The sequence below is a fragment of the Lolium rigidum genome, chromosome 6 (assembly GCF_022539505.1).
Source record: "Lolium rigidum isolate FL_2022 chromosome 6, APGP_CSIRO_Lrig_0.1, whole genome shotgun sequence".
NCBI lineage: Eukaryota > Viridiplantae > Streptophyta > Magnoliopsida > Poales > Poaceae > Lolium > Lolium rigidum.
The window spans coordinates 289,330,445-289,402,533 of NC_061513.1; the positions used below are offsets into that span (position 1 = coordinate 289,330,445).

Below are 72,089 nucleotides of genomic sequence, written 5' to 3' on the forward strand. Positions count from 1 at the left end.
AGTTCATACCAGCCTCTCACCACAGTCGAATTGTCGTAGATCGTCATTATTGCCTTTCACTTGTGTAGCTTGAATAATATGAAATGAAAGCCAAGCTCCAGCCAGCGAAGACCGTTGAACTCCATAGTGAACTTTACAAAACCAAAGAAGAACAACAAATATTTTTGGTGTTTTCGAATTGGAAACAAGAACAAAAGGAAACAAGCAAACAAAGCAAAATATTTTTGGATTTTCTTATAGCAAACCAACGATAGCAAATAAAGAAAAATAGGAACAAGAAACCAAAATAAACAAATGGTAAAGAGAAACAACAGAAATATTTTTGGTCTCTTTGTGTTTTAGGAAAGAAACAAAGCAAAAACAAGAAAATGAAAACTAAAAGAGTCACATAAACACAAAGCAGCAGAAATTCGTCAAACTTGACAGCAGTACAGTAATCGATTTTTAAAAAATTCTTCCGCTGCCCAGCTCGAAAAGTGTTCAACTAATGAAAGTTAGATAACAACATGGGGAACATGCACACAAATTGTCTTTGCAAAATAACGTTCTGGCTGTTTTTGAGAATATTTTTGGTATCAGTCCAGAATCTGTTTTCAATCAGCACTTCCCCAAATATCATCTTCCTCTTATTAGAAAACCACTTTAAGAAGCTAAACAAGTATGTACAAGTATCCAGCAATTGTAATATGCAATGAATGAGTGATGCCGGTATACCTCCCCCCAAGCTTAGGCTTTTGGCCTAAGTGGAGATCAACCCCAGCGAGGGTCAGGGTTCCACGCCGGTGATCGTACATGGTGTAGTCATAATAAGGTCCATGTGCAGAAGAAAAGGGTGAAGGCTCAACATTCCCAAAATGTTGATGTGAAGAGCTCGCTGCATTAGAAGACAAGTCGAGGTGTTCCTCGGCCTCCTCCGCGTTGTCCCTTGCATGATGGCCATCCCCCTCTATGTATGCATTTAGTTCCTCTTCCGTGACCGACCAATTTTCCCTGGAAGCAAGGTTAAACAAAGCAGGTGCAGGCAATCCTACTAGTTTTTCAGTTCTTTTAGTTGTTCTCCAATTTTTCTTGTAAAATGTTATCTCATAAGACAGGTTACTCAGATTAGATTGGTTAGAAACAAAGTCATGTTTTATCATTGAAACAATATCGAGTTTCTCTACAGAGAGCTGAACATCAAGAGGGTGAGGTTCTACACCATGCATAGCTAATAAACGAGAGGCGATGAGACCTCCACAAATTCCTCCCTTCTCACGGTTAGTAGCAAGTCTAAAGGCTATCAAAGCACCCAAGTTATAAGTCCTATCACCTTGCAATGCAGCAGCTAGGAAAGCTAAATCTTGGATAGATAACTTATTTGCATTTTGTCTAGCAAGAACGCACTTGGTGATGAAATGAGCAAAGTAGCGAATAGCTGGGAGTTGAATGCTACGAATTTTACCACTCTCTTCTGAGAAGCTTCTCCCTTGACAGATTATCTTGTATAGACTCAAGAGTTCCCGCGGCAACCCCCTAATCTTCTCACAAGATCCCCATTGTGGTACTCTAATAGCTGCACAAAAATCAGCAAAAGGCAAGTCGATGGTTTTATTATAAATTTTATATCGAACCATGGGGTTAGGTTGGGACCAATAGAATTTAAAATCCTGCACCACCGACATGGTTAGTTTCGCATATTGGTAAGGTTCACCAACAACAAAACTTTCCAACCCTGCATTGGAAATCAGATTTTGAACATCTTGCAAGATTCCTGCACTCCTCATAAAATCAGTGCATGGGTAGTACGAGGGGTATACTCCCTCTTCGCGGTGAACTCTCATAACTTGTTGCACCTCCAATTCTTGTTGGTTGAGTTGGTGCCTATTCCACTCCATTTTCTGAAATTTTTCAACAAACATTATAAAAGTTGATTTGGAGACATATTATTGAGGGAAACTACTATAGGAACTTGGTAGAGTACTAAACATGCATCAAAACTAATTTTTACAACTTACACAAGCATGCAAGCTCACTTAACATGTTACCTACAGCAGCAAAATATTCAAGATATAATCAACCAAACAAAATTCTATTTGGATAATTGGAGGAGTCACATACCGGAGAGCAAATATGCCAAATTTCAGACAGAAATCTGGGCTGAGCAAAGAGATCGAGAAATCTTGAGCTCTTGAGCAGAAACGCCAGTGAGAGAAAGTGAGTACGAGTTCTTATCGGGAGAGAGAGTGAGATGGGAGGAAGAGATGAGTTAGTGGGGCAAGGAGGGGCCCACACCATAGGGTGGCGCGCCCAACTTGCTGGCCGCGCCGGCCCATGGGGTCCAGCCCCAGGGTGCCCCACTGGTCAGCCCCTGGCACTCCCAGGTAGCTCTTCAAAAAATAAGACCAACAGTATAATTTTTGTAAATTTTTGAAAACTTTGAAAAATGCACATTTATGGGTGTCAAAATTATTATTACAGGGCAGAAAAAGATTTTCAAACCTCTAAACAACTAAAGCATTTTGCAAATCAAGTAGTGCTACAGCAAGTAAAGCAAGTGGAGGAAGAAAGAAATGTTGTTTAGCTCTTCTATGCATATAAAATGTACTTGTTAACAAGGTTGATCAAGTCTTGCTACCAAATAAATATTACATGACATAAGAAGAATTAAACCTCAAATCAATCATGTTACCTTGTATTGAATTGATATGGATCCAATCATAGTACTTTGATATCCTTTTTTAGGCTCATATATAGGACAACCAATACTTCCCACTTTGATAGTTCTCACATTAGAAATTGTATTAACTCCACATACTTTATCAATCCTCTTGGGAAAATAAACAGTATGCTCCTTGTCATCGACATTGAAAGTAACGTTTCCTTTATTGCAATCAATAACATCCCTCGCGGTGTTAAGAAAAGGTCTCCCAAGAATAATAGACATATTATCATCTTCAGGCATTTCCAACACAACAAAATCAGTTAATATTAAGCAATTATTACTAACTTGAACAGGAACATCCTCACATATACCAACAGGAATAGCAGTAGATTTATCAGCCATTTGCAAAGATATATTAGTTGGTATCAACTTATCCAAATAGAGTCTCTTATAAAGAGAAAAAGGCATAACACTAACACCTGCTCCCAAATCACATAGAGCAGTTCTAACATAATTATTCTTGATGGAACAAGGAATAGTCGGTATACCTGGGTCGCCAAGCTTCTTTGGAACTTTGCCATTGAAAGAGTAATTAGCAAGCATAGTGGAAATCTCCTCATTAGGAATTTTCCTTTTGTTAGAGACAATATCTTTCATATACTTTGAATAAGGAGGCAATTTAATAGCATCAGTCAAAGGTATTTGCAAGAACAAAGGTTTCATCCAATCACAAAATTTATTATAGTGTTCTTCTTCCTTTGATTTTAGTTTCTTAGCAGGAAAAGGCATTTGCTTTTGAACCCAAGGTTCTCTTTCATTACCATGTTTCTTAGCAATAAAATCTTCTTTAGTATACTTTTTATTTTTAGCATGCTTTTCAGGTTCATCTTCAACCTCTTCTTTATCAGAAGCATCATTATTATCATTATCTTTATCATGTTCATTACCACTTTAAGTTTCAGCATCAGAAATAGAAATACTATTAGGATCATTAACGAGCTCGGAGGATTCTACAACAGTTTTATGTTTCTTCTTCTTTTTCTTAGAAGGAGCACTAGTTTCAGTTCGTTGAGAATCTTGTTCAACTCTTTTGGGATGCCCCTCAGGATATGAGGATCCTGAGTAGAAACACCGCCTCTAGTTGTTACTTCATAAGCATGTTTCTCCTTAGAACTATTTTTTAACAAGTCATTTTGCACTTTAGTGAGTTGATCAATTCGAGTTTGAACCATATGAAAATGTTTAACAAGCATCTTAACATCATTGGAGGTTCTATGAACAATACCATGCAATTCACTAATAGCTCGAGAATTTTCCATTAAATGATTCTCTACTCTAATATTAAAATTATTTTGCTTAACAATATAATTATCAAACTCATCTAAGCATTGTGCGAGAGGTTTTGAATACGGAATATCTTCCCTAGTAAAGCGTTGAAGAGAGTGTACCTCAATCATGGATGAAGGGGAGTTATCTTACATAAATCTTCTATGGGAGGTAAATTCTTCACATCTTCGGATTTAATTCCCTTCTCTTTAAGAGATTTCTTGGCTTCCCTCATATCTTCATCATTTAATTTAATCATACCCCTCTTCTTCGATATTGGTGTTGGGGTTGGTTCAGGTGTAGTCCAATCATCATGATTTTGGCCTATTCTAGCCAATAATTCTTCAGCGTCGTCTGGAGTACTTTTCCTGAAAACACAACCAGCACAACTATCCAGGTATGCCCTAGACTCAATGGTTAGTCCACTATAAAATATATCAAGTAAATCATGCTTTTCCAAATCATGTCCAGGCCGAGCTCTGATAAGAGAGCAAAATCTCGCCCAAGCCTCGGGCAATTTCTCTCCATCTTCCTGGTCAAAATTATAAATTCTCTGCAAAGCAATATGTTGAGCACTAGCAGGAAAGTATTTCCGAAAGAAAACATCAAGCAAATCACTTGGACTATCAATAGAATCAGGCGGCAAACTATTATACCAAGTTTTAGCATCATCCTTTAATGAGAAAGGAAAATTTTTAGCAACGAAATAAGTACGCTTCTTAACATCATCAGAAAACAAGCTACTCAGAGTAGACAGCTCAATCATGTGTTCTACAGCACTTTCTTTTTCAGTACCACAAAAAGGTGTTTTCTCAACAATAGATATATGAGATAAATCAAGAGAAAATCATAATCCTTATCCTTAATGTTTATAGGAGATGTGGCAAATTTAGGATCAGGAGACAGTTTATATCTAACAGTATGTTGTGCAAAAAGCTTTTTAATATTACTTGTACCAGTAGTAGCATTGCATTTATCAATGAAATCATCATCAAGTTCTACATAATCTTCATCAAGATCATCACTAGAGTATTCAACGAGACTCGAGTGTATTAACAGGTGTAGCAGTATTTTCATTAGGAGTTTCAGTACTTTCAATTTGTCTAGACCTAGCAATCGTAGCATCTAGAAAAGATCCTAACGAACCATCATTATCAATCACAGCAGAAGCATCATCAAAATTATAAGAGAAATTTTCAGATTCAGCAGAAGTACCAGCATTTGAAGCTTGTGGTGGTGAAACAAGTTTACTTATCACAGATGGTGAATCAAGAGCAGCAGAGGTACTCAAAGTTGTACCTTTTCTTGTAGTGGATGGTAATATGGCGACTTTACTATCGCGAGGTTTACCCATGATGGAGAATTTGCAGCGAACAATATCAATCCAAGTGAACTTGCAAATAAAGCTATGCTCCCCGGCAACAGCGCCAGTAAATAGTCTTGATGACCCACAAGTATAGGGGATCGCAACAGTCTTCGAGGGAAGTAAAACCCAATTTATTGATTCGACACAAGGGGAGCCAAAGAATATTTGTAAGCCTTAACAGCGGAGTTGTCAATTCAGCTGCACCTGGAAACAGACTAGCTCGCAAGATTTTATCGGTAGTAACAGTTTTATAGCAGTAGCAGTAGTGAAATATCAGCAACAGTGTAACAAAGACAGCAGTAGTGATTATAGTAAACAGCAGGATTAAAATACTGTAGCCACAGGGATGGATGAACGGGCGCTGCATGGATGAGAGAACTCATGTAACAATCAAGGTAGGGCATTTGCAGATAGTAATAAAACGGTATCCAAGTACTAATCAATCAATAGGCATGTGTTCCATATTTAGTCGTACGTGCTCGCAATGAGAAACTTGCACAACATCTTTTGTCCTACCAGTCGTTGGCAGCCGGGCCTCTAGGGAATCTACTGGAAATTAAGGTACTCCTTTTAATAGAGCACCGGAGCAAAGAATTAACACTCCGTGAACACATGTGATCCTCATATCACCGCCTTCCCCTTCGGTTGTCCCAATTTCTGTCACTTTGGGGCCTCGGGTTCCGGACAACAATACGTGTATACAACTTGTAGGTAAGATCATAAAGCAATGAATATCATCATGAATTGATAACATGTTCAGATCTGAGATCATGGCACTCGGGCCCTAGTGACAAGCATTAAGCATAACAAGTTGCAACAATATCATAAAAGTACCAATTACGGACACTAGGCACTATGCCCTAACAATCTTATGCTATTACATGACCAATCTCATCCAATCCCTACCATCCCTTTCAGCCTACAGCGGGGGAATTACTCACACATGGATGGGGGAAACATGGCTGGTTGATGGAGAGGCGTCGGTGGTGATGATGGCGATGATCTCCTCCAATTCCCCGTCCCGGCGGAGTTCCAGAACGGAGTTTCTGGTCCCGAGACGGAGTTTCGCGATGGCGGCGGTGTTCTGGATGTCTTCTGGCGATTTCGTCTAACCCCGTGCGTTTTTAGGTCGAAACCTTTAAGTAGTCGGAAGGGAGACACCAGGGCTGCTCGAGGCGCCGCCACCATAGGCCGGTGCGGCCCGGGGCCTGCCGCGCCGCCTGGTGGGGTGGCTTCCTCGTGGCCCCCTTCTTCCGGTCTTCGGCTCCGTTATTCTTCTGTGAAAATAGGCCCATTGGAATTAATCCTGGGGATTTTCCTGAAAGTTGAGTTTCTGCACAAAAACGAGACACCAGGGCAATTCTGCTGAAAACAGCGTTAGTCCGTGTTAGTTGTATCCAAAATACACAAATTAGAGGCAAAACAATAGCAAAAATGTTCGGGAAAGTAGATACGTTTTGGACGTATCAGTACTTGATATCAATGTGCTTTGTCCTCTCATGGAACATTTGATCTTTAGTAAGGTATATTGCACTTTAACTATCAGAAAACAAGTTAATGCAAGAATCATCTCCACAAAGCTCATCATATAAACCTTTCAACCAAACAGACTTTTTGCAAGCTTCAGTAATAGTCATATATTCTGGTTCGTTTGTAGATTGGGCAACAACAGGTTGTAACGTTGTCTTCCAACTCACAACACATCCACCAACAACCCAACACTATGCACTACCGGCGACGGGCCTCGCTCCGCTCATCAGAAGTTAGCATTCCTTTAGTATATGAATTTGGATCACAATATAACAACGCTATACTCCTTCATTTCATCTACGCTTCCTCATAATTCATTTTCAAAAAACTTTCTTGCACAACAAGGCTTCCCAAGTTGTTATCAAATCATTTTTTTTTCTTGGAAAACATTTCCCAGGACGTTGTTGCATCTTTCTCATGCTAGGCCAACCTTGATACCCGTGACCAAGATAAGGATTTCAACTATGTCTAAGGAGTGACCGGTGGTGCATAGTATTGGGAACTGAACAACCTTGATCCTGAAATGCATCAATTTAAGGTTCTTACTGAAGGCCCAAACATGCCCTACAATTGAAAAGATATCAGAGAAGAAGTACAAACCAATCATGCGACCAACAAAGACATGCTCCCAGTCGTGTCGATAGTTGTCTACTCTAGAGATCCTGACAAGGGAAGTGACAAAAAGAGGTAGAGTCATGATACAAAGTTTTGCAACATGAACTTTGCAGTTAAACGCCTGAATTTTGCTAGATAATTATAGTGACAAAAAACCAAGTCCAGCAAAAGACCCTGCAATGCAAATTCTGTAAAATGGCCATAGCAGAACTTTATTTGGAAGAAACAACGGAGGTGAAATAATTATTCACAGTATCAACTTGATTATTACGATAACTAACTACAGGACCGCCAAGTAAACTACTACCTAACAATGAACCAACCTGAAACAACCAAGCCCAGCAGCTAGATGCCCAGCAAAGCCCATGGCAATCATAGTCTCGACCATACCGCCAATCATAAGCGCAATACCAGCTTTTCTTGCAGCATCGATCACTTCAAGGGCTCCAAGAACCCCCATCTTTGCCAGTTTGACGTTGATAATATGAGCAAGATTGCCAGGTATTATTTTTTGAGCATCAAGAAAACTCCGACAACTCTCATCAGCAGCAACAGCAACTCCATATTTGTCCATAGCAGCAACACTAACATCACAGAGGCCTTCCCAGTCGTCTATATGAACTGGTTGCTCAAACAGTACAGGTGTCACTCCCATCTCTGACATTGATGACAAAAACTGGGTCGAATCAGCAGCAGCAGCTAAAATTGAAATGACCGCGATATTATAAATAGAGAAAGGGATTAGAAGTGCAAGTTTTTTACAGTAGCATCAAAATTACACGAGTACGAACCGTTTAGCCTATCAAGATCCACGATCGCTTGGTTTGCGGTGTACCCTTCATTTGCATCCAAGATAAACGACCAGTCAGGATGGATGAGCCGTATAGCCTTGAGAACTTCCATGTCCGAGTTCAGGTTTTTCCCTACTTTGAGCTTAAGAGTCTGAAACCCTTGTCCCCGATATTTCGCAGCCAGTTGAGCGGCTTCATTTGGTGTCACGATTGGAATCTAAATTTAGAGATAGACGAGGTTTAGCGACTCTGGTAGTGTAATACGTCTCAAACGTATCTATAATTTCTTATGTTCCATGCTACTTTTATGATGATACTCACATGTTTTATACACATTATATGTCATTATTATGCATTTTCCGGCACTAACCTATTGACGAGATGCCGAAGAGCCAGTTGTTATTTTCTGCTGTTTTTGGTTTCAGAAATCCTAGTAAGGAAATATTCTCGGAATTGGACGAAATCAACGCCCAGGGTCATATTTTTCCACGAAGCTTCCAGAAGTCCGAAGAGGAAACGAAGTGGGGCCACGAGGTGGCGACACACCAGGGCGGCGCGGCCTGGGCCCTGGCCGCGCCGGCCTGTTGTGTGGGCCCCTCGTGACTATCCCGACTCCTCCCTTCCGCCTACTTAAAGTCTTCATCGCGAAACCCCCAGTACCGAGAGCCACGATACGGAAAACCTTCCAGAGACGCCGCCGCCGCCAATCCCATCTCGGGGGATTCAGGAGATCGCCTCCGGCACCCTCCCAGAGAGGGGAATCATCTCCCGGAGGTCTCTTCATCGCCATGATCGCCTCCGGATCGATGTGTGAGTAGTCCACCCCTGGACTATGGGTCCATAGCAGTAGCTAGATGGTTGTCTTCTCCTCATTGTGCTATCATCTTAGATCTTGTGAGCTGCCTATCATGATCAAGATCATCTATTTGTAATCCTTCATGTTGTGTTTGTTGGGATCCGATGAATATTGAATACTATGTCAAGTTGATTATCAATCTATCATATATGTTATTTATGTTCTTGCATGCTCTCCGTTGCTAGTAGAGGCTCTGGCCAAGTTGATACTTGTCACTCCAAGAGGGGGTATTTATGCTCGATAGTGGGTTCATGCCTCCATTAAATCTTGGACAGTGACAGAAAGTTCTAAGGTTGTGGATATGCTGTTGCCACTAGGGATAAAACATCGATGCTTTGTCTAAGGATATTTGTGTTGATTACATTCCGCACCATACTTAATGCAATTGTCTGTTGTTTACAACTTAATACTGGAGGGGGGTCGGATGATAACCTGAAGGTGGACTTTTTAGGCATAGATGCATGCTGGATAGCGGTCTATGTACTTTGTCGTAATGCCCTGATTAAATCTCATAGTACTCATCATGATATATGTATGTGCATTGTTATGCCTTCTTTATTTGTCAATTGCCCAACTGTAATTTGTTCACCCAACATTTGTTTATCTTATGGGAGAGACACCACTAGTGAACTGTGGACCCCGGTTCTATTCTTTACATCTTAAATACAATCTACTGCAATTGTTCTTTACTGTTCTTCGCAAACAATCATCATCATCCACACTATACATCTAATCCTTTGTTTACAGCAAGCCGGTGAGATTGACAACCTCACTGTTACGTTGGGGCAAAGCTCTGTGATTGTGTTGTGCAGGTTCCACGTTGGCGCCGGAATCCCTGGTGTTGCGCCGCACTACACTCCGCCACCAACAACCTTCAACGTGCTTCTTGACTCCTACTGGTTCGATAAACCTTGGTTTCTTACTGAGGGAAACTTGCTGCTGTACGCATCACACCTTCCACTTGGGGTTCCCAACGGGCGTGTGCTTTACGCGTCATCAAGCTAAATTTCTGGCGCTGTTGCCGGGGAGATCAAGACACGCTGCAAGGGGAGTCTCCCACATCCAATCTCTTTACTTTGTTTTTGTCTTGCTTTATTTTATTTACTGCTTTGTTTGCTCTCTATATCAAAAACACAAAAAAATTAGTTGTTAGTTTTATTTTATTTACTGTCTTGTTCTCTATATCGAAAACACACAAAAAATTAGTTACTTGCATTTACTTTATTTAGTTTGCTTTATTTACTACTGCTGAAATGGGTACTGTTGAGAATACTAAGTTGTGTGACTTCACTAGCACAAATAATAATGATTTCCTATGCACACATATTGCTCCACCTGCTACTACAGCAGAATTCTTTGAAATTAAACCTACTTTACTGAATCTTGTTATGAGAGAGCAATTTTCTGGTGTTAGTTCTGATGATGCTGCTGCCCATCTTAATAATTTTGTTGAACTATGTGAAATGCAAAAGTATAAGGATGTAGATGGTGACATTACAAAATTAAAATTATTTCCTTTCTCCTTAAGATGAAGTGCTAAAGATTGGTTGCTATCTCTGCCTAGAAATAGTATTGATTCTTGGACTAAATGTAAGGATGCTTTTATTGGTAGATATTATCCTCCCACTAAAATTATATCTTTGAGAAGTAGCATAATGAATTTTAAGCAATTAGATAATGAACATGTTGCTCAAGCATGGGAGAGAATGAAATCTTTGGTGAAGAATTGCCCTACCCATGGACTAACTACTTGGATGATCATCCAAACCTTTTATGCATGATTGAATTTTTCTTCGCGGAACCTATTGGATTCAGCTGCTGGAGGTACCTTTATGTCCATTACTTTGGGGCGGCAACAAAGCTTCTTGATGATATGATGACAAATTACTCTGAATGGCACACGAAAGAGCTCCACAAGGTAAGAAGGTAAATTCTGTTGAAGAAACCTCCTCCTTGAGTGATAAGATTGATGCTATTATGTCTATGCTTGTGAATGGTAGATCTAATGTTGATCCTAATAATGTTCCTTTAGCTTCATTGGTTGCCCAAGAAGAACATGTTGATGTGAACTTCATTAAAAATAATAATTTCAACAACAATGCTTATAGGAATAATTTTGGTAACAACTATAGGCCATATCCTGCTGCTAATGGTAATAGTTATGGTAATTCTTATGGGAATTCTTACAACAATAATAGGAATGTACCCCTGGCCTTGAAGCCATGCTTAAAGAATTTATTAGTACACAAATTGCTTTTAACAAATCTGTTGAGGAAAAGCTTGATAAAATTGATATTCTTGCTTCTAAGGTTGATAGACTTGCCTCTGATGTTGATCTTTTAAAATTGAAAGTTATGCCTAATAAGGATATTGATAATAAAATTGTTACTACAGCAAATGCCATCCAAGTTCGAATTAATGAGAATATTAGATTGATGGCCGAATTGCATGCTACGTGGGAAAGAGAAGAAAATGAAAAACTAGCTAAAGAGAATAATGTAGCTAAACACTACAAGGAAAACCGTTACCACCGGCGCACACTGCCCCGCCGGCAGGAACAGGCCGGTGATAATTGTCTTCTGTCGGCACAGCTACAGGTTCGCCAGTGGCACCGCCTAATATGGCCGGCGCACCACTTCAGTTCGCCAGCAACAGCAGATAAATTAAACAAAAAAAGGTATGTCCACCCCGTGGCCGACCAGATTCAGATCGAGACCCCACCGACCAATCAAACCCCATGTTCGTAGATAGGGAGTACATTTACAAAGATCACCCTAGACTAAAAACAAGAAAGCAATCAAGTGCCTTGTCCTGCCGCCGCTGCGAAGCTGGCTCCCTCGCCGGCAACCGGTCGCCGGCGACCGGTCCCTCGCCGCCGACCTGGTGGCTGTGCCCTACGGAGTCGACCATCCCCGGGCGCTACCTCTCCGGCACCGAGGCGAAGTAGAACACGGCGCCCCGCGAGGATGTGCCGTAGCCGCGGCGAGGACCGGGCCGGCGCCAGTAGCGCGGCGCCGCCGCTCCCTCCTGGAGGTTCTTGTCGCCCCGGACGCGCAGCTCGGTGGAGGCAGGCTGGTCTCCGACCTTGGCTTCGCCCGCGAGCGCGGATCTGGCCTCCGACCTTGGCTCCGCACGCGACGGCGGCGTGAGGGCAGCGAGGGCGGCGCTGGAGGAAGACTCTGTGAGGGAGAGAGAGAGACGGTTAGGTACTTAGTGTTGTGCAAGGAGAGAGAGAAGAGAGGGATACGTGCTGTGAGGGAGAGAGACGGTTAAGTGCAAGAAGATAGATAAGAGAGAGAAGAGAGGGACGGGTGGACGGGGACGGTCGACGGTGGTCTGCCACGCGCATGGCCTAGAAGGTGCTTTTTATTTTTCTAATCCTTGTCTGCATATGGCTGGCGCACAGCTTTTTTAAGTCGCCGGCAAAACTGTCCTCGTCCCCGGCGCACACTGTTTCGAACCGCCGGCAGTATAGCCTGGCTAGCACATGGGAAAGAGACTTTAATAGCATTGGCGCACAAGACTGCCCGGTGCGCCGGAAATATTAAGCTACCACCGGCGCACCCAACATGTGGTGCGCCGGCGGTAAATAGCACCGGCGTACCATATACATGGCTCGCCGGCAGTAATCCTTACAGCTATAGACGTTTTCCTAGTAGTGAAAGTTTGGACTATTACCACCACTAGTAATGTTAATGATTCACATGTTGCTACACCTCCTATTATCAATGGTAAAATAATTGGTGTTAGCAATGTTACTACTCCTAGTGCAAAGCGTGCAAATTACCTGAAACTGCTAAAACTGCTGAAACTGCTTGTGATAAAACTGCTGAAATTTTTCAAAATATTGGGGACAATGATTCCATTGCTGTAGGTCATAATGATTTAGACTTTGATGATTGTCACAACTCTGATGTTATAAAGTTCTTACAAAAGCTTGCTAAAAGTCCCAATGCTAGTGTTATAAATTTGGCCTTTACAAAATATATTACAAATGCTCTCATAAAAGCTAGAGAAGAGAAACTAAAACTTGAAACCTCTATTCCTAGGAAGTTGGAAGATGGTTGGGAGCCCATCATTAAGATGAGGGTCAATGATTTTGATTGTAATGCTTTATGTGATCTTGGTGCAAATATTTCTGTTATGTCTAAGAAAATTTATGATATGCTTGACTTGCCACCATTGGAAAATTGTTATCTGGATGTTAATCTTGCTGATAATGCTATAAAGAAACCTTTGGGGAGAATTGATAATATTCGTATTATGGTTAACAATAACCTTGTCCCCGTTGATTTTGTTGTCTTGGATATTGAATGCAATGCATCTTGTCCCATTATATTGGGAAGACCTTTTCTTCGAACTGTTGGTGCTACCATTGATATGAAGGAAGGTAATATTAAATATCAATTTCCTCTCAAGAAAGGTATGGAACACTTCCCTAGAAAGAGAATGAAGTTACCTTATGATTCTATTATTAGAACAAATTATGATGTTGATGCTTCGTCTCTTGATGTTACTTGATACACACTTTCGCGCCTAGGCTGAAAGGCGTTAAAAAAGCGCTTATGGGAGACAACCCATTATTTTACTTCTGCACTTTGTTTTATATTTGAGTCTTGGAAGTTGTTACTACTGTAGCAACCTCTCCTTATCTTTATTTTATTGCATTGTTGTGCCAAGTAAAGTCTTTGATAGTAAAGTCAATACTAGATTTGGATTGCTGCGCAGGAACAGATTTTTTGCTGTCACGAATTTGAGCAGTAGTCTCTGTAGAAAATTTTAAAAAATCTGCCAATTTACGTGCGTGATCCACAGATATGTACGCAACTTTCATTCAATTTGGGTATTTTCATCTGAGCAAGTCTGGTGCCTCTTTAAAATTCGTCTGTACGGACTGTTCTGTTTTGACAGATTCTGCCTTTTATTTCGCATTGCCTGTTTTGCTATGTTTGATGGATTTCTTTGTTCCGTTAACTTTCAGTAGCTTTGTGCAATGTCCAGAAGTGTTAAGAATGATTATGTCACCTCAGAATATATGAATTATGCACTGACCCTCTAATGAGTTTGTTTCGAGTTTGGTGTGGAGGAAGTTTTCAAGGGTCAAGAGAGGAGGATGATACAATATGATCAAGAAGAGTGAAAAGTCAAAGCTTGGGGATGCCCCCGTGGTTCATCCCTGCATATTTTAAGAAGACTCAAGCTGTCTAAGCTTGGGGATGCCCAAGGCATCCCTTCTTCATCGACAACCTATCAGGTTCCTCTAGTGAAACTATATTTTTATTCCGTCACATCTTATGTGCTTTACTTGGAGCGTCTGTTTGTTTTGTTTTTGTTTTTGTTTGAATAAGATCGGATCCTAGCATTCTTTGTTTGGGAGAGAGACACGCTCCGCTGTTTCGTATGAACACATATGTTCTTAGCTTTATCTTTAATATTCATTGCGAAAGTTGGACTATTTCATTCATTGTTATATGGTTGGAAACGGAAAATGCCGCATGTGGTAAATGGTTTAATGTCTTGAATAATGTGATACTTGGCAATTGTTGTGCTCATATAGATCATGTTTAAGCTCTTGCATCATGTACCTTGTACTCATTAATGAATAACTACATAGAGCTTGTTAAAATTTGGTTTGCATGATTGATCTCTAGAGTCTAGATATATTCTGGTTGAGGTGTTTGAACAACAAGGAGACAATATAAAGTCTTATAATAGTAATAATATGTTCATATGTGAGCTTTGCTGCACCTTTTATACTTGAGTTTGCTTCAAACAACCTTGCTAGTCTAGCCTTGTATTGAGAGGAATTCTTCTCATGCATCCAAATCCTTGAGCCAAATACTATGCCATTTGTGTCCACCATACATACCTACTACATGGTATTTCTTCGCCATTCCAAAGTAAATTACTTGAGTGCTACCTTTAAAATTTCTATTCTTTGTCTTTGCAATATATATCTCATGGGACAAATAGCCTTAAAAACTATTGTGGTGAAGAATATGTACTTATGTGTCTTATTTCTTAATAAGTTGCTTGTTGAGAGGTAACCATGTTTCTGGGGACGCCATCAACTTTTACCTTTGTTGAATATCATGTGAGTTGCTATGCATGTTCGTCTTGTCTGAAGTAAGGGCGATTTTCATGATCAAATGGTTTGGAGTATGCATACTGTTAGAGAAGAACATTGGGCCGCTAACTAAAGCCATGATTCATGGTGGAAGTTTCAGTTTGGACAATTAATCCTCAATCTCTTATGAGAATTTTAACTGTTGTTGAATGCTTATGCATTAAAGAGGAGTCCATTATCTGTTGTCTATGTTGTCCGGTATGGATGTCTAGGTTGAGAATAATCAAAAGCGAGAAATCCAATGCGAACTTTCTCCTTAGACCTTTGTACAGGCGGCATAGAGGTACCCCTTTCTGACACTTGGTTGAAACATATGCTATGCAATGATAATCCGTGTTAATCCGAGCTAATTAGGACAAGGTGCGAGCACTATTGGTATACTATGCATGAGGCTTGCAACTTATAAGATGTCTTATACATAACACATATGCTTTATTACTACCGTTGACAAAATTGTTTCTTGTTTTCAAAATGAAAAGCTCTAGCACAAATATAGTAATCAATGCTTCCCTCTGCGAAGGGTCTATCTTCTACTTTATTGTTGAGTCAGTTTGCCTATTCTTTCTATCCCAAAAGCAAACACTTGTGTCAACTGTGTGCATTGATTCTTACATGTTTACCTATTGCACTTCTTATATTGCTTTGTGTTGACAATTATCCATGAGATATATATGTTGAAGTTGAAAGCAACCGTTAAAACTTATATCTTCCTTTGTGTTGCTTCAATGCCTTTATTTTGAATTTATTGCTTTATGAGTAACTCTTATGCAAGTCTTATTGATGCTTGTCTTGAAAGTATTATTCATGAAAAGTCTTTGCTATATGATTCATTTGTTTACTCATTATCTTCATCATTGCTTCGAATCGCTGCATTCATCTCATATGCTTACAATAGTATGATCAAGATTATGATAGCATGTCACTTCAGAAATTATCTTTGTTATCGTTTACCTACTCGAGGGCGAGTAGGAACTAAGCTTGGGGATGCTTGATACGTCTCAAACGTATCTATAATTTCTTATGTTCCATGCTACTTTTATGATGATACTCATATGTTTTATACACATTATATGTCATTATTATGCATTTTCCGGCACTAACCTATTGACGAGATGCCGAAGAGCCGATTGTTGTTTCTGCTGTTTTTGGTTTCAGAAATCCTAGTAAGGAAATATTCTCGGAATTGGACGAAATCAACGCCCATGGTCCTATTTTTCCACGAAGCTTCCAGAAGTCCGAAGAGGAAACGAAGTGGGGCCACGAGGTGGCGACACACCAGGGCGGCGCGGCCTGGGCCCTGGCCGCGCCGGCCTATTGTGTGGGCCCCTCGTGACTCTCCCGACTCCGCCCTTCTGCCTACTTAAAGTCTTCATCGCGAAACCCCCAGTACCGAGAGCCACGATACGGAAAACCTTCCAGAGACGCCGCCGCTGCCAATCCCATCTCGGGGGATTCAGGAGATCGCCTCCGGCACCCTCCCGGAGAGGGGAATCATCTCCCGGATGTCTCTTCATCGCCATGATCGCCTCCGGATCGATGTGTGAGTAGTCCACCCCTGGACTATGGGTCCATAGCAGTAGCTAGATGGTTGTCTTCTCCTCATTGTGCTATCATGTTAGATCTTGTGAGCTGCTGATGACCCACAAGTATAGGGGGTGTATCGTAGTATCTTCGATAAGTAAGAATGTCGATCCCAACGAGGAGCAGAAGGTGTTGACATGCAGTTTTGATGAAGGATTCACTGTAAATGCTCACAGACAAGTATTCGGGGGTTTTGATGTAACAGATGAATAAAGTACGAGTAAGTAAAATGCGAGAGAAATAATTGCAGCGAGTGGCCCAATCCTTTTTAGCACAAAGGACAAGCCGGTTTGTTTACTTATAATGACCAAACGTTCTCGAGGACACACGGGATTTTAGTCTAGTGCTTTCGCTACATACAGCTGATTAATCTTCATTGTTTTGATAAGTGTTGTGTGGGTGAACCTATGCTAATGTACCGCCCTTCCTAGGACTAATACATACTTGTGATTATACCCCTTGCAAGCATCCGCAACTACAAGAAAGTAATTAAGATAAATCTAACCACAGCCTTAAACTCCGAGATCCCGCGATCCCTCCCGCATCGATATACCAACGGGGGTTTAGGTTTCGTCACTCCGGCAACCCCGCAATTGGCAAACGAGTACAAGATGCATTCCCCTAGGCCCATAAATGGTGAAGTGTCGTGTAGTCGACGTTCACACGACACCACTAGAAGAATAACACCACAACTTAAATATCATAACATTGAATATTACTCAACCATAGTTCACTACTAACAATTAGACTTCACCCATGTCCTCAAGAACTAAACGAACTACTCACGAGACATCATATGGAACATGATCAGAGGTGATATGATGATGAATAACAATCTGAACATAGACCTTGGTTCAATGGTTTCACTCAATAGCATAAACAACAAGTAGAAATCAGCATCGGGAGAGTTTCCCTATCAAACAATCAAGATCAAACCCAAATTGCTACAGCGGTGACGATGTCCAGCGGTGGAGATGGCGGTGATGATGGTGGAGATGATGATGATGGTGATGGAGATGATGTCCAGCTCGATGGCGGTGACGATGGCGTCGATTTCCCCCTCCGGGAGGGAATTTCCCCGGCGGATTCCTCGCCCGCCGGAGAGCTCTTTTCTCTCTGGTGTTCTCCGCCCCGCGAGGCGGCCGTAACCCTTCGTGAGGATTCCTCTCGTGGCTTAGGTCTTCGGGACGAAGGGTTTCGCGAAGAAAAGGAGGCGAAAGAGGCCGAGGGGGCCCCACACCACATGGTGGCGCGGCCGAGCCATGGGCCGCGCCACCCTATGGTGTGGGCCCACCCTGGGTCCAGCTGGCTCCCCCTTCTGGCTTCCTCCGTCATCCGGAAAAATAGGATTTTTCGTAAAACTTCCTTCCACAGCTTGATCTTCCGAAATATTGCATCCCGACGGTGCTTTTTCCAGCAGAATCTCGGCTCCGGTGCTCGATCTCCAAATAATCATGAAACATGCAAAATAGATGAAATAACATAAGTATTGTGTCCCAATATGAAATATATCAATGAATAACAAGCAAATTATGATATAAAATAGTGATGCAAATTGGACGTATCAACTCCCCCAAGCTTAGACTTCGCTTGTCCCCAAGCGAAACCGAACTCGTAAACAGGTCCACATGTTTATGGAGTGAAGAGTCGATAAATAAAATACGGACAAGAAGCATCATATTCATTCACACAAGACATTATAGTAAACAACTTCCTCATATAACTCAACTTGAAACAAGTATAAGGTAATCACAAATAAAGGTGCATAAGAAATCATAATTGGTGATGGCAAACTTTGTTCTTGGTCAGAGAACAGTTAACAGATTATACTTATCTATTGAGCAACGCTCTCATATTAAAGCTTATGGTAAACTTGCATACTCAATCATATTAATCATTGATGACTTTCAAAGCTATATTCATTCAAGGTAAAACTTGTACTAAACAAGAAAGAGTAAAGACATGATGAAGCAAATCACAATATAATGGTTTGATCACAACAACTCAAATGCTTGCTTGAGATGGAGGGAAATAGGTTTACTGACTCAACATAAAGTAAAAGACAGTGCCCTTCGCAGAGGGAAGCAGAGATTAAATCATGTGCTAGAGCTTTTTCAGCTTTGAAATCATATAAAGAGAATAAAAGTAAAGTTTTGAGAGGTGTTTGTTGTTGTCAACGATCGGTAGCGGGTACTCTAACCCCCTTGCCAAACAAACCTCCAAAGAGCGGCTCCCATGAAGGACGTTATCTCTACCAAGCAAGGTAGATCATCCCTCTTCTCTTTGTTTACACATGTACTTTAGTTTATTTAAGGATGACACTCCCCCAACCTTTGCTTACACAAGCCATGGCTAACCGAATCCTCGGGTGCCTTCCAACAATCTCATACCATGGAGGAGTGTCTATTGCAAAATTAAGTTGCTTACCGATGAATCAGAGCAAAACATGTGAAGAGAATTATTAATGAAAGTTGATTAATTGGGGCCGGGAACCCCGTTGCCGCCTCTTATTGCAAAATTATAGGATAAGTGGATGAAGCCACTAGTCCTTTAGTGGAGGCTGCCTAACAAGACTGAAAGATAAAACACCACATACTTCCTCATGAGCTATAAAACATTGACACAAATAAGAAGTAATAAGTTTTGAATTGTTTAAAGGTAGCACATGAAGTATTTACTTGGAATGGCAAACAATACCATGCAAGTAGGTAGGTATGGTGGACACAAATGGCATAGGTTTGGGTTCAGGTTTGGATGCACGAGAAGTATTCCCTCTCAAGCATGTGTCTTTGGCTAGCAAGGTTAAATAGCAAGCATAGGAGTTGAGGGAAACAAACAAATATACATGTGATAGAAACAATCATGCATCTTACTTGTAAGCACAAACAGTTTTAACTTTTAGAATACTAAGCTAAGAACTGATAAGAAAGATAATAATATCTTCTACATTTATTTCCTCTATTCTTCTAAAACTCAAAGTGTTGTTGCTATTGACCATTGCTAAGTTTGCCAAAACCAAATAGATTTACTCAATGCTCCCAAAGTGGTACCAATACTAAAATCAAGATCAATCATATAGTAGAAATTGCAAACTAAAATAAGGTGTGCAATATGTAAATGATAAGACTTCTCATTAATATTCCATAACGATAACTCACACCAAGGGATACATAGACAAACTAAAGGAGAGATACTTCCACACCGCAACCCATCTCATACGATAACTTCCCTACTCATGATATGACACTACTTGATAGTAAAAAGTAAAAGGTAGTGATAATGTGATACCGCGGCACTCCCCCAAGCTTGGAACAAACCAAGGGGATGCCAATACCGATGATGGATTACTCCTTTGGTGATGGTGGTGATGAATTCCCGTCTTCAGACTTCCAAGATAGAGGCTCTCCATCAACAAATGACATCTTGGTCTCGGGAATCCCGAAACTAGCAAAGCACGGCTTATATGTTTAAACCTGTTTTCATACTCACAGCTTCTGATTATGAATGTCATAGAGTTGAGCTTGGAGTTTGTTGGTGGTGTCGTGAAGTGAGAGGATGTCGCCCCATAGCTTTGCGCTTCCTTCTCGTGTTCAAGCAATGAGTTCGTACACAATCTTGTGAAAGATATCCACTTCACGCTCGGCCATCTTCTTGTAATTGAAGACCTCTTGTTCTAGCTTCTCCATCCCGTCTTCCAAGCTTCCTTCTCCTTTGGGACCCCGAACATCTTTGATCCGCAGCTTTCCTCGACGAGCATCAACTCCTTTGGGTGCATCCTCAGCTCCTCCATGTACAAGTTGCCAACATCCTTGCAGGAGTTGTCCTTCGGAGTTCCCGATGAAGACATGATGGCTCTAGATCTAAAACAAATCCTGGCAGAAACAGCTCGAAACAAAACACGTCGAGAAAACGATAAACAGACCTCCAGGGGTCCGGGGGATTTTATAATAAAAAATTTCGGATCAAACGGAAAGTACTAGATCGAACCAGAGTCGGAAGGGGGCAACGAGGCGGCTGCACCATAGGTCGGCGCGGGCCCGAGCCGGGCCGCGCCGCCTATGGTGGCACGCCCTCGTGCGTCCTTTCCACTCCGTTTCGAACTCGTAATTTTTCATATTTTCCAAAAACAACAAAAATAATGTTCGGAAAGTAAATCGCGAACTTTTCATTACCAAGCATCGTTACCTATTCAAAGTCGAGTTCGGCGGACCGTCAATTTGTCCTTTGATGAAAGCCTCCGGTGTTTCCACTCGAATAATATCAACATCAACATTATAAGAATCACCCGAGATATAATGCTTGAGTCTTTGTCCATTCACCACTTGCGTAGCATTGCCTTGGAGAGAGCTAATTTTAATTGCTCCCGAACGATACACCTCCTCAACAACATATGGTCCTTCCCATTTCGAGAGTAATTTCCCCGCAAAGAATCCGAGACGAGACCGATACAATAGGACTTTATCCCCAATATTAAACTCTCTTTTGATGATCCTTCTATCATGCCATTTTTTAACTTTTTCTTTAAAGAGTTTAGCATTTTCATAAGCTTCACTTCTCCATTCATCTAGAGAACTTAATTGTAGCAACCTCTTATCACCTAAGCAAGTTTAGGATCTTTATTTAATTCTCTAACAGCACTCGATAAGCTTTGTGTTCTAGTTCTAAAGGTAAATGACAAGCTTTTCCGTAAACCATTTTATAAGGTGACATTCCCATGGGGTTTTTATAAGCAGCTCTATAAGCCCATAGTGCGTCTTTCAATTTACTAGCCCAATTCTTTCTAGATTTATTAACGGTTTTCCGCAAGATAGATTTAATTTCTCTATTTGATAGTTCTACTTGACCACTACTTTGAGGGTGATAAGCGGAAGCAATTCTATGATTAATACCATACTTAGCAAGAGTTTTTCTAAAACCTCCATGAATAAAATGAGAACCTCCATCAGTCATAATATATCTAGGTACTCCAAATCTAGGAAAAATAATATCTAAAAGCATTTTTAAAGAGGTCTCACCATCAAGACTTTTTGTAGGTATGGCTTCCACCCATTTAGTAACATAATCAACAAGCAACAAGTATATGAGTGTTACCTTTTGAAGAGGGAAAAGGTCCCATGAAGTCAAATCCCCAACAATCAAACGGTTCAATAACAAGAGTATAATTCATAGGCATTTCATTGCGTCCGGAGATATTACCAACCCTTTGACATTCGTCACAAGATAAAATAAACTTCCTTGCATCTTTGAAGAGAGTTGGCCAATAAAAACCTGATTGTAGAACCTTTTGCGCGGTTCTATCTCCGACGTGATGTCCTACATAAGCACTGCCATGACATTTACTCAATATCTCTTGTTGTTCATATTCGGGAACACACCTTCGCATAATACCATCCACTCCTTCTTTATATAAGTGTGGGTCATCCCGTAAATAATGCCTCAAGTCATAAAAGAATTTCCTCCTCTCGCTGAGCTGAAAAGGTTGGAGGCAAGTACTTGGAAACAATAAAGTTAGCATAATCAAGCATACCAAGGACTCGTCTCGCGAGCTCACCTTTATTACAGCCAATTGTTCATTTGGAAAACTATCATTAACAGGAACAGGATCATAAGCAATATTTTCCAATCTAGACAAATTATCAACAACAGGATTATCAAGCACCTTTCCTATCTACAATATGTAAATCAAATTCTTGCAAAAGAAGTACCCATCTAATAAGCCTCGGCTTAGCATCTTTCTTTGTCATAAGGTATCTAATTGCAAAGATGATCAGTATGAATTGTAACTTTTGAATCAACAATATAAGATCTAAATTTATCACAAGCAAAGACTACAGCTAACAATTCTTTTTCAGTAGTAGCATAATTTCTTTGAGAAGCATCAAGAGTTTTACTAGCATAATGAATAACATTTAATTTTTTATCTACTCGCTGTCCAAGAACAACGCCTACAAAGAAAATCACTAGCATCACACATAATTTCAAATGGTAAATTCCAATCAGGAGGTTCAACTATAGGAGCAGCTTGTTAAGGCTTTCTTTAGAGTTTCAAAAGCTTCCTTACAATCATCATCAAAAACAAAAGGTACATCTTTTTGAAGAAGATTAGTAAGAGGCTTTGAAATCTTGGAGAAATCTTTAATAAATCTCCTATAAAACCCAAGCATGACCAAGAACACTACGAATACCTTTAACATCCCTTGGATAGGGCATCTTCTCAATAGCTTCAACTTTAGCTCTATCAACTTCAATACCTCTCTCGAAATTTTATGTCCCAATACAATTCCTTCATTAACCATAAAGTGGCATTTCTCCCAATTAAGAACAAGGTTAGTTTCTTCACATCTCCGCAAAACTTTATCAAGGTTTCGCAAGCAACTATCAAAAGAATTCCCGTAGACGTAAAAATCATCCATGAATACTTCCACAATACTCTCACAAAAGCCATGAAAAATAGCAGACATGCATCTTTGAAAAGTAGCAGGAGCATTACATAAACCAAAAGGCATACGCCTATAAGCATAAGTTCCATAGGGACAAGTAAAAGTGGTTTTCTCTTGATCTTTAGCTTTAACAAAGAATTTGTGAAAACCCGTAATAACCATCAAGAAAGCAAAAATGAGTATTTTTAGATAACCTTTCTAGCATTTGATCAATAAATGGTAAAGGGTAATGATCTTTCTTAGTAACTTTATTAACTTTTCGATAATCAATGCACATTCTATACCCTACAACTACTCTTTGAGGTATGAGCTCATCATTATCATTAGGCACAACAGCTCATTCCTCCTTTCTTAGGAACGCAATGCACAGGACTAACCCATCTACTATCAGCAATAGGATATATAATACCAGCTTCAAGAAGTCGTAATACCTCATTTCTTACCACATCCTTCATCTTGGGAATTAGACGACGCGGAGGTTCAACAACAGGCTTCGCATCATCTTCCATATTAATGGCATGTTGGCAAATAGAGGGAGAAATCCCCTTCAAGTCATCAAGAGTATAGCCAATAGCACCTCGGTGTTTCTTCAATATTTGCAATAATCTTTCTTCTTCAAACTCGTAAGCTTAGAACTAATAATAACAGGATATATTTTCTTATCATCAATATGAGCATATTTAAGATTATCGTGCAAAGGCTTTAAATCAAAAACAGGATCTTCCTTTGGTGGCGGTGTTGTACCCAAGTCTTCCACCGGTAAATCATGCTTGAGAATAGGTTGGCGAAGAAAAATCTCCTCAAGCTCATCTCTTTCTTTCCTAAAAACTTCACTCTCGCTATCCTCCAAATGTTGCCGCAAAGGATTATTAGGAACAAGAACAATAGATGCACACTCGCTCCATTTTAAAATCATTACTAGGCAAATCAGCTTTATAAGGAGTTTTGGTAAATTTAGAGAAGTTAAACTCATAAGATTCACCAAGCAAATTTAGTCAAAATTTTCTCTTTCTTGCAATCTATAATAGCTCCACAAGTATTTAGAAAAGGTCTACCAAAAATGATAGGACAATAATCACTAGCAAGCAGTAACCAAGTACCAAAAAGTCAGCAGGATATTTAATCTTACCACATAGAACTTCCACATCTCGAACAATACCAATTGGAGAAATAGTTTCTCTATTAGCCAGCTGAATAACCACATCAATATCTTCAAGTTCACAAGAATCAATTTCGTGCATAATCTCCGTGTAAAGCTCATAAGGTATAGCACTAACACTTGCACCAATATCACATAAACCATAATAGCAATGATCACCAATTCTAACAGTATAGCATAGGAACACTAGCTTGTTTGGGTTTATTAGGATGTGAAACAATATTAGAAGCATCTTCACGTAAAATAATATGACCATCCTCCACATTTTCAAGTCACAAGATCTTTAACTATTGCAACAAAGAGGTTCAACTTTTATTTGTTCTTCGTGTTCTCTAGGTTTCTTTTCACTTTTATGAACCGCACTATTTATAACAGAGTACTCTTTCATTTTAGCAGGAAAAGGAGTTTTTTCAATATAAGCTTCAGGAATAACACGATCAGCCAGCTTCAACTACAACACACTTATTAATAGATGAATCAATTTTATCTTTATACGGTTCATGATACTTATCAAAATTCTTCTTAGGCAATTCATAATGAGAGGCAAAAGCTTTATAAAGGTTTGCAGCAACTTGAGAATCAAGACCATATGTAGCACTCATATTACGAAATGTATCAGCATCCATAAAAGCTTCAATGCATTTATAATCATAAATTATACCTGATTCTCTATCCTTGTCGTTCTCCCAACCTTCGCATTTTCTTGGATCCGATCAAGAAGGTCCCTTTTAAACTCTTCTTTGTTGCGTGTAAATGATCCGAACAAGAAGTATCCAAGCAAGGTCTTGTCTTGAAAAGAAAGTCTTGCATAGAAATTATCAATAATAACATTACCAGGAAGCTCATGAATGGGGCATTTGAGCATTAAAGACTTCAATCTCCCCAAGCTTGGGCAATACTCTCTCCATCATGAGGCCGTAAATTATATATGCGGTTCCGATCTTTGTGAATTTCACTTGGAGGATAAAATTTGGAATAAAATAAAGGCACAATGTCCTCCCAATCAAGAGAATCACCATTCTTCAAGCAATTTATACCAATGCGCCGCTTACCGTACAACGATATAGAGAATAGTTTCTTCCTAACTTCATTCATAGCAATACCTCGCACATTTGAATAACCCGCATAATTCATGCAAAAACAATGAATGATCACCAGGATGGACAGCTCCATCCCCTTCATAGCGGTTATCCATAACATGTTCAATAATTTTCGTAGGTATTTTATATGGTATTACTTCCTCACCTGGCGCCTCATCCACTACCGTTGCAGTAGTAGTAGATTTCCCAAATAGAAATTGAAGAGAAGATCTCTCCATAATGACTTATAGCAAGAAAGTAAATAAAATCAGCACAAACAAGTAAAGGTTTTCCTTACCAATTCCGCTTACCAATAGCGCTTCACTCCCCGGCAACGGCGCCGTAAAATAGTCTTGATGACCCACAAGTATAGGGGGTGTATCGTAGTATCTTCGATAAGTAAGAATGTCGATCCCAACGAGGAGCAGAAGGTGTTGACATACAGTTTTGATGAAGGATTCACTGTAAATGCTCACATACAAGTATTCAGGGGGTTTTGATGTAACAGATGAATAAAGTACGAGTAAGTAAAATGCGAGAGAAATAATTGCAGCGAGTGGCCCAATCCTTTTTAGCACAAAGGACAAGCCGGTTTGTTTACTTATAATGACCAAACGTTCTCGAGGACACACGGGATTTTAGTCTAGTGCTTTCGCTACATACAGCTTGATTAATCTTCATTGTTTTGATAAGTGTTGTGTGGGTGAACCTATGCTAATGTACCGCCCTTCCTAGGACTAATACATACTTGTGATTATACCCCTTGCAAGCATCCGCAACTACAAGAAAGTAATTAAGATAAATCTAACCACAGCCTTTAAACTCGAGATCCCGCGATCCCTCCCCGCATCGATATACCAACGGGGGTTTAGGTTTCGTCACTCCGGCAACCCCGCAATTGGCAAACGAGTACAAGATGCATTCCCCTAGGCCCATAAATGGTGAAGTGTCGTGTAGTCGACGTTCACACGACACCACTAGAAGAATAACACCACAACTTAAATATCATAACATTGAATATTACTCAACCATAGTTCACTACTAACAATTAGACTTCACCCATGTCCTCAAGAACTAAACGAACTACTCACGAGACATCATATGGAACATGATCAGAGGTGATATGATGATGAATAACAATCTGAACATAGACCTTGGTTCAATGGTTTCACTCAATAGCATAAACAACAAGTAGAAATCAGCATCGGGAGAGTTTCCCTATCAAACAATCAAGATCAAACCCAAATTGCTACAGCGGTGACGATGTCCAGCGGTGGAGATGGCGGTGATGATGGTGGAGATGATGATGATGGTGATGGAGATGATGTCCAGCTCGATGGCGGTGACGATGGCGTCGATTTCCCCTCCGGGAGGGAATTTCCCCGGCGGATTCCTCGCCCGCCGGAGAGCTCTTTCTCTCTCGGTGTTCTCCGCCCCGCAGAGGCGGCCGTAACCCTTCGTGAGGATTCCTCTCGTGGCTTAGGTCTTCGGGACGAAGGGTTTCGCGAAGAAAAGGAGGCGAAAGAGGCCGAGGGGGCCCCACACCACATGGTGGCGCGGCCAGTGCCATGGGCCGCGCCACCCTATGGTGTGGGCCCACCCTCGGGTCCAACCTGGCTCCCCTTCTCGGCTTCCTCCGTCATCCGGAAAAATAGGATTTTCGGTAAAACTTCCTTCCACAGCTTGATCTTCCGAAATATTGCATCCCGACGGTGCTTTTTCCAGCAGTAATCCCGGCTCCGGTGCTCGATCTCCAAATAATCATGAAACATGCAAAATAGATGAAATAACATAAGTATTGTGTCCCAATATGAAATATATCAATGAATAACAGCAAATTATGATATAAAATAGTGATGCAAATTGGACGTATCAGCAAGCCGGTGAGATTGACAACCTCACTGTTATGTTGGGGCAAAGTTCTGTGATTGTGTTGTGCAGGTTCCACGTTGGCGCCGAAATCCCTGGTGTTGCGCCGCACTACACTCCGCCACCAACAACCTTCAACATGCTTCTTGACTCCTACTGGTTCGATAAACCTTGGTTTCTTACTGAGGGAAACTTGCTATTGTACGCATCACACCTTCCACTTGGGGTTCCCAACGGGCGTGTGCTTTACGCGTCATCATAGTGCAATCAACAACATGTAGACTCGCTGTAGAGAATAGTTCTTTTTTTTAGGGAAAGGGTCCGAAGACCCTAGATGTTGCTTATATTGACGTGGCGGTGATTACAAATTACAGATAAGCCCTTAAACAACATGGAAATTCTGGATAAGGACTTAGATTTTATAGAAAATACCCTAAAAAGATTCTGGGAAAAGCAATCAGGTCCTTCCAGTATGATGAAGGTCACCGTCGAGTTGCTCCGCCACGGAACTGACACCGGCGCCGGGGACGAACCACTTGGTCCGGCGTCGTGGCTGGAGCTGATGAGCTTCCCCTCGGACTTCTTGGTCTCTGGGAAGTAGAGGTTGAGGAGGGTCGCCGTTCGACCATAGGATGTAGAGGCAGGGCGGTGTAAGCCGTCGGCTTCGGTCCTCCGCTGAAGAGCTCCTGGCGCAGCAGATGTTCCTCGCCGACGCCAGCCATAGATCTCGGCCAAGAGATCTAGCAGCCAGCTCGCGGCAACATCAACACCCTGATGAAGATCTGCCGAACACAGCTTGTGCAAGAGCAGGATCTCCACGCAGCTCTCACCACCATGGTGAGAAGCTTGCGAGATCTCCAGATCTTGAGCACAAACATCCGATCTGCAGAGGGTAGTATCCATGGCATCGAATCCGAGATTCAGTGCCATGGCATCAAGCTTATTTAAGGGTTGTGGGAGGGAGAGCTTGGGCAGCAGCCGCCGGCACCATGCCGCAACCGCGTGCGAGATCTCCTTCACCGGCTTCTCAGCGCCGCCTGGGAGCACCGAGAGCACCGTAGCCTCCGGCATGACGCCATACTCCACTAGGGAAACAAACTCTAGACCTAAACTACTATGTACAGGGGGGCCGGTCTCCCCTCTCCCAGTCACTCCGGCCGGCGAAGCCGCCGGCGGAGAGCAGGGGACTCTCAAGGGTACTGTTCACGAGCGAGAGCGAGGAGGGGGGAAATGAGCCGTCCACACAAGATCGGTTGTAGAGAATAGTTTGATGTAAGCATACCGTGATGTCGGTGGTAATGCTGTTTGATGCTCCCCCGAACAATCTCCACAGAGGTATGCGGATGCTGTTGGCAACCGCGTCGATGACCGCCATCTCCACTCCTGCTCTGGCCTTCGTTGGAGGAAAGCACAGGTAAGTACACATTATAATCAGAGGATGATTTCCTTTTTTGTGTCCGAACACTTGCCTAAAATGAACATATCAGATCAACACATTTGAGTAATTGCCAAGAGAAATAATTAAAGCAGCTGTGCGTGAAGTGCAGGAACCAAGTTTTATGAATTGAAAGCCAGCTTCCTCTGTATTTGGTGCTGCAGGCCCGTGTTCAGCTTTTGTCTGTGCAGTTCTGAAACTGTGAAATTATGGTTTGACAGTGTCTCACCGATGCGAAGGCGTGTCCGGGTAGTGCATCCGCAACGTCTCGGAGCACGGCGCCGAGTGGCGCGGCCGGTGCTCCAGCGAGCATCTCGCAGGTGCGGGCGACGGCGGCGAGCGCGGTGGGCTGGTTCTCGGCGGTGACGGAGGGCAGGACGGGCGCCTCGCCCCAACCCACGGCGCTGCTGGCGAGCTCGACGCGAACGGCGACGTTGGCGACGGCGTCGAGGGCTCGAGGTGCGAGGAGGCGATGGTGAAGGGCGCGGCGAGGGGCACGTCGAGCGGGCGCGCGTCGGCCGCCGCCACGTCCACGAAGAAGGTGTCCTTGAGGGCGTCGAAGCCAGAGGGCTCCGTCGGGGTTGGAGGGGGCGGGGTGGGCGACGGCGAGATGGCGCGGAGGCGGGTGGCGCGGTGGCGGGTGGTGATGGGGGTGGATGGGGTGGGGTTGAGGTTTGGTCGCGGGGTGGGATGGTTGTGGGAGAAGCGGAAGGGGGAGGAAGCGATGGAGGTCTGCATGGTCGGTCGGTTGTAGTGGGGAGCGCAGGCTGGCCGGAGGGTCGCCGGAAGTTGGCAAGATTCGTCGCGGGGGGAGGAAGAGGAGCTGAGCCGATCTCTATAGACCACAGCGGTTGGCGCTACATGCATTGACACTGCATCCAGCCCCACGTGTCAGTCGAGCTGCTTAGTGCCCAGTGGTAGCTGAGCAAGGAACTGTTGCCGTCCGGACCGTGGCAGCTGACGTGTCGTCGTCGTGGAGCGAAGCGAGCGAGACAACGCTCCTGGCCCGACCGGACGGACCGATCGATGACAGGTGGGCCCACCCTTACCATCTGTTCATGATCGAGACCCTGTCGTCGGTACCGGCTGCTTTTCCCCGATGCCTCTTTCTTTACTATTATATTGGAGTTGGTCGTAAGTCGTACAACGCGTTTGGTGAAGGAGATTCAGAGCATCTGGACCGTTCAATCTAATCTAATGTATCCTCTTCGTCCGAATCGTTTTCAAGTTATAAGAGCATCTCCACTCGTTTGGCCTGCCCACGATGAAATCCGGACGAAACAACCGCCGGATTGGACGAAATAAAGTTGTGGGGAGTACCGTATTTCCAGTCGTCCACCCGTAGTTCGGCGGACATAGTTTAAATTCAAACAAACCGTCGTCCCGCGCTACAAATACGACCAGTTGATTGGCAAAAGGACCAGCAAAAGGATCAGCCACAGATCGGCGATAGGAGGGAAATTACACGGAAACAGGCTCATCGGCAGTCCCGGCTGGCACGGCGGTGTCCGACGGACCAGTTTCCTCACACGCCGTGGTCGAAGCGGCGGCAGTCGACGTCGAAGCAGCGGCAGTCGACGTTGAAGCAGCGGCAGTCGATGGCGCAGACGGTGAGGAAGACGAGGTAGGAGCCGGCGGAGACGATGAAGAACTGGCCGGAGTAGGTCGGAGGATGTCGCTGCGGTGGCCCTTGTACCAAATCCTCGTCTCCTCGTCCATCAGATCCGTGTTCCTGCCCATCAGAAACGCCAAGTCAGTGTTCCTCTTCTTCGCCGCCGCCGTTGTCTTCAGTAGGGCGATCCGGACGCCTTGGTTGGCGAGCATCTCCCGCCACGTGCCGTCGAACTTGTCGTCCCTCCCGGCGGCGTGCGTCCTCGCGTCGGCCCAGCACTTGTCGAACGACGCCTGCAGCCGGCGGGATTGCCCGTCTTTTTGAGCTCTTTGAGCTTCTTCTGGCCGAGTTACGGGCGCCCATCCGCCGAGCCAGCCGCCGGAGCGTCGGGGTTGTACTGCTCGGTCTTGCTCTTCGAGAGGTTCTTGCGGGTTTCCGCCCACTTCTCGCACTTCTCGATCTTCGATCTCCTCCTGTATGCCGTGCCATTTGCTGCACGCCGTCTGTATGATCCCCCAATGGGTGGCCATTGCCTTGTCTCCCCGGATCATGTTCGTCTTGCTGAAGTAGGGATCGACGAGTTTGCGTTCGACGAACGCCTGCTTCACTCGAAGCCAATATGTGTCAAACGACTGATTGGCCCCGGTTATGCCGTTCATGGACACGGTCATCCAAGCTTCGGCGAGGCACTCCTCTTCCTTCGGCGTCCATTTGATACGCGGTTCGGCAGGCGGCGAGTCCTTCTTCCTCTTCTTCTTTCCCTTCGACAGGTTGGCGGCGGCTTGAGTTGGCTGTTCTTTTTCTTCTTCGTCTTCTTCTTCGACGGCTTGGCTTCCGTCGGCCACATCCTCCACATACTCGTTGCGCGCCGCGACAGCTGCCGTCGCCCTCGTCTCCTCTTGCGTGAAGAACCCCGGGCTCGCAGCGGCGGCGGCCATGAAGAACCTCGGGCTCGCAGCGGCGGCCATGGAGCCGGAGGTGATCATCTCGTGAATCTCCTCGTCGTTCGGCGCCGCCATCGCACCGAACGGGAGCGGCCCTCGTCGCGAGGCCGGCGAGGTGCCCTCGCATCGGTTCCCGCTACCGACGTCGAGCTCGGGCGGCGACGGCGTGAACCCGGACGGTTGGACGTAGGCGCCCTCTTGGAACATGGCAGGCGGCGACGGCGAGTAGATCGAAGGGGAGAAAGTCGACGGGAACCGCTTGTACCTTGTGTCGCCCATTGGTCGGGAACATGGCGCCGTCGCCGCCGCCGTGAGCATGGCCCATGCTCATGGCCATGCCGATCTTCCTCGCTTGTTCGTCATGGCGCCGCCGCCGCCCTCTTGGCGGCGGCTTTTTCACCCTCTCCACCCTCGTCGCTTGTTTTGACCTCGCGCCGGATCTCGTCCGCCGCCCACTCTGCGTTCGACATACCCGGCGGCCGCACCTTTTTCGCCCGCGGCTTCCTCTCCTTCGGCGGCATGGTGGTGGACGAGAAGACAAGGAGGAGAACGATGGTGGACGAGAAGACGAGGACGGGAACTGGAACTGGAAGACGAGGAGGAGAATGGACAAATTCGGCGGGAGAGTTTGGGGATATACAAGCAAATTGGAGGGAAATCGACAGGATTTGGCTTTCCTATCGCCGACTACGAGGGTCCAGACGACGTTTCACGCCAAATTTTTTTGTCCGGAATCCCCGAGCGCGCCCCGGGGGACCGGGGATGGCGTGGGCTCGCCGGTGGATGAAGGGCCAAATCTGGACGAAAACGAGGAACCGAGACGCGACTAGGCCGGATTTCGCCGTCCGGATGGGAAAAACGTCGCCCTCGACCCTGCAGCTCTCGACTAGGTACGCATCTCTTCCTCCGTTCCTATGTCGGCCTACTTCATCTCGATCTCGCATCCTCGGCAATTGAACCTGCGAGCTGCCGGATGATTTGCAGGTTGTAGTCCCTCATTTTCTCTCCTCACACCTCGCCCTAGCACTGATGATTTTGTTTTCATGGACGTCCTGGTCGCAGGTAAGGCAGATTGTTTTCCCCATTATTTTGGTGCTCTACCGGTGCGATTAATAGGCCAGAACTCCTGAATGTTCCACGGAGCTGCGTGTAATTGGTTTGTTATCTTGGTCTACTGCTCTCCTTTCCACCTCTAAGCGGCAACGGCGAGGCTCTCAAATTGATTTCGGATCTTGCCTCTCTCGGCTAGGGTCTCAGACTGTTTGGGAGGGGGAGGGGGAGGGGGCAGGGGCGGGAGTGGGGGCGGCGTTTTTGTTCCTGTTCCGTCCTTCCGGGGGATAGGTGCTGGGCTCGAGGTTGAGAGCTGCGCGCCATCGCTGTCTGGCTGCTGGGTTGCGGGTTCCAGCCCTCCAGGTGTGTTCGTGCGTTTCGTTTCCGCCACGCCTGTCTCCTCCAGCGCCTCCAGCACCTCTGCGTCCACTTCCCCTAACAATCTGCAGCCTACTATTGCTGTAACTCTATCAATATTAGTCGCCCATTAGGCCTAAGCTCCAAGCCTGCTTAGCCTGAAATCCACATTACACAAATTCACAATATGGCAATTGATTGTGGAGCCTGTTTGTATGCCCTTGCAGCCAGATCGCTAGAAGCGTCTGCCATCCAGCGCTACTCCCGATAGCAAGCTGCCACCGGCCTTTCCAGGCAACAGAGTAGACAGCCGACTGCAGAGCCAGTGAACTTGCCCAAGTCTGGTTCATCGTTCTTTTGTTTTACTTGCCCAGTTTGTTTAGTTTGTACTATTGTTTTGACGACTTGGCATGAAAATGTCGCACACCACAACATAATTTAGACCAGTATTTTAGGACTAAAAGATGCCATGCAAGATACTTTTGGATTCCTGCTTATCCACGCAAATGCAGATTCAGTTCACAGCCTTTTATTTAGTGTGCATGATAAACACGGTTATGGCAAACGTATTACTCTCTTTTCAGACTTTTTATACATGTGTGATCCAAAATGTTTTCGGTAGTTAGTCATTGCATCGCTCGATTGCCTCTGATTTTTTTTTGCATTGCGTGCTTACTCTTCCTGTCAAAATTAAGATTATCAGAGCTCTATTCTTTTCGGTTCCTTATTGTTTATTGCATTCAGGCCATAGCTTGAAATATACAATTCTCTCAGTTCAGGTACCATTTTCCCCTCAAAATGGTTAATCTATTTGATTTAGACCTAACATTTTACTTCTAAAGTTCAGCCCATACACAGGCAATAAAAACATGCTCTAGACTTGGAGATGAGATTGCTTAACCACACAGTTCATTGATACATCATTTCTCTCACATTATCTGAAAATATATGTTTCCTATTTTCTGAAAAATACTGAAAAATAGCGTTGGCATTTGCATAAATCTCACTCCAATCTACTATGAACAATACCTTGCATATCGCGAACATTTTCTACCTGTCTCTGACAGAATAGCTTGAGCAGGTGTGCACAGCTATATAGCTGCCCATCAACTCCATCCATACCATTTAACATGGGAGTGCCACCTAAGGTAATCAGTGCATGGGCTGCACCAAGAACATCCTGCGGTGATATGATGCCCACCAAGTATGCTGCCGTGGAAACTGCATCGGGCAATGCAATCAAGTTTCTATCCATGTTCAAGAAAAGTGCCCCAGACAATGCAATCCAGTTTCCATGCATGTTCAAGAACGTGAAATCGACCACATAAATTATTCACCAATGTAGTGGCCCCAGTACCTCCAGACAACACTACGGTAGTATAAGCAGCTACATCAAAGAGGTAGAGGAGAAAGTGACAAAGGAAAACAGCATGCTTTGTTAGAGGTGATATAATTGGCAGGATCAGATACATCTCTGTGAAATCTGCTGGCTTGTTGCCGCGTAATCAGATGAAGCACAAAGTCAATGGCAAGCTCAGTTTTCTGTCCCAAAGTATATGCACATCCCGTGAGGCAGTTGTAGTTACCTTCATTGTGACAAAATAAAATTAACCGTAAAGTAGATATACTTTTAGTATTTTGCTTCTACTACTATTTGACTATATCATGGAGTAACTTCTCCGGTTTGTTCAGTGGCAAAGGATGACTGGAGACTTGAAATTCTATTGATTGGCTGGTGATGAAATAATGGTGCTAGATTAGTTTTTGGAACAGAGAAAAAAATCCTTCAATCTTACAATCACAGTTACTCCTAATGTGTTCCAAAAACCTTCAATGGTGCTAGATTAGTTTTTTGAACAGAGAAAAAAAGCCTTCAATCTTACAAGCACAGTTACTCCTAATTTCATTTCCGGATTTATTGACTGAGTTTTAATGCATATTTATCTTACCATTGTGCCAAATGGAACAGATACTATGGCAAGTGCTTGTGGATGTGATCTCATACAGTATTGAACTGTGCAAGTGAAGATTCTGCGTCTTTGAGAGAATATAGTGACGCCAATGGTAGAGACGAATTCACTATAGAAGAAGAGAATGTTCCATTTTCCTGTTTAATACTGTATTGTATACACTACAACTGATTGCACACACTTGGGAAAAGAAGACCAGAAGCGAAGACAATCGAGCAGGTTGTGGTTTTCAACTTTTCATAGTACATGCTATCATGTATTCTTTTAATCTTAGTCTACATAATTGTAGAGAAACAACAATACAATCTGAATTTTTCTTATAATTATCTTCCCAGTAGTTACAATGTATGTGGATATTGTAATCCAATCTGAGTAGCTTTCTGTTTCACTTCTCCCATTTCTGTTGGGCTTAAAAGAACTGGACTAATGCTTGATATTTTACTGATGCATATGTGAGTTCATCTTTAATATTATCATGTTATCAAGATCCGTCTTCGTTTGCAAGTTTTACCTTGCTGGTCGCTGACAGACGGTGGCGCAGACGTTGTCCAATTCGAGTAGGCCAAGGTACGTCATTTGATATTAAATACACAACCACTTTACATGCATATCAGCCATTTTGCTACAGATGTTTAATTGTGATTTTAACTGCAAAAGTTCTGTGCATATTGAATTTGGTTTGTGATCTTTTTCTCAGTCGTCCTGGTGTTGGTAAAATTCTACTATATCATCTCCAGCAGTCCAAGCCGGCTCTGTTTATTATCTTTTCTCAGAACACACCTGCATTCATACAATGGGCACTTGATGTGGGCAATGCCGTAATGGTACAACACCTATGGACACAACAGAAGGAGAAACAAGTACCTCTTGGATTTCTATACACCCCTCACATGGTATTTGGTATTGATCACTACTGATCGTATTGGTGCTATACTTGATGCTATCGTAGGTGCGCTTCATCGAAAGTAACATCATCTTTGTTCCTATGAAAAACATATTCTATTCATCTATGCTTTATTGGGTTAAATGTATTTTTGAATTATTTTCACAATACCACTATTTTTAAAATTGCACTATTTTTATGTTTTTGGAAATAAATAGAAACTATGGGTATTAATCCTGCACTTTCCCAAAACCGTGGTGTTTTGGAAATATTAAAGAAATAGCCCGAGTCGTCTTTTTTTTAAACAGAAAAGTTAGAAAATTGAAGTGAGTAGTCTTGCCGCGTGGAAAAACCATGACGTCACCGTACTTGGAGAGGGAGAAACGCACGTTGGACAACACCAACGATTTGAGCACACAGCCTTTGCCACTGTACTCATGTTGGGCGATGCTGTTGCCTTTGTCCTCCAGCCACTCCCTGGTGACGGCAGCCTGCGTGTGTTTGCGACGCATATGCCCTGTTGCGGCGGTACCCTTATGAACACTAGAAAACAGGTCAAATTATTCTTAATACTTTAAAAGAACTCTAATACATCTGAACTATAGTTAGTATCTTGTGCCTACGGGGAAAGTTTCCTAATACTTTGATTTCAAATACTTTGCTACCAATTTCACAAAATAGTGAAAGCATGATGACTAATTCCCATCTATGATATCCGAATGTAACAACCATAGATGTTAATAGAGCTTGTGCTCTCTTTTCTTCTCTTGCATATTCATAGCCCAAGATTGATTTTGAGAAGTCATGTTAACTTCTTGTTCGATCGTCTCATGGTTGCCTTCGTAGACCGTGTGCTGCAGAGGTGTTAGGGAGTGGTTGCACCGGGGAGAGAAGATGGAGATTGGGGAAACAGAGACACCGTGCTCTTATGCTAGCTTATGGTTGTGATTTTTCTGTCTCCCTTCAAAGAATTGTGGAGAAATTTGTTGTTGCTTCTAGGTGCATATAGTGTGGTTGTTTATGTTGTCTATTTTATATTTCCGTTGATGCAATGTGTTGATGTCCGATCCAGATTTAAGTAGGGAAGAAACATAATACTTTGATCTTTGGGGAAATGAGCAGCCTACCCTTCGGTGAAAGCAAGCTTAAAGAGCCCCAAAAACATTGTATTATCGTAATACATGGGCGAGTGGAATATATGGTGTGACATTTAGAGAGTTTGATAGAGTTGAACAAAATTTTGAAGAATCGAGTTTTACGGATATCCTACGTTACCATGTCAATGTTATTCTTGCATATTTATTTTAATTTTTATTAAATTAAATATTGTTATAGGTTGAAAATTTATTTGTCTTCATATTAAAAAAACTTCAATTAATTGAAGTATGATTGATGTTGGCCCATAGCACCACATATTTTTCCTTTCTACACACTTAAAATCTTACGCCATTGTATTTACGTGTGCACGACATGTGCGACAAAAAGGAAATTTATCAGACCGTAGCAACGCACGGGCATTCAACTAGTACCTAATAATAAAGGAGTTAAGATTTCTGCCAAAATTTTCGTCAAATGAAACTTTTTATTGGACGGATTTACCCTCCCACAAAAGTCCATATTACTGCACAATAGCCACCGTACCGGTTCGGGTGTTCTATTCTCGATTCCCCAACCTCCCCGTGAGCTCTATGAGCGTGGGCTACACCTACGAATCAGCTCCGCCAAAGGCAAAGCGCTCTGTGGCGTGGCGCGGCCACGGTCATACCTGGCGGGTGCAGCCGCTTGGCTGGCGACGTGGATGGGAGGAGATCGGCCGAAGGGGAATAAGGGGTAGGGGAGTTCCGTTGGCGGATGTGTGCAGGGGAGCGCCGCGCTGGCAATGGAGTTAGGGAGATTGACGGCCACCCCATGTTCCACCGCAGGCCGCAGCGAACATCTCCGTCGACCATTACTACAGATACAAAAGCAGAAGGTCCACACCCATGACATCTCCGCGGTTTCCATCCTCGACATGGTGAGATGCCCAGCAGACCGGCCTCACGGTGGCCGACCTCCCCGCGTCCACTCCAAGGGTCGCACAGGTGGTGAAATGCCCCTGGAAATTGGCCTCGCGGCGCCCGTCCTTGCCGCATAGGTGCGCTCTCCCCGTCGAGTCAGAGGTGGACATGGCTCTCCACGCCGGTCGCCGGCCCAATACCGTACCCTCAATCTGTGCTTCACATTGATCTCCACTCGTCCTGTTAGATGCGCACGACGCCGCGCGCCTAGGTCAGTGCCGGCCCTCTTCGGCGATGCGTGGTCCGTGAGAGGCTCCCAACGCTGCCCCTTGTGGCCGGAGGTGCAAAACGCGCGCTCCATGCGAGCCTCCCGGCGCCGCCCGACCGCAGCGAGGTGAAGTCGTCGTCCGGTCCGGATCTCCACAGCGAGGACGCCCCCATATTCATCCTCTGCTTCATGGTTCGTCCATAGAGGACGCAAGGTTTTGGGTACCGGTTTGAAAAAAATCTCAGAGGGGGCTGAGATTTTCGGTAACCACGGTTACCGGATAACCGGTCAAATACCGAATGAAATTCTCAAACAAAATTTGAATTTTAAACTAAAAAAATGTCTAAATATTTTTGAAAATATGGGTTTGAGGAGAAGAAAGCGAAATATTTGGACAATGAGTTGGGACATGGGGTTATAGTGGAGAGGAAACATGTGTGATTTTGGTTGGCTAACCAATCAACCTAAATTTAAACCAAATTTGAATAGGCCGAGATTTTTTGGCCGATAAATTCATTTACCAGAGGGGGCTGAGAATTCCGGTTACCGGCCGGTAACCGCGGTATTCCGACCGGTAACCAAATCCCTGAGAGGACGAAGGTCGCGAGCTGAACCGCGATAGAAAAATACGAGCTCGTCTTCAACGTTGGCGAGCATGGACATTCTTGCGCCCAATCTCAAACTCATCAGCTCGTGCTCAAAATCCATCTGAAGAGAATGGGATGCATGGTGAATTTAGGCCTCAAATTGCAGTATCCCCTTGATTTGATACAAAAATTGGTATATCAAATTTTGAGATTTTTGGGTGAGGCTGAGAGACTTGGCAGAGGATTTGGGGAAGAAACAGAACTTGCCAAACCGAAGAATATTGGTGGGTCCCAACGAGGGCCACCCACCAGCCCTCCGCGGTGCTCTGTCTCCCTTCATCTCACGCACTGCACGCAGGCCAGCCACTCATCATACAAAGATCGTTGCCATGGCCACATGGGCGACCTTCACGAGGAATCAGTGACAGACTGACAACCGGTCAAAACCTTTGTAAAACATAGCTTTCTTGAGCATCAGCAAGCTAACTTTTTTTTTTAGGGGAATCAGCAAGCTAACTAGGAAATCATCAACGGTGTCCTTCCAAACTATCCCCGCTAGCGCCATAATCGGCCGCGTAGCTGTACTCAGGGGCGGAGCTCTCAGTAGGGCAAGGTAGGGCAGCCGCCCTACCTTGATTTTTGATGAATACACTTAGATGCGCGTGTTTTTTCTGAAAATTTTAAGTGGTCATACATCGAAAACGTACTCCGTATGAGAAAGTTATGCGTGTTTCAGTAAAAACACTGCGCAAACTCGATTACAGGCTAAAAACATAGAATATATTTACCTTCAAATATAAACTCGTATTCTAGATTCAATGTGAATAATATTGCTTGCATTACAGAGATTTATCATTGAATGTACCCTAGTATATTACAAGATAAACTCAAGTTATTCATTATACATACTTGTAGAATTGAAGATTTTTAGATATTTTAAAGACAAGTAATACTTTCTCCGACCGCGTTATTACTCCATTAAGATGACATAGGGTTTACCCGTGACGACATCAACAATTGAAAGGAATTTTCTAGCAACAAAAATAATCAAAATCGAACAAGGGATAATCAAACTTCTTGATTATTTGAATTACATCATATTTTTTAGAAGATATAAAGCTTTGCCGTTGAGTTAGCATTATTGGCATGTTTTTTAGGTTATACTTATAATCAAATATATTTTTTTATTGTATTGAGATATTACTACTTTTTAGGACTATTTGGTATTTGCATCATTCAAAGTTCGTCCTACCTTAGATTTTTTTCGTCCTTCGCCACTGGCTGTACTGATGGGCTAGCTCCGCTTATGGACCACGAGTAAAATTTCCAAATTATTACCTATATTAAAGTTAAACTCATCTGCTAAAACCATGTTCTTTTGATTTTTTTTACATTCTTTCCATGAAATTTTTGTCCAATCAAGTGTTGCCACGTCTGTTCTTTTTACTGTAGATGACCGATGGTTGAGTTGTTGTAGTAGTATTATCATTTTCTTGCGCGGTCAAACTCAAAGCGGTGGTGGACCCAACACGAACAAACCAGAATGCGCGCATCTGTCTCTCTCCCGACTCTTCTCGAGCTCCTCCACGAGCTCCCCAATCCACTCTCCAGTCCACCTCCACCGCCTCCCTTCGAGCTCTTCCAACGTCGCCAGTCCGGCCATCCGCGGCGACGGCAGGGATAACCGAGGGGTCCTGCGCCTGTATCTCCGACGCGTTCGTCGGTCCGCTGTCCGGCGCCACGGTCAGGGGCCGATGCGTCGCGAAATCTTACCTGGAGGAGCAGCGGCGTCATCGCCTCGCGTCCGTCACATCCACCCCGACGTCCCTGGCCTCCTCTTCCTCTCGAGACGGCCCCGTCCCCTCCAGTATCCTTCTCTCTCTCTCTCTCTCTCTCTCTCTCTCTCTCTCTCTCTCTCTCTCTCTCTCTCAGCTGTGCTAGGATCTAGATCCTCTCTCTGATGTACAGCAGCGTCGCCCGAGCAGTAGCAGCAAAGCGACCTTGCAAATCAATCCAGCAGCCTGCATGTGCGAGGTATTCTTTGCCCCATGCCCAGTTCGAATCCTGCTCCTTACTTGCTCAATGCTCATTTTTTATTCATGGGTTGGTCACCTGCCAAAAATTTGCTTCTGAGTATTTATGTGTTGCGTGCTTTCTTCATATGTGCGAAGTGAAATTCGGTCCAAATGCGCGAGGAGTTCAGATGGTGGAGCTGTTGGGTAGTCTGTATCGAGCCAACACAGTGCATCAAGGAACAGCACAAAGAGCCACCGACATTGAGGCCAGCCAGCAACAACGTGTATGGTTGGTCCTCTTGGTGATTCAAGTTCGTGTCCCTCCCATCTTCCCATCTCTTGGTGGTGGTCTTTGTTCATCTTTTGTGCATAACTGAATCCATAATTGGCTTATCCACCTTTTGGCTGATCTATATCCAAACTGGTCGTTTTAACTTATTCAGAGATAGTGTGTAGAAAAGATTTAGTATAATTGGTATCCAAAAGAAGCCTTGAGCAGTAACAGATGCTACTGTAAGAAGATGTCTGCTAAATGTGCTTAAGTTCAACACACTGGGGTTTACTTATCAATTTTGTAAGGAAATTCATGAATCCTGGGTGTTTTCTACATAGGCTCTGAAATACTTTGGTTATAATGTTATTCCAAATGAATTTATATGCATAGAGATAGGACAAAGGTGTGCAAGGAGATGTTGTAAAATCTCTCCTTTTTAGCAGCCATTACAATCCATGTTGTCGTCAGGTTACTTAGTAGCTGACAAGCAGTTTTGTGAAATTGGGAATTATTACTCATGATATTACTATCTTAACATTTACACATTATCTGGTGTATTTCTATTTCATGATCAATTTGCAGCTTCGTAATCATCTGTTCCTATCATGATCACCAATGTTTTTCGTGGTTCTATAGCTTCAGAATGATACCATGAATGATTTTATGAGTACTGAGGTGGACATAGGTCGACACAGGACACATACATCAGGTTAATTTTCTCTACATGTATTATTTTTTTACGGTCAGAGTGGCTCTGTTTGTCATTTTACCTTTTTGTACTCACTTCATGTAGCTTTTGGTTTGGAAATTGCAAAACGGAAATGTTTTCCTACTGCTTCCGCTCATTTATCTGTCATAGGTTTAGCTTTTTTTAAAGACTTACATTTTAAAACGAAGGTAGTATATGATTAAGGTGCAAATATTTATGCTGCCAACTAGCAGATCATAGGTGACCACTCAATTGCCTTGCGTAGGTAAAAAAAACAAATTTCCATTTTTTCCTTACTTTATGGCTTACACATAGTTGAAAACAGGATTGTAAGCTAGCTTACACGTACTCTCCTTTATTTGGGATCTCTCTCTCTCATAGTTGGAATGGGTCATGTCTTATTATATAGTGCTTCATCAACTCCTGCAACTCAATCTGTCTGTGCATAATCATTATCCAGTGAAAGGCATACCGAGAGTCTTAGGCATATAAATTTTCGGAATGCCTACATGGGCAATGGCGAAATAGTAGCATATAGACTTCTTGGGAAGAAACAATATGTCGACATAGCCATATACACTTGACATCCACTAGGTATTTCTCCTTTTCTTTTCTGTGTCTCATTTCTGTTATTTTGGTGCTTCTAAGAGCTAGATTGATGCATTCTAACTTTTCCCGTACCAATTTTACTCCATGCAGCATTTTGAAAGAATCATTTTCACGAAGTAGAACTATGTTCCCACATAAATCAAAACCACCCACTAACTATCAGGCACTGCGGATCTTTGTTTCTCATTGCACGAAAAAGATATACTACCTCCGTCCTAACATAAGTGTCTCATTTTTGTCTACATATGGACGTATCTAGATGCATTTTAATTGTAGATACATCCGTATCTAGAAAAGGTTTAGACACTTATTGGACAGAGGAAGTATTTGATACCTCACCCAATAGAAGCGTGACTATTTTGTGAAGAAAGCTCAAAAGCGCTGTTTGATGAGCCTGCGTAGTATTAGGTAGTTGGTCAGGTAAAGGCAATGCTCCTCAAATTCTTTTTGTAGCCTACATGCCATTACTTCAGAACAGAAGCGAGGTTTCACTTGGTCCAGAAGTAGAAAACCACTCACAAACTATAAAGTGATGCCGATCCTTACTTCATCGGGTATCATTGTTCCTCAAGTTTCAAACTTCATGGATTTTCTATTAAATGTGCATTTAGTTTGCAGGTGCCTTTTCTCACGCCAGTCCCGAATCTCTGTAACCATTATGTTTAGGTAAAGATTGATTTTCCTATTTCCCCATCCCATGCCGGTCAGCTCTTTTGAGAGATAATGGCTGCCTATTAGTTCAGCCTTATGAAGCACCGCATGGTTTCTCTTCATTTCGTGCCTATAGATACACTGTCTTGCTTTTAGTTTTGTTCTTAAACTTCTTGTTTTACAAACTAAACAATATATTTTTAGATTTCTGCTATATGGTGACTAAAATTCTAATTCCTTTGTCTTCCACTTTGTTCATGTGGATTCTTTAGATTACCCAAATTACTATCAATAAATGAGACATTGTTTGTTGTGGGTTTGCCTTTCTTTTATTTATCTTGAACTTTGGTCCTGTGGATTCTTTGGTATGTTTGCTTTCTGCAATTCTAATTTCAATATACATATTTTAAAAATAACTCTGTAACGCTACCTACTTCAGCTATTGCGGTACAAAATAGGAGCGTGCTCCATGGTTGTCCGGGAGTTCAGGTGGCGCTCCAGGCCCCCTCCTGTTCCTACCTCTCTGGAATCCGAGCGTGCTCTAGCAAGGTGGTCCGCCGCGCTTCGACAAGCGGCAGCAAATTCCGCCTCCTCTGCATATAGCAGGTGGCAGTAGCATCGGAGGACTCCTCAAAAGCTGGCCTTGCCTTTCCTATGATGGATAAGATGGTGTTCTACCACACACCCAACGCGAGTTAGCCCGTGTGCTACATGGTCTAAAGCGACATCCAAGAAAACCTGTACAAGAAGGACTTCGACGGCGAAGAGAAGCGGGAGCATGTCCTCAAGTGGCAGCATAAAAGCTGTTGGATCGTGGCATACTCTTGCAGCTAACTTCGTGCACAGTCTGCTCCATGCTACAGGTCACCGACCTCAAGAACCCAGGAGGCACCGCACTGTCACCCACCAGGCGGGCGCTGCTCCAGGAGTATAACTACCCCGAGCTCATCGCCAAGAAGGAAACGCCTATATCTGGTATTGACATGGCTTATTTGGAATTTTGCAGCTCCATTAGTTGTGATTCAACATTGTGATAGTGTAGGTTGAAATTCAGTTGTAACTGATTGTTCCTTAAATCAGTTTCTGTATCTCCACTGTTCAATGTCAGGAGTGAACGAGTGGGGTCAGCATGGTGTCAAATTGAGTCCTGGTTTGAGTTGATTTCTCTCTTTGGCATGGGCGGTGGTAATTATAGTGCAATCAGGAATATTTCCATTTTGTTGGCTAACCCCCATTTCTGATATGACCAGGAACGTTAGTTTACTTATCAATTTCAGCTATTGCAGCATGACAGTTTGCTCTATGTATGAGCGTTATGCTATACCATAACGTACCGGCGTTTTCTTCAACAGTACCAGTATTTTCTTTGACGACTGAAGATACAGATGGAGCTTCACTGCTTCAGTAGTTGTGTATAATGGACATGGTGCATGGACATCTCAAGCGTAGCCTCTCCCCGTGAGATCAATGCCGCCAGTATTGGCGCCCTCACTGGAACATGTGCAAGTGGAGACTTCTACAAGAGGATCAGGTGGCAGGGCAAACAACAAGGAGAGGCAGTCATGCAAACATCGCCAACACCACCAGTTGTTAACATGTGAGCTAGGTTCACGTCTTGGCATGCTATCTCTATGTAACTGGATACTTGAGTAGCATTATATTACTATCACTGGGGCTAATCTACAACTTATGTAACACAGTCCTATGAGCCACGTAGTCAACTAGGAACATGTTGCTAATCCCTTGGTTCATGATATTACCCTTCTAGCATCGTCAATTTGCAACGATCGACGTTGTCTCACGGGCACAGTTTGACGCCACACCTTCACCTTTATTTTGTTACACATAAAAGGGTTTCTACATTAAAGGTGCTAACAAACATTATAGATCTTAGCCAACATACTTCTCACTTGGTCAAACTCACGGATACCATCACGAACCACCATCAATCAAAGTTTGCTGATCACTTGATATGCTCGATCTGCAGCTCCAACATCACAATACTCGAAGGCAGTCGACTGAACACGCGTGACATGTTGATAGGTGATATCGATGTTCTCCAAAGTATGATGCAAACATTTAGTCAACGCCTCCACTTTCATCCTCAATGCCTCATTCTCTTCTTCCGCCTGACCCACAATAATTGTAGCTATCGTTGTTGTTGAAACGGCGCATATTTTGCCAATTAAGATCCTTTATCCTAAATTTATAATTCCTCTCAATTTTAAAAACCATCAACAATAAAATCTTCTTTCCACATGGTGACAACACTCTTCCTAGTTTCACTTATGCGCTAGGCATGACGTCGCAACCTCTTGAGAGCTGGTTAAAACGGATGCCTTAGTCCCACCTCGGTTCCCTAGATGTATTTTGACCTGTTTACAACAAGCCACCAAGCAAAACGGAAGGAGCATCATAATCACCAAGGAATTATCTCATCGGGGATGGTGGTGATCATGCGAGCAAAGACAGAGAGTGAGGTAGGGCGGAGCAGCAGCATGCAAAAAGCCCCCTTCCAAGTGATGTCCCGCCCCGCTAAAATAGAAAGACTAATGGAAAATGAAGGAAAGCTAGACCATGTTCGGCAGAGCAGCCATGTGTTGCATTAAGGAATTATCTCGTCGGGGGTGGTGGTGATTATGCGAGCAAAGAAGGCGAGTGAGGTAGGGTGGAGCAGCAACATGCAAATAGCCCCCTTCCAAGTGATGTCCCGCTAAAATAGAGACTAATGGAAAAGGAAGGAAAGCTAGACCATGTTCGGCAGAGCAGCCATGTGTTGGGGCGAAGCGATGGGATCCAAGAAAAAAGGACACGCCACATCCACTTCTCCCCAAAAAAAATAGTTATTTCGGTTTCCATAGAGAAAACTTTATACCGGACGAAATATATGACATTTATATAATCTGCTAAAATTTAAAGATTTTTATTAATTTTGAATTTTTTTATAAATTCGATCGTCATACCTCAAGTGGTTTTATGACTGCTATTTCCGGAATTTCCGAAAATTGATAATACCGGTGCCTACTATTATTTTCTTTTCAAACGAGAAAATATCCTAATTAGATGCACAAATCAGCATAGTTAGACATAAATGAAAATGCAGTCGGGATGACTAGATGTTCCTTCGGGCATAGACGTCCGTGGGAGGGGCTTCTGCGGCCACTTCGTGCCTCTGTACCCGAACAAGAGCACCCGTCGGTCGGGACAAGATTGTGTCAAATTTTTGTGTACGCTATTATGCAGAATGAAACTTGGGGAATGCAAAAAAAAAAGAACATTCATGATGTTGGTTCATTAACCCACATATCATTAATGGACATGTGTTACAAAATCACCCTCAAGACGTGGGGAGTGACCTGTACATACTCCCTCCGTCCACAAATAAGTGTATTTTTAGCTTTTGTATCAAGTCAAACATTTTAAGTTTTGACCAACCGTGAAAAAAAAGTAGCAACATATATAATGAGATTTTGGTATAATTTAAAACTACATTTCAAAATGAATCTCGGGATACTAAATTAGTGTCATAAATGCTACTACTTTTTCCTATATATTTGGTCAAAGTTTAAAGAGTTTGACTAAACACAAAACCTAGATGTATACTTATTTGCGGACGGAGGGAGTATTTTTTAATAAACTGGAACTCAAAAGTGACATTCTATTTCCTTGCCACTTTGGCTAAGTGTTTCTGTCTTGTACACATTTTTTTTTTGTTTACTCCATGTTAGGTGTAATCGATGAGTTATGCATAACTGTGCATGTAACGTATCCGCAGGTTCCACTGGATTCTGTTAATAATTAAATTTGACAACTCCAGAGTTCAAGTCATGGACTCTCTGAATATGGACCCAAAGCATTGGTCCGACATAAGAGCAATGTTGCAAAAGTAATTATATTCAGTTATTTGCGCACTATATCGGCCTCTTTCCTTCATTTCCTGATATCAAGTAATTAATAACTCCCTTTCTCATTGTCTTTGTCGTGCAGGGTTTGGAAACGATTTATAAAGAATGTAACCGGTGAATTCAAAGAGGTGCTAAAATTTAGAAGGTTAGTTAATGTTTCAAGATCAATCTATGTGGATAATACGTTTGTGAGTTAATCCAGACACACACCTCTGAGCGGAGGGCAGAGAGGATATCAACTTGCGGAGGAGTAACTTGCGGGAGAAGCTTAATCCAGAAGCTCGCTTCCGACCAATTCAAGATGAATTAGCATGATTTCTTATGAGGGACGTCCTCGAATGAACAACACTATTACGAGGACGAAGAACTTCAAATGCCGTAAATTTAATTATGATTGTATATGGAAACTTTTTTGAAATTGTATATATGGTCACAAGAGATTAAATATTATGGTTGTATAAGGAAGAAGAACTTCTAATTCCTCTTGAATTCTTCGTGTTTGAAATTTCAAACTTGTTTGAAATTGTTTATTTATATGCATTAACGTGTAACGTGTATATACTAGCGTAAAATATGTGTACTGAAACTTCTTTGAAATTAATATAAAACACAAAATAAAATATAAAAGAAATGGAAACACAACAAAATAAAACTAGATTTAGAATTTCAACCCTAAACCTGCAGAGCTCTTTATTCCCGATTGGTCAGACCAACCGGGACTAAAGGTACGCCACCCCGACGCACCTCTGTAGCCCACGTGGATGGACTTTTAGTCCCGGTTCGTAAGCAACCGGGACTAAAGCGTGGAGGCTTTAGTATCGCTTATTTAGTCTCGGTTGCACATCGAAGACTAAAACCTCTTATAAACCGGGACAAAAGAGCCTTTATCGAGGAGAGGAGAGGCTGCTCTGCCTGTTGGCCCTGATAGCTAGTCGTGACTCGAGAGCCGCTCTTCCCGGCCTCTTACGGTCGTCGATTTGTTTTCTTGTCGGCTCGATCGGTTGTGGTGGCGGTCATGGTCAGAGATGGATCTTAGCCTCATCCAGGAGGTACATATGCACAAAAGTGCTTTTTTGTTTTCCCACAGGATGTGTAAATTTCTTGGGTTAGTTTGATTGCCTTGTTTCGATCTATCCAATCCAAGGATCGATCTGTGGAGTTTCGCGATGCAAAGTACTTGATGGTCGTTTTTTCTTGTTTTGGTTTCCGCACAGGACGGACGGGTTGTTGGAGCGGGTGAGAAGCAATGAATGAGTTTCATACATTAGCGCCCCCATCTCTCCCAACAAGCTACAGTACCCAGAGCCGCTCCCGTAGAAACCGGCCCGATCCCGAGCCCCTCCGGCGGCGATGCCGACCGGAGGTGGCGGAGGTGAGGCGCCGGAGTAGGTTCCTAGTTTAGGTGTAGTTCCCCGGCGGCTTGCCGGCTAGTTTTAGAGTAGAAGCTCTGGTTTTGGGGCCAGATCCAGAGCGGGCCGGCGATGCGTGGCGTCCTCTGCTCCGGTGGTCGGAGCCCAGGGAGCCTCCTTCTCGACCGATCTCTTCAATAAGGCCTTCGCCATCTCCCTTCAGCTTCTCACATCATCTCTTCTTCCGCTCCCGGCCGGCCTCGGTGGCGAGGGGGACGGGTTGGAGACGCAGTCGTTGGCTTGTTCTGGAGATGGCAGAGGCGGTGTGCCTCTCTGGTGCCCTGGCGCAGCACCAGGCGGCCATTCGTTGGCGGCCTCCCTCCAAATCCATGGGGGATTTTGGTCTGGACATCGTCGACGGCTTCGCCTTTCGATAAGGCGCCTAAGAGTCTTCAGCTGTTGAGAAGGTGTTCTTCTTGCCTCCTTCGCCGGCCATGGTGGCGGGGGAGGTGGGCGTAGAGGTAGACTGCTTGGTCTCTTTCGATCTGACCGGCCGTGGAGGCGAGGGGACGGGAGGTGCCAAGCAGCCAGACTTCTCTTCCTAGCTGATGATGCAGTTCTCGTGGCGGCTGTCTCTCTCTCTCACTAGCTCAAGTCCCATGGTGGTGGCTTGGTGGTGAGATTTGACTGACGGCAGCGGCGGTTTTTGGAGCTCTTCTCCGATGCTTCCTGGCGTCGGACTGTATGACGAGAGGGCCGGCTGCTCCGTTCGTCGCTCCGCTTCGGCCGGCGGAGTTCCTGTGCTTCGTCTCCAAGTGGTTTGTCCCCGGAGAGGTTGCCGCAGTCCGCCGCCCCAGCTCGATCTGGAGGAAGAAGATGGAGGACTGGATTGCGTTTTAGTTTTCCCTTAGGGTCCTCTTTGCGTATTTCCATGACCCCTGTGTAATTCTGGTATCTTCTAGGGTTATCTTGTACTCCAGATTATTAATGCAGCTTTGTCGGGTTTCCACCCGACGGACTTGTTAAAAAAAAAAGCAATGAATGAAGAATCATCCATGGATGGATGGATGCCGGCGTCCATGGATCCATGTATTTTTCTTCTTCTTCTTATTCTGTTTTTTATTCTTCTTCTTATCCATGTACCCTCCGGCTTCGACGCCCTCAAGGACACCTTCTCGGTCGACGAGGCGGCGGCCGACGCGCGCCCGCTCGACGTGCCCCTCGCCGCGCCCTTCAGCATCGCCTCCTCGCGCCTCGACGCCGTCTCCAACGTCGCCGTGCGCGTCGAGCTCTCCAGCGGCGCCGTCGGCTGGGGCGAGGCCCCCGTCCTGCCCTCCTCACCGCCGAGGACCAGCCCGCCGCGCTCGCCGCCGTCGCGCGCGCCTGCGCGCTGCTGGCTGGAGCACCGGCCGCGCCACTCGGCGCCGTGCTACCCGGACAACCCTTCGCGTCGGTGAGGCACTGGCGCTCCGTACTCTCAGTTTCTGAACTGCACGGAGCACAGACTTCGTACTTTCTCAGTTTCTGAACTGCACAGAGCACGGTCAAAATCTGAACACGAGCCTGCAGCACAAAAAACAGAGGTGTTGGTTTTCACTTCATACACTTTGATTCTTCTTGTCCAAAACACCCAGATGCTTCAATCGTTTCTCTTGGCAATTACTCAAATGTCACATGTACACCCTCCGTCCGATAAAAGTTGAAAGTTGCATGGGATTTGTTTCAATTTAAATGTACCTAGACACTAAACATTATCTAGATATATCTGAATTTTGGTAAATCTCAGACAACTTTCATTGGACGGAGGGAGTAGATCTGATGTATTCATTTTACGTAAGTCATTGGACACAAAAATCTTCCTCTGATTCTGTTACGGACATCTATGAGCAATTAGAGCTTAAAACTGTTGGATAATCTCGTCAGTCGAATTTTTGAAATTAATGCACCAAGTGGATCATGGGTAGTAATTAGCCTTATTAAAATACTATGTTTTAAAGAAATGTTTTGAGAGTAGGAAAAATAAAACTGGCTTTACGCAAATATGAACTCCACCTGCCAAATATCATGTAGCGATAGGCGCCAGAAAAAGCCACCATAGTGACATCTTGCCATTTCCATTCCAATTGTAATGACCCTTCGGGGCTGCAACATTTTTATGTTGCAGGTTATCCTGAAGACGAGTAAGGAATACCGTAGGTTGCGAGCTTACACCCAACATGTTCGCCTGTGGCGTGATGGAACTCTTCGTTTATTTATTTGCTGCTTGAACTATGTTATTTTCAGCTAGTCTTGAGCTATGCGCTTTGTAATAATTATACCGTGGATCATACGTTGTAATAATTGACGCATTTGCTATTCTGGTTATTCATCGAACTGTGTGTGCTAGCGATTGATCCAAGGGACTAGCACAGAAAAGCACAGAGATTCAATCTGTATTCAGGTTGTGTCGCTTCAATATGTAGGACATATTTCAAAGAAACCTCCATTGTGAAAGACCCGAGGCCAGCGTCCACAATCCAAAGGGGCCTACTCCTCACTTGATGTTTGTGCCATTTCTTGCGCACAACCCTTGCGCATTAGTTTTCCACTCTGGGTCAAACCGCTCTGCCGCACCAAGGTTCTTGATTGTGAAAATTACTTGCACATCGGGTAGATGCTTTGTTAACATACTAAGGGTACGTTTGGATGGCAGCCAGGAACTGCCCAGCCAATTTCTTGGCGTTGACTGAGGGCCAGGGCGTACGTTTGGTTGGAAGCCAAGATTTCGATTCCCTGCCAATTATTTGGTCCAGCCTTTAGCTTTTACGCCCATACACGGGCGAGACTGCGGCGGCGAAAACGCTCGCCAAATATTTGGCACGCCCAGGTTTTGGCGGGGCTTGCGTGGGCATCATCCAAACGCACCCTAACTAGATATAGGTTAACCATTGATTCATGCATGTTCATCAGTAATTACATTGTATCTATGCACCAACCTGTACAGACATAAAGCCTCTGACCTCAATGTACTCTCCTCTCTTCACATGCCTCTAGCTCCTTGATAGGCCATTGTATCAGTTGTGTGCCATTTTGTGATAGCCAAATATTTTTTGGTACTCCCTGTGAAGGTTAGAAACGATGCACCAGTTGATCACATATATGTATGATATATAACTTATTTGTGAAATGTACTAATGGCCTAAATTACAACCCAACCTTTCAGATAATCATCGCTGTGCATGTAAGAATCGTTTGCGCAGCCCCAAAGGACGCGACGGTGCTTTGCGGGGTTATAACGTCTTAGAAGCATAAAAGTTACCGTAGTCATACCGGAGGCCAAACTCATTGTCTTGGAACTCGGTGTCCGGGATGTCTTGGTCGGTGTAATAGTTCTATCTTCCAATGGTGTAGTACTCATACCGTTTCAGATCAAGTCTTACCTTGAGCACATATCTAACCTCCTCGGAAAGAGCTCTATCCCAAAGCTCAGCATTGCCAACCCCATATTGGTAATGGCGGCTACCTCCAGTGACTGCCACATGGTAGAAATCTGGGCATTCCCACATCCCCGTCATACCGGAGTGCAGCCGGTGGTCGGCTTTGATCCATCTCTTAAAGTCCCTGCTCTGGTAAAGAACCGTGAAACCCTTCTTATCGTATTTGCTTCTGACTACCACTTGCCATTGTCTACAACATAACACACGAAGTTAAAATGGTAACAATATCATTTCAGACCGAAAGAATAAGGATATACTGAAACATACCCATGAGGATCGTACCTGATCGTACTAGGATCCTGGAATGCACTAGCATTCACGTTGTTGTCCGGAGAAATGATAGGGTTGTACTCTAGTAAAAAACATGATCTGAGGGGGAAAAAGCTCAAAATTTTGTACTATAAGCCTTATACTATTTTTTCCTTCACTAATTTTCTAAAAGTTGGGGGTTGGGGGGGGGCGGTGCCCCCCCGACTTGTACATAGCTACGGCAGTGTTGGAGTTGTACTTGTAGAAAAGGTGGTAAGATCCCTTGTAGTACATTGGGTTTGCATGCACAAATTTAAAGATGTAAAATAACAATCCACAAAATGAGTTACTTTCTTCTGATGTGGAATTGTTGTGACTTACCATTTGGATCTGATCATGCATGATGAGGATATACGACATCAAGGGAGAAGTAGATTATAGGGGAAACATAGAGAAAGATAGAGAGTATTAGATTCAATTCGATGTATAAGTTAATAACATCTATTCTTTTAAAAGCTAAATCTGATTCTCATGAGAGAGAGAGAGAGAAAGATAGCAAGAGAGGTTTAAGTCTGTACCGTTGGCCAATTTTTAATAGGCCGAAAGTGGTACCCCGGCGCTGCCTCCACCGTAACAGACTGAGATAAAAAAAATTGAATTACTCAACGCATTTGCCAGATAGCTTAGAAAAGAACTACTCCCTCCGATCCTAAAAAAGTGTCCAAACCATAGTCTAATTAAGTTTTCTAATTAACCCCTTCTGAATCAACCAATTCTATGCATGTAACATGTGTCCGTGGATCCGCACATGCGCGCAGCAGCAGCAGAATACACATGCGCGCAGCAGCAGAAAGGGGACTGCGGGTTCATAAGATAAGAAGATCAAGGATGTTTTTGTAAAATCGTACTTCAGACTCTTTTTTAGGATCAGAGGGAGTACAACAATTACTCGAAGAAGTTACCGGGTTGTCTAGAAAAAACTACATGATCAACTACTCGAAGCAGCAAGGAGTTACAAAGTTGTTTAGGAAATACCTACCAGAATTACTCGAAGCGAGAATTACTCAAAGCAGTTACACAGTTGTTTAGAAGCAACTAACACATTTTACAGAACAACTACTAGGTTTGTCTTAAAAGTACCTACTAGAACTACACGAAGTATTTACTAGGTTGCTTACAAGAATTTTCAGAATAACTACTAATATGTTTAGAACTGTCTAGCAAGTTTTGGCAAGAGTTTTTTTTTACATACCAAGTAATTTAGAAAAAACAAACCGATTCTACCAAACTGAGCCATCGCATTTTTATATAGCTGGTAGATTTTTAAGTAAGTAACGTAGCATTAGGAGTACGAATTCTACACACATATCCCATGCATGTTTGGAGATAGAAGCTACTACCAAAAAACCTCCACGGAGAAAATGGTCGAACATGCTGGTGGGAAGCACAACTGACTGATCCACCATCAAATTATGGTAACTAAGCATAGGATGGCATGGCATCATGGCATGCACACTCAATCCCTACAATTCATCACTTGAGAGTTGAGCCCAAACTAAGGCAGAACCCAAACCGCCAAGGGTAGCCGGACAACCGTTTGTTTGTCCAAGACATGACTTATATAATCCAAATCGGACAATTTTTCGTCAGGCAACTTGAGATACCCTAATGCCCGAGCAAAATGTACTCACATTCTTCCCGCGCGGGTAAGTTCATAGTTCAACCCAATTTTGGTAGCCCATGAGTGTGCACGTTATGCATGTGAAACTGTTTTAGATGCACAATGGCTAGATGTTTGGCCGGCCTTTCTTAGTCACAGCCTTGAGGCTGATTGAATCACTGGTTTGATTTAATGAAGCAATGTGTTTCCTAAAAAAAGTTCATGGTGAGCCCAATTTTGGTTCTTTGCGGCACAAGTGAACTGATCATTCTTCTCGTTTGTACCTATGCCACTAATTGATTGTTGGTTCTCGTTTGCAGTGCATATGCGCTAGTAATTTTACATGACAGGACCCTGAGAAATAAAATTGAAATTTCAGACACTTTCAACTCAAGTGACACACAAAGTGCAGTAGTACAATTAGGTTACATTCATTGAGGATAAAGATACTTTTAGAAGGAAGGCTCAAGATGAGCCTGATTTTTAACAAGCAAAGCCAAAACAGTTGGAAAAGTCTGACACAACACACACCACAACGAAGTTCAAACACTGAGGCCAGCTGCCAAACATAAAAGTAGCGTACAGACGCTCAAGGATAAAGATAGTTACGCAAGACTCAGTTGATTGTGTGGAAAATCTTGGAATACGCTAGGAAACCTCCGATTATTGCGTACGGCCAGAGTGCCCCAAGGAGTGGGCATATGAACACAACCACGGACCGCAGCACGCACACACGAGTTGGGATCCTGTTGAGAAGCGCCAGCTGCGAGATCATGAACGCACACACGAACCAAACAACGTCAAGCAACGAGGCAGCCGGGATGAGCCATGTGCCGACGGCAGCTGCGTGGGCGACCGGTGCAAGCGCCGCGTACATGCCGAACGCGAACGCAACAGCCAGGCTCCGGGCCGAGCTGTTGAGGAAGAAGATAGAGAGGACGAAAGCACACTTCCGTGTTCCGATGTCGAACGTGGTGATCCCAGCGTACATGAGGCTGATGGTGGCCATGGAGGAGCATAGTAGTGCTAGGTTGTTGGCGATAATGAAGGCCTGGAAAGAGTACGTGGCGGCGAGCACCGGGGTGCCAGCGGTTTGGTGGCTCGACACAGGGTCATCGTCGGCGCGGTACCCACCGGGTACAGTAAAAGATGCTGCGAATGTGACCGTCACGAGTAGGGCTGATACAATGCCAATGGTTGGTGTGGAGTCCATGATATTCTTTTCTTCCTTCTCCTTATCTAGTACTACAGGGTCATGGATTTCACTGTGAGCACCATATCGAGCACCGGCCACCATCAGCAGAGAGTATATGCTACGACTCGGATCCTACAATACAAGACATTTGAATATAACCATATGCATTATATGTATACACACACACACATACATATATCCTAGAAAAAAAGTAGAAATTACATACCAGTCCAAAAGTAACACCTGTGGGTATGTTGCTCTGTGCAAGATCAAGCGCAGTTTTCCCCTCGCAATTTGATAAATTCAACATAACATCCTTATCCCACAACATAAATAGAAAAGTATGCAACGACCCTGCTAGGACAGCAAGGTGTAGCCCAGTGTTGCCATCATTATCCTGCATATTTATGATTGATGCAAACCTTGGTTTTTCTCGTAAAAGTGACAAAACCAAAAAGACTAGCACCGTGGAGCCTTGTTGGGCAGCTATATGGAAGAATGTCCTGCCTCTAGCGTCACGTAGCTGGGCACAATCAGGGCACTTCTTAAGCAAACCAAGGACCACGTACAACTGCCTTGTAGTAACTGCCATGTGTATGGGGAATGATCCATCGTTGTCAGACTGGTATACTAGAGATTTGTCAGAGTTTAGCAGTGACATGACCGTAACCCACACCCCACGCAACGATGCAAAATGAATGGGCGTACGTCCCTTGGTTTTGTCTCCTTGTTTGCTGAGCTTCTTGTTCCATTCCAGTAGATTATCTGTCATTCCTACATGTACGATAATAATAGACACGTGAGTGATAGGGACTATTTCCCATATATAATGCATGGCCTATTGGATCATCATCCATAGGGTTAACTTAAAAATTTACGAGAGACATACATAAGTAAGATTTTCATGATCTTGTAGACGACTTGGGCTTAGCCCAGTGGTTGGGGTTGCAGTGGCGCATCCCAACGACCGGAGTTCGATTCATGTCAGGAACGGATTTTGGAATTATCGCGCCAAGTCCTGCTTCTACTATATCAAAAAGTGTCTAGTTCCTCCAAGACACGGATTCATTTTGACGACGTGGGCTTAGCCCAGTGCCCAGTGGTTGGGGTCGCAGTGGCGCACCCCAATGACCAGAGTTCAAGCCCAATCAGGAACGAATTTCTGGAATTATCACGCCAAGTCCCGCTTCTACTATATCTATAGTGTCTAGTTCCTCCTGACACTGTTTCATTTTTTTATGATCTCGTAACATTATTTTCGATCATTTCCCAAAGCAACATGGTACACTCGATAGGACCCGTTGCGATAGTCAGCTAATAACAGTGTTAAGATGTCTAACAATGTTACGGGATTATGGCATTCGGATTGCGGGGAAAGGACTTCCATTCTTTTGGTATAATCAGATAACTATTCTATTGACATCTCGATTGGGTTTTATGGAGGTTGGGCTGTCCTTCTAGGTGCATCTGTTGGTATCTGTCTGTTATGGCTTGTCCTATATTTTAAGAGCTTAGAAAATATCAAAAATCATTCTCCTTTCATATCAGATTATTAGTCCCACGCTTAGCTCTAGTAGGTTGTTAATTTGACTAACTTAATATAATGAAGATATCACACACACAAATCAGAAGATACTTTAGATGTTATACTTCCTGATAGTATAATTTATATGTTATATAGTTTTTTATTATACAGGACAAATTAGCGACATAGATATCCGTCGGATATGGAAGAAGTGCCAGCCGTCTCTAAAAAATGCTAACATTATATAATAAGAAGTGAGAACATAAGCGGAAATTCAATTCGGCTCCCGGGTGCATATGCTCCCTCTATCAAAAAGTTATATTTCGAAATGTCGAAAAATTTTGACAAAAAATTCAACATGTACATCTCCACAATATACGTACATTCGTCAAGTTTCGCGAGGAACCAATATGTTTTGTTGTCTGTGTAAAAAAGAGAAGATTTATCTCCTGAAAAGCCTTATTTTCAGCATTGAATTTTGTCTTTTTTACACACGTCATACGACAAGTCGGATTTTTATGAAACAACTTTGTGAGCGCGTAGCACGTGAAGATGTACGTTCGAATATTTCGTTTCAATTTTTTAAAATTTCAAAATGTATGTAACATGCATTTTAAAATAAAGGGAGCATATGCTCCCATGTGCCAAAACATCATTCCCGAACATAAGAAATTTGCAATATTGAGTAAGGATGTACTACTTACTAGTGCTCCGGAGAACAGCAACATGCAAAGCGTTTTGTCCATTTGGTCTAGAATAAGAGAGCCCCTCGTCATGTTGATGCAGCCGTTCGGCAATATCATCATGCCCCAACAAGACGGCCAGGTACAGCGGCGAGGTGCCATCTGCAAGTGGAACCTGAGCCAGTTCGGCATCCGCCGCCATTAACCTGCTGACCATGGCCAGGACTGTCTCCTTGTAGGGCAAGCGGAGGGCCTCGTGAAGGGCCGTCTCCCCTTGCTTGTTCAGCTTTCCAAGCACCGCCTTCACTCTTTCCCCACCACCCTCCGTTCTCGCCAGACTGATGAGCTCCGAGACCATTTCCACCATCCCAGCCCTCGCCGCGCAATGGAAGGGCGTGTCTCCGTTGGCGTTGCATGCGTCCAGGAGGTGGTTGGCCATGCCGTAGACGACCCTCGCGCTCTCCAGGAAGTCGGGGCTGTCTCCATTGGACGCAATAACATGGAGGATTTTGTTCAGCTCCACGTCCATGGGGACGTCCACGCCGACTGCGTCCACAGGACGCGCTGACTCATCCATGGCGGTGTCGGCGTCCCCGATGTTGACGACCACTCCGGAGCCCGCAGGCCCGTTTCCCAGGAGACGAGTTAATCGTGCCGGATTGCCCTCCCGAGCGGCCATCAGCAGCTCGGGATGCTGCTGCAACGGCAATTGTGCCTCGTCGCGCCCCGAGCCTATTGGCAACTGGCATGCTTCAGACATGCGCGTATTTCTACAATTATATTCTTCGTTGATAACAAATATGGACTATATACCACACAAGTAGTTCTCATGTATGTATGTGCTTATATAGTACTAATTCCTAAGACCATAACTACGATCGATCATGTGCTAAAAGGTAGACAAGCGGAATTTTAATAATGCACTTTGGTTAGGAATCTCGGACAGATTGGTAAGAGGGACCTGCGTGCTAATGGCTTTAAGATGAAAGCACCACTGCGGTTTCTTGCACAGAGGAAGGCAATGATCGAGAACTACAGATCAGATCTTACTATTTATGTTGTGAAGATGAAGCCACAAGTTTTTTCATTATGAAATTATTTTGTGAAGAGGAAGCAAGGTGCTAAGGTGTCGGTAGTACAACTGTACATCTAAAGAGTAGAATACATAACTTTTACTGTATTACAAGACTGTCGGCTACTTTATTCCAGTCCAGCAATCTTTTGCCTTTCTTCCTTTTCGTAATAGATAAAGGTCTGGTGGCTTCATTGTAATGATCCAAGGGCAGAACCTGGGACGTTCCTTGTTTAACCTCCCATCTGCATTATGTTTTGCTCCTTTTGACATTTTGATGTAGATAATTAAGGTTTTTTTTGTAAAAGGGAAACTGTTAGCCACTCTCCCATACCACAAATTGTATAGGGATTTGGTTCGATTTTGAAATTACAGCCGCTATTATAGCAACGCCTTGGCGCATTCAGAATCTACGGCCGAAGCCTGAACCAACAGGCCAACCTGTTCTCCGCGCCATGTTGTCATACATATAGCCGAGATCTATGGTAGCTGATGGAGGCCGTCTGTTTCTCCTTCTTGGGCTTCGTCCTGCAGTTCGGCCTGGAGTTGGCTTGTCCGCAAGATGGCGCCGCGGGGAAATGTTGACGCAGCACGCAGCGTCTTCCTAGGTGGGAGCATCTCGGACGTACCAGTCCAATGAACCACCACTTCGGACACCATGGCAGATCCCTTACGACACATACGACGTTGCAGAATCTGGGTACCTACACACATCAACAGAGGGTAGTTCTTTGTGTACATGGACTTGTGGACCCGGTGCCTTCTTAAGTTGTGAAACATGGATCACAGGACGAATGCGACTCATTCCTGGTTTTACGAAGTGATAGGCCAGCTTGCCGACACGAGCAAGCACTCGATATGGACTATGGTACTTATAAGCCAGCTTCTAATTGGAAAGAACGGCCATAGAATTCTTAATATATGGTTGGAGTTTAAGAATACCAGATCACCCACTTCAAATTCACCGAAGATTATTTTCTTGTTCACGGGAACTTTCACCTTATGTTGCACATGAAGGAGTTGTTGCCGAAACAAGGTCAGGCACAACTGACCATTCATCAAGCCAATCCTGGAGGTCAGTAATTGTAACAGAATCTGCATGCACAATTCCGCAGAATGTCAATTGGTTAATTGTACAACACTTCAAAAGCTGTTTTATTCAGAGCAGAATGTCAATTGGTGTTATACCAATACCAATATTTGACCAATGGCAACCAGTGAGTCCAGTGTTGTGGACAAGCTTGAGCAAAACCATCCCAGATATGCTTTCAACTACTGATTAACTCTTTCAGTAGCTCCCATCTGTCTGAGTGAAACAGATTGAATCGCGGGAGGCTCGATGGCTCTCCTCGTCTCAACATACACGTATATATATGGATGGATCAACATGAGTTACAAGTTAACTTGAGAGATAAGACTAAACCCTAACCGCCACAATCTGGCCTGATGGGCCGACTATGTCGGTTGCCTAACACGCCCCCGCAGTCTGAACTAGGAGGGTACTCGACGTGAAGACTGGATCTGAATTCCTGGAACAATGATGTAGGTAGCCCCTTGGTGAATATATATGTGTACTGAGAGCTGGAGGGTACATGAAGAACACGGACGGCTCCAATGGCCACCTTCTCCCGCACAAAGTGTATGTCCAGCTCAATGTGCTTTGTCCTGCGATGCTGAACCGGGTTGGCTGATAAATATACTGCACTGACATTGTCGCAATAAACAATAGTAGCAGTGTGCACTGGACGACGGAGCTCCTGGAGAAGATGGCGCAGCCAACAGGTTTCAGCAACGACAGAGGCGACGCCACGGTATTCAGCCTCAGCACTCGAGCGTGAAACCGTGGGTTGCCGGCGAGAGGACCAAGACACCAAGTTATCACCCAAATATACACAAAACCCTGAAGTAGACCATCGTGTATCCGGGCATCCAGCCCAATCGGCATCCGAGTAGGCAACCATTTGGTGTGAGGAAGTGGAGTGAAGGACAAGACCGAGATCGATGGTGCCCTTTAGGTATCGAAGAATGCGTTTAATGAGTTGGAAGTGAGAATCACGGAGATCATGCATATGTAGGCATATTTGTTGGACAGCATAGGAAATTTCTGGTCGAGTGAGAGTAATATATTGAAGAGCCCCGGCAAGGCTGCGATAGTGGAAAGGATCAGAAAAGGGTTGGCCACTAGAGGCAGCGAGTTTAGGTTTAGTGTCGATGGGAGTAGAGGAGGGTTGGCAATCACGCATTCCGACACGAGATAAGATGTCTAGTATGTATTGACGTTGGGAGAGATGTAGGGTAGTGGGAGTTCAAGTGATGTAGGGGTCCTAGGTCTTTCATGGCAAAGGCAGAGCCAAGAGTGGCGATGATATGACGAAGGAGAGGGGTGGAAGAGGCAGTGAGAATAATGTCGTCGATGTATAGAAGTAGATAGGCGGTGCCGTGTGTGTGATGATAGGTTAAGAGAGAGGCATCGGATTTTGAGGCAACAAAGCCAATGGTTCGCTCATGTGAAGCGAAGCGCTGGAACCAGGCGCGCGGAGCCTGCTTCAGGCCATAGAGTGATTTTTAAATACGACAGACATGGTTTGGAAGTTTGAGCATGTGTATTGCAATGATTAATAACTGTTTCATTTTTCATGCAAGTGTCTTTATAAGGTTCATGGTACATGTGGCGCCCCAAAACCGGTATTATGCGGATCAAGCGTTCCCGCCAAAATCCGCACAATATCGGTTCTAGGAGACGCACCACCAAGCACCTCGTACACGCCGAAGCATGCACGTGATGCGGGTGGAATCAATCACAAGTAATAATCATTACAACAAGTCACGACAGACCCCACAAGAGGACTTATATTACAACAACGACTCCAAAGAGCCAAGAATACAAATAGATATAATATAAAGATCCGAATCATACAGAAAGCCAAATACATCCGAGTACGGACAAGAATACAAATGTGACTAAGAGTCCTGAAGATAACCAAGTGGCATCCATAACCCTGCCCAGGCCAAGCCGTAAGGGTAACCTCGCTAGCGTCGTTCTTCATCATACCGATCTTCATACCTGCCCGGTTATGTCCCAAAGCAGCAATAAGTATGGATTCATACTTAACAAGACTTCAAGACGTATAGCATTCGTCAACCAGTCGTCATTTGTACTTGAGGCACACAGGGGGGACTTAGAGGACGCAAGAGGACGTCATAGGCAATATCGTGGGGTAAAGCGGCAGCGCGCAAACACTAAAACCTATAGAGAGACTCTCAACTTACAGGTGCTAGAATAGAAAAGAGAGCGTATAAGCTAACAGTTCTATACTCTGCAATCATAACCCAGCCGATGCGTTCCCCCCTTTACAAAGGAAGTACTTGTAAGGGCACTCACACAGTTGACAAGTTTTAACCATTTATTATTGAAGTTGTCCTAATTTATTACGCAAGTTATTATTAATGAAACAACAGGTGCAAGTTGTCTATGGTCGAGTCATACAGCTCCAAGTTATCCATAACCGCGGACACGGCTTTTCGAAAAGACATAACTCTGCAGGGGTGCCCAAATGTACACACACGCACGATCAATCCAACCTGGCGAGAGAAAGATATCACGACTCGCACTCTCCTTCACAACAACAATATCCAGGAAGCCACCTAACTAAGTTAAACCCGTATCGAAGTTCGGCCGAATCTCTGAAGCGGACCTAGCTATGTGCTCCAACGTGCTAGGTGGTTTAACACACACTAGGGTGATAAACCACTTCACAGAGGCTCCGCGACCTATACGTGCATACCAGAAAAAAGGGATACAAGGCACCCTAGGGCTTCCCAAAGTAAATAAGTAACATACTGGGATGCACGCAAACAACAAAAGGTAGAACGGTATGAACTATTTCTGGCCACTGGATAAAGCTGTAGATTCCGGCAGTGGTCGAGGGAAGACTCAATAAAAATACCCACGTGTGGTTAGAGCGCTCAGTCTCGGAACAGATAACAAGAACTCGGGATCCTAAGTTTCATGGGAATACAAGTGAGTCGTCATAAAATAAACAGCTGACCCACCGATGCCTTCGCTTACCAATTATTAAAAACTAAAGAAACCATGATACTTTCAACTGATACATCCATAAACCATGTGTTATGATCCCCAATAGATAACCCGATAACGATAGCGATAACGGTAACGAGATATAAACGATACTAAGCATGCCTACGCCTCGCAAGGAAGACCCGATAATCAAACAACAATTCTAGGAGGGTGGTGAAGGCAATATGGGCTGCTTGAGGTAACAAGTGGATAGGACACGTGACAAGAACGCAACTCAATGATAGCATGAGAGATAAGGCAAAATAAAATAGGTAAGAGGCTTCTGCAGAGATAGAAGTGTGGAAATGCTTGTCTGTTAAAACTTGCCGAGGAACATCCTCAGAACTTCTCAGAACTTGTCGTAGCTCGCATCAACTCAACGCTCTATCTGTGAAGAAGCAAAGCGTCACAACAAACAGCGGATGCACATCTTACTTCTACGGAAGAAGAACGACATGATCAAGATGATATGCATGGTATGGAAACAATGATGCGATGCAACTATCCATATTAATCGAAATCAGAATCCCGGACAAGCAACTTATTAGGTTGAAGTTGTTTTTCTACCGCCAAATTAAATGTTGGTTAACATGACAAGACGAAGCAAATGTGTGCTACTCAAAGTTAAATGGAACCGGGACAACATTTATACAATCTCCCCATATTCCATATGTTATATATTAGGTGATAATGCAAACTAGGACGACACAAAATGATGCGAAATGCAAACATGCATATGGACGGCACATTCATGTTCTTCACATTTTTCTGAACAATTTTCATATATAAAATATTTTATTCCGAATTATATTTTAGAATATATGAATTTTGCTAGTTTTAAACAGTTTCAGCAATTTTCAGAAAACAGAGACATGGGAATAACGTTTGTACCGAAGAAGAGGTAGCCCCATGGACTGACGCGCAGGACCGGGAGCGCTGATTAGACGGCTGACTGGGCTGCAGCTTCTGGGACGTTTTGCACCGGAGTAAAGGCTAGCTAAAGCCAATGACGAGCGGGCCCGACTGTCAGCAAATGAGACAAAAAGGGTGGCTTTATCTGCCGGAACAGGGTTTCAACTTGGATCTCACGGAAAGATTAGCAAGGGATTACCACTGGGCTACTGTTTAGATCATGTCAAAGATGGAGACGAGCTTTACTTCACAGCATCCACGGAGGAAACTTGCTATGCACGATGGCATGGGAGATGCAGGGACGCGGCCAGCCGGCGGTGGTGAGGTAGAGCTGGGGTGACCTTGAGGGAATCCGCGACCAAGAGGGAGAAGGTCGAGGCGGACTTGGTCAACCCCTGAGGCGACGGTTGGATGACGACCTGCAGGTCGCTGATCAAAACGACACTGGTTTGGACCGGCGGGGAGACGTAGAGCAGCATGCAGGCAACAGCGACTGAGACAGCTGCGCACGCGGAGGGCGACGAACTTGAGATGGTGCATAGCCGGCGACGCGAAGGAAACGTCCGGAGGTCGGAGAGCTTCGAGAGGAGGCACGCAGGCTGGGCAGAGGTGGAGCTCCGAGAGGCCGAGGATGGCACTGTAAGGTGCAGCGCCGGGACCTGAAGTGAGGACGCGCCTAAGATTGGCAGGACAACGGGGAACGTAGAAAGGTCTCACCGGGGGATCTTGGTCGAGCGAGCGCCAGGGTTCGCAGAGCTTGGTGGCGCAGACGAGGTCGACGAAGAGCAGCGCCGGAGAACTTGACGGACGGCCGACCGGAGCAGCGGTCGACGCGACGAGGGCGGCCAGGTCATGGCGTGCATGTTAGAGGAGGGAGACCAGAGACGCGCCTAAGATGGCCAGGGATATGAAGGTGCGCTGAAGAACTTGGATACGCTGCCAGCAACGACGTGCTCGAACGGTGACCGGAGCAGCTGGTTCGAGGTCGATGGGATGGAGGAAGAGAGGAAGTGGCGACGGGTACCCAGAGGAAGTAGGAATGCTAGGGTTGCAGGGTAGAGAGGCAAGAGGGTTTCATAGAGAGGAGAGCGATGGGATGGCCGTCCATTAACGTGAAAACAACGTGCTGTCTCCTGGATGCTCGTTCGTACAGAGCTAGAACAAAGGTGAATCTGGATGTGCTTGATGGGCTGCTTGTTTACTGGCTCGAGTTGGGCTCCAATCTTAGATGGACCAAGCAGCTGGATTGGGCTGAAGTTGTAACGATAACAAGAAAAAGAGGAGATATAATTTGGTGGCAACATGAGCGATGGGATGCTATGGCTAAGAATCGAGGGAGGACGAGCTTCTGCCATGAGGGCAGGCGCTTCAATGTCGACGCTCACAAATTAGCTAGGTTAGCTACTACCCTCCCTGTGGGACGCCATGTTTGGTTTGGTACTCCTCCGGAGGGGTTAAATCTTCCTGTAAACATTGTTCCAATTGTTGAATAAATGGTTGGAGCTTGGCTCAAAAAAAAAAATGAGCGATGGGATGCTGGTTGCTCTCTCTTCTTCTATTTGCTGCGTCTTCTTTTCCTTTTTTTGTTGAGAACTCCCGAGGCAAAGAAGAAGATGAGAGGAAGGTTTGCTAGATTTGCAAAATTATATTTTGGTTTTAGAATAATTTTGCGAAGTTCAAAAATATTTGGTTTTGGTTTTAATTAAAATAAGAAAAAGGAGAAGGGAAGTTTTTTATAGAACCATACGAGCGAAACTAAATTAGATTTTATTTAAATAATTTATTTTCTAAAAACATGGATAATATGATGCATGATGTCATGTTGATGCATAAAAGAAAAAAAAATCTAGTATGGGGATTTTCCTGGGCCGCTACAGTACATGTCTCAAGTTCCTTTATGAAAACTAATATGAGAAGCAAAGGCTCTACAGCAATTAACAATAATTTGAGGATCAAGACCATGTTTAGCACCAAGCTTTTGAAAATCAGTTGTTTCAGCTAAATACTTAATACAATCATACTCATAGTTTATACCTGGTTCTTTACCTTTGTCGTTATCCCAATCTTCGGTATTGCTTTGAATTGTTTCAAGAAGATCTCACTTAGCTTCAACCTCCTTAATTGTGAAAGATCCCTCTAAACAAGCATCTAGATAGTTCTTGTATTGCCCTGAAAACCTTGCATAAAAATAATTAATAACAATGTTACTGGGGAGCTCATGAATGAGACATTTGAGCATTAGTGACTTCAATCTCCCCCACTTGGGCAATACTTTCTCCATCATGAGGATGAAAATTATAAATATAATTCCTATCTAAATTCATTTTATGAGGAGTATAAAATTTAAAGTAAAAGAGAGATTCAAGCTCCTTCCACTCCGAATGATGAGGATCATCTAGTAGCTGATACCACTCCCTTGCTTTGTCCTTAAGTGACAATGGAAATAATTTCTTCATGGGATTTTCTCTTGATAAACCTGCAACCTTAAATAACTCACAAAGTTCTTTAAGTTTCAACAAGTGATCACTTGGATGGACTATTCCATCCCCTGCATAACGTTCATCCATGATCTTTTCAACAATTTTCATAGGTATTTTAAAAGGAATACTTTCAGTAGGTTGATTTAAGATATCACAAGCATCATTATAATTATCACATATGGGAGATAAAATATCATCAGAGTAAATTTTCTCCTCTAAAGTTGGGGGATTAAAAAGAACATAAAAACTAGCTTCCCTAAGCTTAGACTTTTCCATAGTATTAGCAACAATGGTGTTCAAAGCATTCATACTAATAACATTGCTATTAGCATGCAAATAAAGTTCCATATGTTTTAATTTTCTCTTCAAACACCTCATGTCCTAACTCAAGATAAATACTATGAAGCTCTCTAAAAAAAAATTCTATTAAGCCTAACTAGTGAAAATAAAAACAAGAAACAAAAAGATATAATTACAGAATCTAAAGGAAATAACGTCGAGCACTCACAAGTAACTAGAAGACTTAGTAGCCAAAGGATGTGAGTACCTTTACCTTACCTCCCCGGCAACGGCGCCAGAAAAGAGCTTAATATCTACGCACGCTTCTATTCTTGTAGACAGTGTTGGGCTCGAAGTGCAGAGGTTTGTAGAACAGCAACAAGTTTCCCTTAAGTGGATCACCCAAGGTTTATCGAACTCATTGAGGTAGAGATTAAAGATATCCCTCTCAACCAACCCTGCAATTACGATACAAGAAATCTCTTGTGTCCCCAACACACCCAATACATTTGCCAGGTGTATATGTGCACTAGTTCGGCGAAGAGATAGTGAAATTCAAGTGATATGGATGATTATGAGTGGTAATTGCAATCTGAAATAAAAATGCAGCAAGCAAACATGTAGCAGAAGTGGTTGTAAATGTTGTTTCATTACTTGGAAACAAGGCCTAGGGATCATACTTTCACTAGTGAACCCTCTCGACAATGATATCATAATTGAATACATAAATATTATCTCTTCACTATGATACTCCGAACCACTCTCTTGCAGGATAACGAACACAAATTCACTGCGTAGGGCTGCATAAGCACTCCTTAAAGTTCGCGTTCCCAATCTATGGACACCCCACGCTATCACTTTGAGCATACAAAGATGATACTAACTAGACACCACAATTTATAAGTATTTATGTAAATTAAGCTTAAGAGACACACACGGTATGCACACTGTCACCTTTACACCATGGGACAAGGTGTCTCCGGAGATCACATAATAAAACCATTTGAGTAACATAATAGTTGAATGATAACATCTACTTATTCAACTAGATTAGAAAACTCATGATCACATAAGGATGGAGATGGCGGTAAAGCCCTCAGCCTCGGGGGAGAACTACTCCCTCCCCATCATGGGAGTCAGCAACGGCGATGGAGATGGTGGTGGAGTTGATGAAGACGGTTCCGGGGGAAATTCGCCGTCCCGGCAGGGTGCCGGTGTTATCACCGGAATTTGACCAGGTCAGAGGTGGGCCGTGATCAAGATGGACTCGAAGAATATACATGGGAGAAATATGTGAATCGGCCTTTATATGCAAAATGTGGGCTAGTTGGCCCGTGTATCTGTAACATATTAGGATACCTGTTGGTTAGTTAGAGTTTTACCCGTGCACGGTTAGGTGCACGCCTAAATTAGAAAGTCCCCTGGACTATAAATATGTATCTAGGGTTTATGGAATAAACAACAACCAACGTTCAACACAAACAAATCTCGGCGCATCGCCAACTCCTTCGTCTCGAGGGTTTCTCCGGTAAGCACCATGCTGCCTAGATCGCATCTTGCGATCTAGGCAAAGCACAAGCCTACCCACGTTGTTCATGTGTTGCTCGTGCCGAAGCCTTTTTGATGGCGAGCAACGTAGTTATCTTAGATGTATTAGGGTTAGCATTGTTCTTCGTATCATATGCTCGTCGTAGTGCGACCCTTATACATCTAGCCGCCCTTACACCTATCTTAGGTGTAGGGGCGGCACCCCGCTTGATCATAGTTTAGTAGATCTGATCCGTTACGGTTGCTCCTTGTTCTGCAAGGATTAGTTTAATATCCGCAATAGTTAGGCCCTACAAAGGGTTGGAGGATCCAGCGGCGTGTAGGGTGAAGTTTGCTAGCCCTAGAAAGGATGTTCGGGGATCAACCGCGTGTTGGTTTTTAGGCCCTGTCTAGGATCGGCTTACGGTCACCGTGCGCGAGCGCGAGGCCCAATCGTGAGTAGGATGATCCGATTATGCGGTGAAAACCCTAAATCGTCGTAGATCTCATTAGCTTTATCAAGCAGGACCACCATATATTCGGACACCTTGTACGAATCATGGGTGGATCGGCTCTTTGAGCCGATTCATAGGATAACCTGAGAGCCGATCGAGGCTCGTATTTAATGTTTACATGTATGCCATGCAGGAAACTAAGCGAGGCATCATCCAACACCTTCCTGACCAGGTATAGGTCAGGTGGCATGCCCTTGCGATAGCATCGGACGTGTGACCAGGAGGCTTTGCGGGCCGTCGCTCTGAGGGACTGGGGCCAGCCGCAGCCCTAGTTGTTCCCGGCTCTACTGTGTTGCCCGTCGCTGCCCGCCGGTGGGTTTCTGACATCAACACATTCTGGCACGCCCGGTGGGACCACCTTCGACATCCACCACATCGCCATCTACATCCGAGATGGCGAAAAGCACTCCGGTCAAGTACGAGGATCTGCCTGATGAACTCAAGAAGAAACATGACGAGATCAAGGCAACCCTCGAAGCCGAACTCATCGGCTCTTTCCATAGAACCCGCTCCCATGACATCAGCACCAACATGGTAGAACTGGGGTACCGCCCCGGTAGGGGTAGCAATGAGGGCAGCTGCTCTCATAGCAAGAATGAAGAGGGAGCCGATCCACGCAACCGGCTCCGACACTGCCACAAGGTCCTGGTGATGATCAAGATGGAGGCCGATTCTAGCGATCGGACCGTATTATCCGCGCCACCGGCTCTCCCAGTATTTGGCGTCGACCTCACAGGTGACGGAAAGCTGGGGTATGGGTTCACCTCGGCTGACGAGCTAGAGGAAGTCGATATCGGCCCTGGGGACAAGCCTCGGCCAACTTTTATCAGCAAGAAGTTAGGCCCACAGCTCAGGAGTCAAATGATTGCTCTATTGAAAGAATACCCAGACTGCTTTGCATGGGACTACACAGAGATGCCTGGGTTAGACAGGAGCATCATTGAACATCGGCTCCCCCTTAAGAAAGGATTTCGGCCGTTCCAACAACGAGCTCGTCAGATGAAGGCCGAAATCCCGGAAGAGGTCAAGAAAGAGATCGAGAAGATGTTGGCCGCCGGGTTCATCAGGCCATGCAGGTATGCTGAATGGATCTCCAGCATCGTTCCTGTAGAAAAGAAGGACGGCCGGTGGCGTGTGGCTATCGATTTCCGAGATCTTAACAGAGCCACTCCAAAAGATGAGTATCCAATGCCTGTGGCGGAGACATTGATCAATGCAGCTGCGGCCACAAGGTTTTAAGCTTCATGGATGGCAACGCCGGCTATAACCAGATCTTCATGGCTCCGGAAGATATACACAAGACCGCATTCGTAGTACCAGGGGCAGTGGGCTTGTTTGAATATGTGGTCATGACCTTCGGGTTGAAGAATGCCGGTGCAACATATCAAAGAGCCATGAATTATATATTTCACGATCCGATCGGCAAGTTAGTGGAAATCTACATCGATGACGTGGTAGTCAAGTCCGTCTCCGTGGAGGGACACTTGGGAGATCTCGCGACGCGTCCTAGACCGAACTCGGAAGTTCGGACTGAGAATGAACCCAAAGAAGTGTGCCTTTGGTGTGACGGCCGGTCAGTTCCTAGGATTTCTGGTTCATGAGCGAGGAATTGAGATCGGCCTGAAAAGTCAGGAGGCAGTGCGTACCATGCAGCCGCCCACCACGAAGAAGGAACTCCAGCGTCTTATCGGCAAGATCAACTTCGTCCGCCGATTCATCTCTAACCTGTCAGGACGGATAGAGCCGTTCATGGCGTTGGTGAAGACTAAGTCTGATGACGAATTTCACTGGGGCGAGCAACGAGCAGGGCGTTTGATGAAATTAAACGGTATCCGACGACGCCGCCCGTGCTAGTTCCGCCCTGCACAAGACGAGGCCGTTCTACATCTACTTGTCGATAGGCCGACACGTCCATCGCCTCGGTGGTGGTGCAACTCTACGAGGGCGTTGAAAAGGTCGTTTTACCTCAGCGAAGGATGTTGGACGCGAAACGAGGTATCCCGAGGTCGAGAACCGTGCCTCCGCTCGTTCTTTACCCGCACCAAGCTGCATCACATCCTTTTGACGGCAGAAATCTTCGTCATATGCAAGTCGACGTTGTCAAGCACATGCCGTCGGCCCCCGTGTTGAAGGGCCGACCGGGTAAGTGGATGTTTGCGTTGTCGGAGTTTGATCTCCGGTACCAGCCTGCGAAAGCAATCAAAGGGCAAGCGTTGGCCGATCTCATAGCTGAGCGAATCGGCACCAATATAGCAGCACTATCCATACGTGCATGGGCTATGTTCTTCGATGGATCGGCTTGCGACGATGGTTGTGGCATCGGCATTCCGCTCGTGTCACCTCGGGGGCGAGTACTCTTTCTCCATCGGATTATCTACCCCTTGCACCAACAACGTGGCAGTAATATGAGGCAAGTACGTAAGGGGATGGAGTTGCTATTAGAAGCCGGAGCAGAAGCGGTAGAGCTTTTTGGAGACTCCAAGTTGGTGATTAACCAGCTCACGGATGAATACAAGTGCGAGAGTGAATCGCTTTTCCCATACTTGGATGGAATGCCGTGAGTTGATGACACAGCTTCGGTACATCAACTTTAATTGGGTCCCAAGAGCCCAAAACACCGAGGCCAACAATCTCGCACAAATGGCGTCCGGCTACATAGATATACCCGAAGGGTCGGAAGTCCAGTGCAATTCCCGGAACGGGATGATTGGAGAGCCGAGATCTTCAATTACTTAAAAGATTCGGCTCGGGGGGCACCTAAACGGATAAGATACAAAGCCATGAAGTACGTCCTCATAGGAGACGATATGTTCTACAGGACGTTGGAAGGGTTACTACTCAAGTGCCTGGGACCAACTGAGTCTAATCGGCTCTTACATGAAGTGCACGAAGGCGCTCGTGGAACTCATCGGTCGGCTCACAAGATGAAGTGGCTAGTCGGGCGCTCGGGGTTTTATTGGCCCACCATGCTTGAAGACCGCTTCAATTACTACAAGGGGTGCCAAGCATGCCGGATGTTTGGGAAGATTCGGATGGTACCAAGCATCGGCGATGAACCCTATCATCAAGCCTTGGCCGTTCCGAGGGTGGGGCATGGATATGATCGGCAAAATCCATCCCGCGTCGAGTAAAAAACATGAATGGATTTTGGCCATCACGGACTATTTCACTAAGTGGGTGGAAGCCGTCCCTATGAAGAAGGTGAAATCGGAAGATGTGATTCAGTTTGTGAAAGAACACGTGATTCATAGGTTTGGGATTCCCCAAACCATCACGACCGATGGAGGTTCGGTCTTTGTTTCTAAAGAATTCAGGAAATTCTGCGATGACATGGGGATTAAACTGATCCAATCATCTCCGTACTATGCTCAGGCTAATGGACAAGCCGAAGCGTCCAATCGAGCTTAATCAAGCTGATCAAGAGAAAGATTGACGAGAACCCTAGGGATTGGCATGAGAAGTTATCGAAGCATTATGGGCCTACCGCATGTCGTGCCATGGAGCTATAAAGACTTCGCCGTACCAGCTTGTCTATGGACGTGAAGCCGTATTACCTTGGGAAATTACGGCTGGATCAAGACGTGTCACGTTTCGTAATGATCCGACGAGCGGAAGAATATGCAGCTTTGATGAGTGACACTATTGAGGACGCGATGTAACTTAGGCTTTGGTCATTAGAGAAGATTAAGGAGAACAAAGCCGGGGTAGCTCGTGCCTACAATAAGAAGGTTAGACCAAAGGAGTTTCAAGTTGGTGATCTAGTATGGGAAGTCAGTGTTGCCGTTAGGAACCGGAAACAAGGCATATGGCAAGTGGTCTCCTAATTGGCACGGTCCGTACAAAGTCGTCCGTGCCTTGAAGGGTAATGCATACATGTTGGAAGAATTGGATGGACAGAAGTTCCCAGTAGCCGTCAATGGTCAACACCTCAAGAAGTATTTCCCAAGCATGTGGGATGATGGGCAGTAAGGTATGGAGGCCGATTTTAAATCGGCCGGTAAAAAAAAAAATGAATCCCACAGCCGATGCGCAGACATCGACTTAAGAAGACATACAGAGATAACAGTATGAAAATATAGCCGATGTATAGGCATCGACTTCAGAATAACAAAGCCGATACGCTGATATCGACTCTAGAGGAATAGGCTCAAATTAACAAGTTAATGGAATCGGTTCAATGCGAGATTGATGAAGAGTTCAAGCTGATGGTTTGGACGAGGTTTAGGCCTAGTAAGACCTGTTGGACCGTATGGGTGAGCGACGGCTTGGCCCCAGATTGCAATGCGAGCCGATGTCCTGCTATCGGCTCTCCGTACGGCGACCCCATTCGACGATCGGCAAAGTCAACAAGGAGGCGAAATTGATTGAGGAATATTTTCTTCATTAATAGAGGGATTTCTTACAAGCGAAGAGCCGATTGCTCAGGGGAGAAGAGGACAAAAG

General features: G+C 44.2%; 2 protein-coding genes and 2 pseudogenes across 2 annotated transcripts; 1 reads left to right on the forward strand and 3 right to left on the reverse strand.

Annotated features, from left to right (window-relative positions):
• Positions 1-7,785: 7,785 nt before the first annotated feature.
• On the reverse strand, positions 7,786-29,553 carry LOC124664339 (annotated as a pseudogene).
• A 10,568-nt stretch (positions 29,554-40,121) lies between these two features.
• Positions 40,122-44,511, forward strand: LOC124666116. Its single transcript, XM_047203467.1, has 3 exons — positions 40,122-40,809; positions 41,409-41,481; positions 43,181-44,511. Exons 1-3 carry the CDS (start codon positions 40,444-40,446, stop codon positions 43,342-43,344), a joined length of 603 nt encoding a protein of 200 aa, XP_047059423.1. The 5' UTR covers positions 40,122-40,443; the 3' UTR covers positions 43,345-44,511.
• A 5,954-nt stretch (positions 44,512-50,465) lies between these two features.
• LOC124664340 lies at positions 50,466-53,017 on the reverse strand (annotated as a pseudogene).
• Positions 53,018-53,996: 979 nt separating this feature from the next.
• LOC124664341 (protein ACCELERATED CELL DEATH 6-like) lies at positions 53,997-57,543 on the reverse strand. Its single transcript, XM_047201882.1, has 3 exons — positions 56,805-57,543; positions 54,802-55,349; positions 53,997-54,707 (listed from the first exon to the last, which is right to left on the reverse strand). The coding sequence occupies exons 1-3, from the start codon at positions 57,541-57,543 to the stop codon at positions 53,997-53,999; spliced, it is 1,998 nt and encodes a 665-aa protein (XP_047057838.1).
• Between the last annotated feature and the right edge of the window lie 14,546 nt (positions 57,544-72,089).

Excerpts from the sequence above, each read along its gene's own strand:
- LOC124666116 (XM_047203467.1), top strand. The coding sequence starts at position 40,444 with ATGTACAGCAGCGTCGCCCGAGCAGTAGCAGCAAAGCGACCTTGCAAA. Across the intron at positions 40,810-41,408 it reads TGGTCCTCTTGGTGATTCAA|CTTCAGAATGATACCATGAA; the intron begins GTTCGTGTCCCT and ends GTGGTTCTATAG. Across the intron at positions 41,482-43,180 it reads ACACAGGACACATACATCAG|CTATTGCGGTACAAAATAGG; the intron begins GTTAATTTTCTC and ends TACCTACTTCAG.
- LOC124664341 (XM_047201882.1), bottom strand. The coding sequence starts at position 57,543 with ATGTCTGAAGCATGCCAGTTGCCAATAGGCTCGGGGCGCGACGAGGCA. Across the intron at positions 55,350-56,804 it reads TGCTGTTCTCCGGAGCACTA|GAATGACAGATAATCTACTG; the intron begins GTAAGTAGTACA and ends TCGTACATGTAG. Across the intron at positions 54,708-54,801 it reads CAGGTGTTACTTTTGGACTG|GATCCGAGTCGTAGCATATA; the intron begins GTATGTAATTTC and ends CTTGTATTGTAG.